The following is a 72,089-nucleotide window of genomic DNA, read 5'->3' as shown; positions in this document are numbered from 1 at the left end:
TACCAGGCTTTATTGGTGCAGAGTTTTCTGTTTTTTGTTTTTTGTGGTGGACCACACTGCATTACAAAAAATGAGGGCTGGAAACCATTTTTTGCAACCTATGTGTTGCTTATTTCCTTACTGTTTATTTGCCAGTGAACAAAATGAGGTTAATTTCAAAGCCCAGAGTCAATTTATAACCTGGGGAACAGTGCCTTTCCCCATGCTTTCAACCCAGCAAAGCACAAGTGTGGGAAACAAAGATGGCCCACAGCGTGGCCCTAATGTGTCTTAATGACCCCAGAGTTGGTCCCGTTGACATGGACAACTTCCTCTCCCCCCACCCCAAACAGGGAAGCAGACATTTCCTGAAGCTTACTTACTTTCCATCAGTTAATTGTGTTAGAAATGGCTTAGAGGACACACAGTTGAAACTGCAGGCTGGGGTTCGTAGGGAAAGCTGTGGATTCCTAGGGTTCCAGTCAGGTAGCCTTACTCTGAATTTGAATCACCTGCAGATGCTGTATGTAAGGGCTGGACCTGGCCTTCTGTGGAGGGGCATCAGCAGTATCCATTAAGTGTCTCATTTTCATGGCAGAATTTGTTTGTTTAGTGTAGCTCTGTAGCTCATTTCCGAGAGTATCCAGCCAGTTTAAATTTTTATAAGTTTTGCATGCACAAATAGCTTCCCTTGAATAGGTAAGGAGGAGGCAGTGGGGGCTAAAGGGAGCCTTTCCTGTGAATGTGGTGTTTGTGGTAGATTAGCATCTTCCTGCTACACTCGATTTTTCCTAAGTTTTTAGAAGGTCCCATTTAGGTCTGGCACATGGCCATCAGCTCACAGACTTCCCGTGACAACCCTATTCGGTTCTGTTGATGTTCGGTGAAGTTTCTGAGTAGTTTCTCAAGCAGCAGGGGTAGACAGATTCCCACCTCAGCAGCTGACTCCTTCCTCCAGCCCATGGCAAACTCCTGCCAACTGCAGACCCGGTCAGCAGTTCTTTGTCAACAACTTCTTGAACTTGACTCCAAGAAAGCCAGCCTGACTGGACAAGAATAATCACTCTGAAACCCCACAGACTTCAGGCAACAAGTCAGAAGTTAGGAGAAAATGGCCTCTCGTATGTTTTATGTGTTTACAAATACAGTTCTAACGTATCAGAAGCACCAGATAGGAGGAATAGCAATAATAACGTCATCAGTGTGCCGTTAGATATTAAAAAATCATCCTGCTTAACTGATTTTTTCCCTTGAGTTGTTTTTGGCATTGGGACATGCACAGACAAACAGAAACCCTGGAACTTGCTGTCCTTCTTTGCCTGAATTCTCCGCTGTGGTCCCTTCACAATTTGAGACAATCTTCTCACTTGCTCATTCAGGTTTTTAGTCATCCTCTGCTGAACTATTACTAAGCACTAGACTGCACTGCTCCCTGGACACATTTAAATAATCTGTCATGATACGTGGTACTGCCTCTAATGAAATAAAATGAAGTAAATTAGAGGCCATCGGGTATTTTTATATTTAGCATGTAAGAGGTCCCGGGCTCTCCTCTACACACATACAAAAGTACCAAGAAAATAGCAGATGCTGGTAAGTGTCACATGATGAAATCCTCAGAGGGTGTTCTGAGAGCAGTGAGAGGAGCCTTCTTGTAAGAGACTTTTGCTGAGAATTCTACAAGAAGGAAAGTGTTCTGTGTTTGGGCTTAACAAACCAAGAGGATGGCTGGTAGGAAAGCTGTGGGGCTAGAGCAAGTTTTGACACACAGGAAGACAAGGTAGAAGCTAAGCATAACAAGAGCATGAAGGACCAGGAAGGAATGAAGTAAAGGCAAGCGAGGCAGAGTCCAAGGAGGCAGGGTCTGCATAAGCCAGGGGTGTAGATGAGACAGAAATTTGGGTGATATGGGAAGCCACTGGGAGGCTTATACAGGGGAGTGTCATGATATGGTTTTCAGTGCGTGCCTTGGCCTGTCTGTGGAGAACAGACTTTAAGGGGCAGTAGTGGAAGCAAGAAGCCAAGTGTGAAGTGGCTGCCGTAGTCTGCCTCAGAGTTAGTAACTGCGCTAAGGAAGCAACACAAGGGAAGCAAAGAGAATCTAAGATGCATTTTCATCATTGCGCATTCACTGTAGACAGTCAGTAGTGAGTTCTACAACGACAATATTTCAACCATATCACAAAATTTACTAACCATTGCCCTCTTTTTCCTCTTCTTGTCCACTCTGCTATTCTCCTTTCTCTTCCCAAATAGTTGCATTCTGTTTCCATGGCATGAGTGTGTGTGTGTGTGTGTGTGTGTGTGTGTGTGTGTGTGAATAGTGCTAGAATTTTACCTTACAACCCTTCCTCCTGCAGAGTCCCACACGAACAGCACACATTCCTTTGTTCTACCATCTAGTAAGAGTTGCCAGACACCGTGTGCCAGATTCGGGGCAAGGTGAAAATGCCACACTGAAGGATAAATGTCAGCCCTGTCTCCAACAGAACATGTCACTACATCTTCAACATGAAAACCTTCCACCCCAAGAAACCACTTCTTGGTGAGAAACTGAAATATTGTGTACTAGAGGCACCCAAACAAAGGCTTAAACGTTAAAGCCAAAGAAGTTCTATTTGTTAGTTTTAAAATTCTGCTTATAACATGCCCTCATTCCAGAAGCCTCTGCTCTCTGATTACATCTTACCAATAGTCTTTCACCCACCTTCATAGCCAACTGCAGATCAAATGGAAGAATTTCCCAGTGCGTCTGCTGTGATGCGCACTGCTCCCGTTTGCAGCTCACACGACGATCCATGCTCACGATGAGGCACTCAGGTGGTCTATGTTGGGGGTTCTAGCCCCAGCACCCAGCACCACCTCACTCATCCTTTTTCTTGGGAGGCTTCTTCAATCATCCAACCTCTGTTTTCACAACTCAAAATTGACCAGCTATTTTTGTAGTCCTACATTGAATTTAGGATTTCAAAATAAAAATCACAGTGTTCCTCAAAGTAAAGCAACAGGACTTAGGACACTGTTCTAACTCCCAGGGCTGTGTGGCTCAGTGATATTGAGGTCGCCTCGCATGCGTAAGGCCATGGGTTCAAGTCCTAGGATGACAATGATAACTAACAAACCAACCAACCAAACACACAGGGCCTGGAGAAGACTTGTTCTTGCAGCCGATCTAGGTTCAGTTCCCAGGACTCACGTGACAGCTCACAACCCTCTGAAACTCTAGCTCTAAGAGATCTGACACTCTCAGGAGCACCGTGCTCAAGCACAGCACACACACGTGTGTATAGGCAGAGCACTCATACACGTAGAATAAATAAATAAACCTAAAAACCAACCAAACACACACGAGAGAGAGCTGTGAAAATCCAAAGCTAGTACAATTTAAGAAGCTTCCTAGATATGAAGAAAATTGATTTCAAATTCTTTGAGGAAAGTAATGATCATTTTCTTCCCATTTTATTGGGAAGTAAATCTTTTCTGTAGACATTCCTGTCTTCCTATGGATTTTATAATAAAGTTCTTTCTGCTATTTTCTGCTTTCATAATTTATAATATGGCCCATTCCTGACTCACAAGACTGTGGTTCATGTGGACAAAAAAAAAAAAAAAAAAAAAAAATCTGGAAAGTATGCCCATGTTTTTTACAGCTATCAGTGAAAGAGGGAAGCAGACCACTATTGGTCAGGGTGCCAGGCCTTACCTATTGTCCTAATGCCTGAGTTCAGGCCAGACCAGGGCTGCCCCCTGGCATAAGAGTTCTAAATTACTTCTTGAAATTTCTCTGGAAGAGGTTTCTCTGAAAATCTTTGGCTCTTCTTTTGTTCATCTATTTGACTGAAAACATGTCGAGATTTTTAATGAGGTACCACTTTGGGAGATTTGACTAGAAAATACATTGCTGTGTGATGAAAACCCAGAGTTATTGACAGTTGATTAAATACCGCATATCTATCTGGTTCTATCACAGAATTAGACTTTATAGGGAAAATAATTTTGTATTACTGTGACTCTCAAGTGTATTCAACTTTCAGAGCTATTGAAAGTCACAGTATAAAATGATTAAAATATGAAATTCAAAATAATTTGGTTCTTAATTGGATAGTTATTATTAAAGTCTTATGCAGAGGGAGTTTGTAAAAAATAAAGCATAGGCGTGGAAACATTTTAGTGGAGATAATTCCACAGATAGGCTTAAATTTTGTCAACATATTTTATACAGACCATGTGGTCTGTATAATATGTACAGTCAAGGTCTACTATCCAGGCACAGTGTTGACAACAGCCTGTAATAAAATGGCGGTGGCAAGGAAATCCCCATTTGAGCAACAACAGCAAATTCCAGGACCACCGAGCTGTCATGAGCACCCTTGAGGCATTAGGGAAGCCGTTCCCAGTGCTCTGTGAGATAAGATATGACTTTGTTGGACTGAGCACCTCCTGTAGTAAAACTGTTTTCTGCTTGATGAGCCCACGGTGCAAGTCCTCGTGCCTGTCCTCATCTTTTTTCTTCTCACTTAATAAACAAAAAACTTATTTGTTTTATTATTTTGTATGTATGATTGTTTTGCCTCTATGTGTTCATGTGCACCGTATACATGCCTGGTGCCTGTGAGGCCAGAAGAGGGCATCAGATCTCCTGGAACTGGAGTTATAGATGGTTGGTTGAGAGCCATCTGCTGGGAATAGAGCCCCAGTCCTCTGTAAGAGCAACAAGTGCTCCTAGTCAGAGATCTATCCCTCCAGTCCACAATTGTTCTGTTTAAACAACAACAACAGCAGCAGCCAGGGTGAATTCGTGTCAGACTCTTTGGAGTTCTGGTAATGCTGAAAGGAAAGAAAGATAGAAAGCTATGAATGGGAGAGCTTAACTTGCTTGGTTCCTAAGAAATCATTTCAGAAACAGCCTTTTACGTTTTTCTGTTATCCCCTGCGCAGATGTAGCCAGGGCAGCTCAGTCTCCAAGTGGCTCCCTAGTAAGGGGAACAGGGGCTGTCTCTGACATGAACTCAGTGGTTGATGGGGGGCAGCCTTACCAGGCCACAGAGGAAGACAATGCAGCCAGTCCTGATGAGACCTGATAGGCTAGGGCCAGATGGAAGGGGAGGAGGACCTCCTCTATCAGTGGATTGGGGGAGGGGCATGGAGGAGAAGAGGGAGGGAGGGTGGGATGAGGAGAGGATGAAGGGGGTTACAGCTGGGATACAATGTGAATAAACTGTAATTTATAAAAAATAAATTAAATTAATTTTTCTGTTATTGCAAAGTAAGCAATAAATGAAGACAGAAGCAACCTTTTCAAAGACTTTCAACTGAGACAACAGGAAAAAGATCAGGAAACCAATGTATTTGCATAATACTCAATTTGAAAGTTTATGGGCTTCAACCTTGACCTAAAATATAGCTGTAGGAACAGGTCCTTTATAATGAAGTAAAGTGTCAATGTGTTTCTAAGCAGATGTGCTCGCATGCCTGATGTCATGGAATGAGGACCCTCAGTGACCCGTGGCAACAACTCCAGCATTGTGCCTGAGGGAGGGACCTTTGTCATTTGCTTGTCTACACTAGCAATTATTTTTATTGTGTGATGAAATACTTGAGACTGGCTAAATGTTTAGAGATCACATCTAGCATTAGGGAGCCAGAGAAGACACTGGAGTCCTGAAAGTCCTCGAATCAAATTCCTCCATGGCAGGAGGACCTCTCTCTAGGTCCTCCATCTTAAAGGACTTGCCTCTCAACATTGCTGCACTGAGAATCAGGCACACAGCATGTGAGGCTTTGGGGGCGACAAACGTTTAAACTAGCTGGATTGGTTACTGCCTGAGGCATTTTCTATGGCAAGCAGACTGTAAAGTGGAGGCAATAGTAGATGGAAGTAATATTCACTCTCACAGACTAAAGAAGCAGAGTGTGTAGACGAGCTGGCCATGTTCCTCTCCCAACCCCCCTCAAGGGCAGCAGCATGGGTCCTAGAGTACCCCAACACAGCCACCAAGAATCTGGCTCCATGGTTATATTTACAGTTTTCATTACCCTTAGTACCACATCAAATAAAGACAATTAAGCTAATCCAAGTTGATTTAATATAATAGTTTCACATATCAGATTGGCAGTGCCTTTCTTCATTTTTGTACTCTTTCAAGACGTATCATCATGAAACACTTGCTTATATGCCTTCCAAGGAATTCAACATTCATCATCGATTTCTAGTCTGCATCCCTTTCCTAAGACACGAGTTGATAGGCCAAAGGGCTGGTCCTATGCATAAACCCCTGAAGAACTGCAGAATGGTTTCCTCTATCTGAAGCTTACACACAGCTTCCTTCTTCCTGTTAGGGCTCCTGCCATGGTCTGCCTTTCAGCTTGACCTCCTCTCCATCTCCTGAGCTGCATCACAGGAGACAGGGCTGTGTGGTTGCTTCAATTACCTCAGATCTTTAGAACCTGACCATTTAGAACCTGCAAGTAGGACTAGCAGAGTTGAGGAAAGCTGGTGCAGGGCCTTCTCCTTCTGCTAAAGCTCCAGATTGTTCCTGCAGTGAGAACTTCAAACCCTTTGCCCCTCCACTCCTGTTTTCATCCTGCCCTTTTACCCTGTAAAATGGCTCTTCAGCATCTAGTGGCACCTGCGTTTCCACAGAGGCTCTTCACAGGAGTGATCAGACTATCACTGCCTTCATGCTTGCCATGGGCAACAGATCTTGCCTTCCATTGCTTTCCCATCACACTTTAAAAAAAACCAAGGAAAGAAAATGGATGCTAGACCTGGCCTGAACTTTGGCTATTGGTATTTTGGGGACTATTCTGATTTCAAACATATATTTGATTTTTCTCTAAATGTAATTTCAACTTGATAAGCTTGGTAAATAGAGGTTTTTTTAAAAATTTAAAACAATTTTTCCTTTTTTAAATTTATTTTTTAATTAATTAATTATAATTTATTTATTCACTCTGTATCCCAGCTGTAGCCCCTTCCTTCTTCCCCTCCGAATAGCACCTGCCTTTCCTCTTCCCCTCCCTTGCCCCTCCCACAGTCCACTGATAGGGCGATCCTCCTTCCCTCCCATCTAACCCTAGCCTATCAGGTCTCATCAGGACTGGCTGCATTGTCTTCCTATGTGGCCTGGTAAGGCTGCTCCTCCCTTAGGGGGAAGTGATCTAAGAGCCAGCCACTGAGTTTATGTCAGAGACAGTCCCTGTTCCCATTACTAGGGAACTTGGAGACTGAGCTGCCATGGCTACATCTGTGCAGGTGTTCTAGGTTGGAGTATGTATGGTCCTTGGTTGGAGTATCAGTCTCAGAAAAGACCCCTGGGCCCAGATATTTTAGTTCTGTTGCTCAACTTGTGGAGCTCCTGCCTCCTCCAGGTCTTTCATCTCCCCCTTCTTTCTTAAGATTCCCTGCACTCTGCCCAAAGTTTGGCTATGAGTCTCAGCATCTGCTTTGATATCCTGCTAGGTGGAGTCTTTCAGTGTCCCTCTGTGATAGGCTCCTGTCCTGTTCCCTGTTTTCTCCCTCTTCTGTTGTCCAACCCGTTTGCCTTTCTGACTGAGGATTGATCATCTTACCCAGGGTCCTCCTTCTTGCTTAACTTCTTTAGGTGTACAGATTTTAGTATGATTATCCTATATTATATGGCTAATATCCACTTCTAAGTGAGTATATTCCATGTGTATCTTTCTGTTTCTGGAATACCTCACTCAGGATGATCTTTTCTAGATCCTACCATTTGTCTGCAAATTTCATGATTTCCTTGGGGTACAGAGCTAAACAGAAAATTCTCAATAGAGGAATAATCAAATGGCAGAGAAACACTTAAAGAAATGCTCAACATGCTTCATCATCAGAAAAATGCAAATCAAAACAACCCTGAGGTTTCACCTTACACCTATCAAAATGGCTAAGATCAAAAACTCGAGTGACAATACATGCTGGAGAGGATGTGGAGAAAAGGGAACCCTCCTCCGTTGCTGGTGGGAATGTAAACTTGTATAACGACTTTGGAAATCAATCTGGTTCTTTCTCTGACAATTAGGAATAGTGCTTCCTCAAGATCCAGCCATACCTCTCCTGGGCATATATCCAAAATATGCTCAACTATGTAACAAGAATATTTGCTCAACCATGTTCCTAGCAGCTTTATTCATAATAGCCAGAATCTGAAAACAACTCAGATGTCCCTCAACTGAGGAATGGATACAGAAATTGCAGTACATTTATACAATGGAATACTCAGCAATTAGAAACAACGGTAAATAGGATTTTAATTACATTCTTTGATTATTTTTTCACACAGCAAAGTATAATATATCATATATAATCCAATATAATACATATAGATTCACACAGATATGTAAAAATGGGGGGGACATGCCTTTTACTTTTTTCCCCTCCGTGCACACATAACAGATTTGTAATCTGGGCTAGCGCTGGATTTAATGAGTATGAACAGGCCATACCGACACAGGCCACACTCTCTGCAATGCCAATCGTCTTTATCTTTATTTATAGTTAGGCTACTATTTGCAATTAGTGACTATTTGAAATGTCTCATTTAACAGCAATGGGCCATGGAAGTAGATGGATTAAATAGTGCTATGTAACCTGTGGAGGTTTTTGAATGATTTATGATTGATATATAAATAGCATCAGAACATCTCAGTTTCTATCTAGACGTGTTACCTACAATTTGTGTCTTGAAATAAGAAAAGTATTTTGGTGGTCATGTCTTATTTTAATATGTTAATTTATATAAAATATGAATCAGGAGAAAAAATTATTTTAGGCATGATCAAGAAAGACAATGTATCAAAAAAATGGCATAGAAATATTGTTTTGAAGTTCCTCAGAGGCAACTGTCAAATCCATGACTATTATGACAGAGTTATGACTGTTCCAATGAGACTACAACCTCTTATCAGCTGAAATGTCATTGTCAGAAATTCCTACATTTATTAATAACTTCTGTAAGTTTGTACATAAGACTCCAAGGGACAAGATTGAACAGTTTATCTGGCATGGGTTATTATTAATTATAGGTGGAATTTTCAACCCCCTGTTATAAGACCCCCAGTCTTTGGGACTATGCTCATTAGCATCTTAAGAATAATTTATTTCTAAGAGTAAATTGATTTCTAATAGAAGTCATCCTGTAATAATCAGACATCATAGGATAGCTGATAAAAAAAAATTTTTTTTTGTACCTTTTCAAAGGAATAGGGTTTGTGTTTTCCAAGCTTCAGAAGTAAAATGCCTTAAAGCTTCAAATTCTCAACATAATTTTGAATGGGTTTTTACTCGTGCAAAAAATTCATTTACTGTCACCTCCTTATTGCTACCCTCAAGCCCCTTTGCTAGGCAGGGTTAAAACTGAAGCTTCTGGGCGAATGAGAGGATTAGCGGGTTAGCTCTGTCAAAGCACACCTGGTTACTCCGAGGGCGCCCGGCAGCGCCGGCTTCGCGGTGCCGAGCGAGCACTGTGCGGTTCTGAGACTCCTTCCAAACAACCGCCTTTGATGCTCACCCTGACCCTGGGAGGTCGGCAGCCAGGGGCCATCCCCACACAGACATGAATGAACCGAGGCTTGACTTGCAGCTTATCAATGGCTCAGACAAAGAAGCCCCGAATCGCGGCATCGGCATACATACGCGTTCCGGGTTGCTGTTGAGATGGTTAATTAAGAGCCTTTAATTTGTCTCTCTCCCATGACAGAAGTTCTGAACTTCCCAAGACCGTGTGTGGAGACGAAGATTTAATCAAGGGCCTTCAGACGAGTGCCTTGTCAGAGCACAAACATTTTGAAATCCCAAGGAAAATACAGTTTAATGCATCCAGTTAAATTGCCTGAGAGGAAACAGTGAATACAGCTTTCTTCAAGCCTCTCCCCTCAGGCCATTCACTAAGAAACCGGGCACTAACTGCTGGTAGCAACCCATTTTGGAAGGATTATTGCTATTATTGGCATTCTGTGGTTTATGGCAACATTTTGTTAAAGACATGGGAAGTGATAATGCGGCCAGACTCGGGAGTTCAGGGAAATTATTCTTTCCCTTGTGGTTAATGGCCTTCTTTTTTTATTCCTATCTGAGCGCAGTCGGGCTGAGCTACGTCAGTGGCTGGGCTTATTATCTACAGCATTTCTTGTTGCGTTAAGAAATATGCTCTACACCGGAGTCAGCATTCAAATCAATAGAGCGAAAATATAACACTTATTGTTAGAAAATGGAATCATGCTGAAAAGGCTGAATGAGTGCTTGACTTAAACTGGGTGATAGAAATCCGATCGCTTGCCAAGAGCGCTTTCTGGCTGTCACACGGGCTCGGGCTACTCACTTCCGCTGATTAATTGTTAGTGGGAGCAGGCAAATATACATTGCCAGATGGAGAATAATAACCAAAGTTGTAGTATTGATTTTCCATAACTCTATGTGAATTTTCACACCTAGAGAAGGGCTTGCTCTGGTGGCGACGGCCAGCTGCGTTCTGGTTCCCCCTGTCTGATAAGGCCCATTTACTGAGAACAAACGGAACAGACCGCTTTGTTTAAGGACAGACAAACATCACACAGTGAAAGAAAGTTCTGGCGAGTTTCAAAAATACTCTGCTTGCTTCAAATGGCAAAATCAAGTCAGAACCTTAAAACATCATAAGGTAAAAAAAATTGGAGCTGAATGCAGATCGTACCTATTTTATTCACATAGGAAATATGATTTTGCTTTTTTCGGGGGGGGGGAGGTGTGTTTCCTCCCATATTTTAATTATCAAAAAAAGAAAAAAGATCAGAACATGTCATTAGCTCTGCTTCCTAGTGAACCTGACTTTTCTCAAGAAATTTACATCTTTCTCTCGTTTTCTGTTAAGGTTTCTTAGCCTGTTTTCTCACCTAAAGAATGATAATGAGCTAGAGCGAATGAGATCTATTGGGAGAACAGTGGACTGGAAGACTAAAGGTAAAGGGATGATTGATGGTGAGAAATTACCATAAAAGTACAATCAGGATCAGATTTTAAAATGAATTTTTAAGCAGCCTAAGAGACACTCTTTGATTTGCAGTCTGGTGGAATGGGTAATGTCTCTTTTGGTGGATAAAGTTTCTCACTGTGTGACTTGAGCTTTTTCTGATCTTTCTGACTGGAAGTAAAACGGAAGCAAAGTCTGAAGAGGCTGTTAATGCAGAAAATATCAAACACAATATTCTTAATGTCAGAACCCAGGCCTAGCAGGTGAGGAGAGAAAAATAAATAGCATATTACTATGAGTATTATTGTGTTTAGTGAGAGGTTTTCCTCTCACTAGAAAATGGGTTAAAGCTTTCCTTCTTCTTCTTCTTCTTCTTCTTCTTCTTCTTCTTCTTCTTCTTCTTCTTCTTCTTGGGAAAATTTTTTTCATACTGGGAGAAAAAGTTTAGGCTTGTGCCAGATTTTAATCTTTGTTAGGTACATAAAATGTTCCAACCAGAATATTAAAGCAAAACTGTATGTCCTGGACTATAATATTTTCTACATAAATTTTAAGCTTAAATGTACTTTGGATACCTTTACAGAAAAGTGTCCAAGGTCTTATCACATTCCTACACACCATTATCATAGCTCCCTCCATTGTTAATATTTTTTATTATTGTCATAATGACCAAATTGAGCTGATAAAATGCAAGTGACCCAGTTAAACGTGAATCTCAGCACGCAACAAAGCAGTGTTCCTACGGACAACTCGCAATAACCCTAGGTACTAAGGTGTGTGTGCCACCGTGAAGGAGCGTGCAGGCTGACCGAATGCCGTGTGTCATCAGAATCACTCCTTTTCTCCCAGGGCCTTTCTTCTGTCCCTAGATCTCATGCAGGATAGGGTATCTCAGGAAGCCATCGTGTCTCCTTTGCCTCTCTCGGTGTGTGGGAAGGTTCTGTGACCTTCTCGTTCGCACACTGGCAATCTAATTGTGCTCATAAACACTCACTAGATGTATGCAGAATCCAGATGTTTTTGTTTAAGGGTTTAGAAGCTGCTGCTTCATTAGTGATTGCAGTGCAGTGTTTGCCCAACTGCAGATCACACAATAGCAGCAAACCCTCATGTGGGTCAGGATTTTTCATGCCACCTTTAGAAACCTCACCTCCAGCAGTAACTTCCCCACAGGCTCAGGCTTACCACTGGACTGGAAAGACCACATTTACTAGTGATGATTTTAATATAAAATAGTTGCTGAAACATTGAAAATCATTTATTTTTCTTTTACCTCATTTAATTTTTTATATCATCAGTGTTTCTATTTTACACTCTTGCTTTTAAAAAAAAAAAGATGCTCAAAATATATTCTTGGTTTTTTTTAAATATTTTTTTCATGGCCATAAGTAGTACAGATAGACAAACAAAAAATAAAACAAAAACAAAAACAGAAGCAAATAAATAAATTTTCAGAAGCAAATAAATAAATCTTCAAAGAAACATGGAGCTAATCACACACACACACACACACACACACACACACACACTACTTGAAGTTTCCGGCTTCACAAATGAGGTTGATTCGTTAAGAACCCTGCTTTCACAGTGTTAAACGCCATGGAAATCTTTAGCGCTGCAGACAGCTGCTTCCTGTGACAGTGTACTGTGCATTTCTCCCTGTCTGCTGACAGTTCCTATAATGACTTTAATCATAGATTCTGGAAACTGAACCGGCTATTGAATCGCAACAAACTCAATGGTCAATGTCTGTGTCACTTTCCTGGGAGCAGGACTTCCTGCATCAAGGAGCTGATTCCCAGCCTTCTGGAAGAGTGCTAAGTGCATTATCACCCTGTCAATCACATCTGTACTGCCTGAGCCAAATCACTATTATTTGGCTCAAGACATTCCATGGAAACGTGTTTGTGTGGTACTCTTATCTGTGTACCGTATATAACTAATGATGATTGTTTATGGAAAGGTGCCTGTCCAATTATTTTTGAAGAAACACAGGAATGCAGAATGACTGGAAGCATCAGGTTTTTGCTGGAGAATGCCTCAGGTAAGAGGAGAATGGCTAGAGGCTATGAGGAATCACAAGAGACAAGTCAGAGTGGTAAATTGGGAAACTGACATATCTCATCTAATATACTTGCTAACTAGGCCTTTAAAAACCTTGACATTTAACTAAAGTTTGTGGAAAAGTTATGGGTTTTGTCCTTTTCTGTGGGCTCTAACTCATTAATCCAAGTGAATTAAGGTGTTTATCATGAATACCAACATTAGCAGGTTGGAAAGGGAGGCGTTGAGAGGCAGGTAAGTGGCTTGGGGTGCGCAGCTGTTTACACAGGCTGTGCCTGGTTCAAAGCCAAGTCAGTCAAAAATGATACTTCAAATTATTTACCCTTTTGGTACTTCAGGGCTTGCAATGGCATGAAAGGAGCCTTTCGTTTGGCAGAGGCATTCAAATACAGCTCCCGACAGGCGGATCTATTTCGGAGGTGGGGTCCTTTGCTTGCAATAAGCAAGTTTCTAGGGGATTTTAGAAAAGTGGGAGGCAGCAACATTTCAGTACAGTCACCCACCTTAATATATAATGCTGATTAAGCTCATGTCATTAAGGGCATGTGATGGTCTGTGGCAAGAAGATCGTTACCTTCTAATGCTGGTGTCTCTGAATAGGTTTAACTTTGCCTGGCATTATACACACATACATACACACATGCACACATGCACACACACACACACACACACACACATACATACATACATACATACATATATTTTTTTTTAATTTAAAGAGGTATGAAGGAACAAGACAGAACACACGTTATTTATAATCAAAAAGTAGCACAGTTTCTCAGAAAGATTTGCTCAAAACATGTGTGGGGAAACTCCTGGGCTTTGCTTTCAGCATTTTATTTAGCTTATGTCAAAAGAACTTCACTAAGCTTAATGCCCTCAAAAATAGGCACTTGCTTGGCCTTTTGCTATTAAAAATATCATCTCCAAAATCAAGCCAAAAGCTATGTTCTTTTTAAATTGAAAAGCTCCTGCTATCCATGTATTTATATCAAAACCTGAGAAGATACCTAGTGACAGTGTCAGCTGTGAGGACTATCTAATAACGTGTATAAAATTAATGCCCAAAACCCCTAAGAGGCTATTTTAACACCCCCCATTCCAAGATATTGAAAACCCTGTAGATCTGTTTTCTTTTTCTGATACTCACCTGTGAATTTGAGATTCTTCTCCTTTTGTATTGTTTTGAAAGATAAGAAGGTTTCAGTATAGAACTACTAGTCTGACCATGTGCCGCTTGGACATCAGCTGGCCATATGAAAGGTCGTTTAAGATGCACATTCTAAAAGACATCCTTGAACTGTTTGTACCAGCCTCTCTATTTTCAATAATTTTCTGTCAATTATGATAAAAATCAATATTCAATACATATTTTGTATGCATTTGGTACATTTTGAGAAAAAAATTAGGATGTCATTTTTTGAAGTTCTAATTTAACATGGAAGAGAATTATAACACATGAAGAAATAAAATAGATGAGAGCAATGTGAGACTGAGTAATAATAAGTATGAACACTGACATTTTATAATGTTATGTTTGTTTTGCCATTGTTTTAGTCTGAAGGTTTGTACATATGAACAGCCCTGTTTAAAGCTAAAAGGCAAGCCAGAGACAGTGATAGTGAACTGGCCAAGGATAGCCCTTGACAAAGAGAAGTCATACATTGCTGTGTGAATCTTCATGAAATGATCATTTCCACCTGGACAAGAAGATGCTTTTGTCATTGATAACTTTACTCCAATTATTCCTATTATTTGCTCTCTATCATTGGTGTCTGTCTTAAAATTTCTCTTCTAAGAGGCTGAAGAGATGGCTCAGTGGTTAAGAGCACTTGCTACTCTACCAGAGGACCTGGTTTCAACTCCAAATACCCACATGGTGGCTCACAACTGTCTACAACTCCATTTTCAGGGGATCTGGCCTTCCTCTTCTGGCTTCAGTGGGATCAGGCACAAACATTTCTCTTTTGTACATTTTTGTTGATGAAACAATGTGTCATGCTTGTTATGTAGTTGTGATAAACTATGAGCTTAGAGCCTCTTCTCCTCCCACGTGTGACCCAGAACTCCATTTGTAAATGCGTTTTCTACACTTATACTGTCCAGTTCTAAGTTTCCACATTTATACTTCAAACTGTGAAGATTTTCAGAATAAATGGGCAGAAAATACATTTGTTATCACAGTTTTATTGTTAACAGTTAGCTGTTTTGTTTTGTTTTGAGACAGGGTTTTGTTTGTCACCTTGGCTGTCCTGGCCTCACTTTGTAGACCAGCTGGCCTCGAACTCACAGAGATCTGCCTGTTTCTGCATCACCAAGTGATGGGACTATGGGTGTGCACCACTGCATCTGACAACAGCCAACTTATTAAGACAGATACCAAACAAACCAAAACAAAGCAAAGGGAGTGCCATTGGCCCGAGGGATGTGGACTGCTGTGTTCTCAGCATAAGACAGGCGACCTTGGGCTAGTCCGGGGTCTGCAAGCTTCCTGATGCTGGGGATGTCCTTATCCATGGCCGACTGCTGACTACAATCTCTGCAACAAACAGAGCACGCTATGGTAGCGCCCATTCTCAAGGACTGCAGCAAAACTCCAGTGGGATAAGACTGACCAAACGTGGCAGAGCAGGGGAAGAGAGAAGGGCATGTCAGGATGGTCCCAACGGCGAGTCTCTGTGCCCTGCCTGTCAGGAACTGCTGAAACTGAGGCAGCAGGATGGTCCCAATGGCTAGTCTCTGTGCCCTGCCTGTCAGGGACTGCTGAAACTGAGGCAGCTCCTCTGTGTCTCACATGTGTTGTAAATTTGCAGGGAACTGCCCTTGTTGGTTCATTGTTTCTGTGCATCACGTGGGTGGGAACCTTGGACAAAGGCCTTCACACGCACGTGAAGTTGTTCCTCGGGCAGAGATAGAACCCAGGAGTACATTTTCTACGGCAGAGCTGCAACTTTTCTTTCAGGACTACAAAAAAGAAGACAACTGGACTCCTAAAACAAGAGGTACCTACAAGGACCTCCCACTGCTGACACTTTAAACTGACCTGACCTGCAACCTGCTGGAAGAAAGGAGCTGAGGGTTCACAGCTTGGGCCTCACCAGGGGCCTCAGAAGAGGGTTGGATTGAGGACTCTAGGACTTGGAATGAAAGACCACTGTGTGTCATTCTGCCCTCATCCCAAGCCGGCAGATGAGGGTCACTGAAGCAGAAGCTCGACTCTCCCTGTCATCAGAGGGGGGGAGGGATGATGGGGCGCATCTGTGCTTATACTTGGAACAAAGTTAGGCCAGAGAGAGCAGCACTCACTGCCTGGAATTCTTCAGTTTAAGGACAGGTGAAAGAGGACCACAGAAACATCTGGCAGTTGCCAGACCTGCACTAACATGGCGGAGATCGTGAGAGCCGGGAGACTTTCACAGAAGAGGAACTAGAAGAGACATGGGCTCTCTAATGGGCGCAGACCCAGAACACTGTGATTTGGGTGTCAAAAGGAGGTGTGACCCTGTAACCCTCGGATGTATGGAACAGCTAAGCCAAACTCTTACAATGTTGAAATGACAAAGAAATGAAAGGTCCTTGCATCATGTTTCTTTTTTGAAATAGGCCTTCCAGCAAATGTCTGTTGAAGCTGAGTTTTGTTATTGACCATAGGATGCCATTCTCTGTGCTTTGAGTGTGAGTAGCCTTTGAAGGTCCATGTGTTGAAGGACTGACCATCCCCCATTGCCGTGCTTTGGGGGAGTTGAGCCTGTAGGAGATGGAATTCATTGGAGGGGTGCACTCTAAGAGCCCTGACTCCAAGCCTCCCAGTCTTTCTATGGTTTGAAATGTGATTATCTGGTCCTAGTATTTTCCTGACAAAATGTGCCACCATCTGCTACACTCATCAGAAGCCAAACCAATCTGTCACCTGGTTTGGACTGTGAGCCTCTAAAACTGGGAGCTAAGCAAGTCATTTCTCTTTATAAAGCCAGTTGCCTTGGGCATTTCATTTTAATAATACAAATTGACTGATACACCATGTTAGGGAATTATATAAGGATGTTAGGCCACAAAGCTATGTGAGATATGCTCACTAAATAAGGTTCATGCATGTACCTATTGAGTGCCTGTGAGTCTATTTTGAGTTGTCTCTTGCCTCCCTAGATCCTACTACATGGTAGTGAGACTTTATCGAGTCTGTTTATGGCCATGTTCCCAGTCACACAGATAACTCCCTTCCCAGAGAAGTACACAGTGAGCTGTTATTGAGTGTTGTCATCTCCATTTACAAGGAAGAAACTGAAGAGATCTGAAGAAAATTTCTCCAGCTCTATAGAACCCCAGAAAGCATAGCACTGGGGCCCCAGCTCATCCTCTTACCTCAATGGAGCATAGTATTCTCCAACCCCAGGAAGCATAGCACTCGGACTCTGGCTCCCCCTCTGTTCTACATGGAATGCCTTGTGGTCCACCCTTACCTCAGTCTCTAGAGAGAATCGGAGCTACAGTGACCAGTAAAATGGTGCATAGGAAAACACTACTTATAAAGCAGGACTGCAGAGGGCCACAGCAGCCTTCTGGGGCCGGCTTCTACTCTAGACCCCCACACATTTCATTGGCTAGGGCTGGCTCCATTTTCTCCCTCTGTGGACAGTTGGGCTAAGTCCTCCCACAGACCTGAAAACTGTTGGCATTGCTATCAATGAGGAATGGCTCTGCTTACCAATGTGTTTCTGAATGCAACTATGGGGCCTAGCAGTGCTCCGGTTGAAACGCTCAGATCCCAGCCTATTGTCTGTGTTCAGGTCACTCACTGTAGAATACCAATGAGTGTCGTGGCTTCCGGGAAAACTTTGCTAAAGCCTAGGCTTTCCTTTTATTTCTAGCTCACTAACTCAAGAATCAGAACTCTGAAATTCAAGCTCTGGCTGTGTCCTTATAAGGAGACATGGAGAAGCTTCAAGAAAGAACATCTCAGTCCATTACAGAACGCTGGACATCTCAGTCATTTCTAAGTCATGATCTGAGTAGCAGGAAGTAGTCTGGGGCTTAAGATTAGTGTTCACACAATCTTTGCATTTAGTTTGAGACCTGGAAGACTGGTCCAAAGGCTGAAATCGAACACAGACTGGGAGAGACCAACTCAATTGATGAGCTTGCATGACCAATGAAAAGTCATACAATTAAAGGTCATAATTAAATTTAAAGGGAGAGCTCAGCTGTAGAGTGTGAGTATAAGGGCTGGTCTTCATTGTTTACATGGCTGGTTTAGGTTCACCCAGGAAGCATGACTCTAGATATGTCTACAAGGGTGTTTCTGGAGACGTTTGACTGAGGAATGTGAGCCATAAACTGTGATTCTAGGCTGAATAAAAAGGAGGACACGTTCCTCCTTTACTCTGTTTCCTGACTACAGATAAAATGTGAGCAGCCAGTTCACACTCTTGCCTTCCCTGCTATACTGAACTATACTGTTGCTTTTTTAAAAGGGCTGGTGCCTTCAGAGGTCAGAGGTGTAGGATCCCCTGGAGCTAAAATTATAGTAAGTTGTAAACATGATGTGGGTGCTGGGAACGGAACTCTGTAAAAGTAATACATGTTCTTAACCACTGAACCATCACTCCAGCTTCCAGTATCACTTCCTAAAGCATAAACCCAAACAAACATTTCCCTTCTTAAGTCATTTTTGGCAGCTGTTTCATCAAAGCAATGAGAACAGAAAGCAAAACCATGGGTAGGACACTGATGGAGGCCAGACCATAGAAGTAAAAACAGGAATTCTATAAGTGGGTCAAAGAACCATCATTCAGAACAAGATTAGTATTAGTAAGATTGTAAGTATTAGTAAGATGTTCCTGAGAAAAACACCTTAAAGGAGAAAGATTGTCATGGAAAATGGATTCAGAGGTTTCAATACACTGGTTAGCTCCTTTGATTTGAAGTCTGTGGTAAGGAAGAACCATCACAGCAGGGGAGGCAAGAGAGCAGGGAGACCAAAAGAGTCAGAACAAAACACACCCCTCACAAGCAGACCCCCACTGACCTTCTTCTTGCAACTGGACTGCACCCTCTAATAACCACCCAGCGAATGGCAACTAGCCAGGGCTATCCTCTGCTGAAGTTAGCACTCGATGGGTCCAGTCATCTCACAGAAGAACCATGAGATGGGGAGTGTCTTTAACACATGAGCTTTCAGGACACACTTTCTATCCAAGTCACAATGGGGTAGGAAGAAAAACCAGGAAGACCTTCTAAGCTGTGTGTGGAGGCTGTCATCATGCCTGGCATGTCTAGGTGTTGGCCTTGGCCAAGGTGGAGAGAGCATGGCTGGCGGCAGAGTCAGCCAAAGCAATACTGAAGTCACAGAGGGTGGATTCTAATACATAAAAGAAAGCAAAGAGATTGTGCTTGTTTTCATTCCTTCAAAATCTCAAAGGAATACAGGCTCTCCTCTTTATAGCTCCCTAAATGTCTTCATTTACTTAAGAGCAACAGCATTTCCTCAGTGTCAACTGTACCAGGAACTGAGTAACTACAGACTGAGGAGACTCTAGCAAGGCACGGTGGTCTTTCAGTTTTTCATATAACTCTTTGAAAGACAAATGCTTCCTTGTTAAATATCCAGACTCACGTTATCCTGTTTTAGAAAGACATGGCTCTTCAAACATTTTAACATTTTCAAAAGATGTTTATGATTTACTTCAGCTACTAAAAAAGCATTGGAAAAAAATTACTGTGAAACTATTTGATGCTCAAGAGTCAGTAATCTTTGCTCAACTGATGAATACCGTTCCCTCTCTCTACTTAGAGATTCTGAAGTGTGTCTTTCTGGGAAGCGCTCTCTACTATATCCCAGGTTCAAAGTGCACCAACTGATGGTTCTGACACCTTTAAAAAATTTAAATGTAGCCATTGTGTGTGTGTGGGCTGTTTGCCGTTCCGAACCTCTTGTAGCTGGGTGGACAGATCCATGCTTCAGAACACTGACGATTGTTGACTCTCCATCAGTTATAGGCCAGTGTGGCGTCATTTGAAGCACAGGGACTTCTAACTAAAGAGGAAAGTGCTGACGACTCTAAGGTGGCCTAGTGACAGATTTGCATATTTATGGAGCATCTACCTACGCTAAGTACTCGTTACACTTAAGGCCATGTAATGCAACTTGTAGGCTTCAGCTGTGATAGGATCATGTAATGTAAACTCAGGAAGCCTGATTAACTAAAAAGGATCGAGCATTCTCATCAAGCCTAGTAAAAATACAAAGCCCAAGATGACAGCTGGGGGTTCTAGTTCTGTGTCATTTAGAAAGATCAAGTGGTCATTGGGTGTCTTGTAGAACAAGAAGGACAGAGTCCGAGTTGTCCCACTATTCTGTCCTATAAGCAGCCACATTTTACATATACAATGACAGATTCCCATGGAACATGTTAATACTTATCATGATAAATGCACCCTATCATGATACATGGACCTTTATTTCCCCAGAATGTTTCTGTATGTTTCTCACCTGTACTAAATTGTATCAAGAATTATCTGAAACAGTATTTCTTGTTTTTTTCATTAGGGGTATTACATGTGTAAAATTTGCACATATTATAACATAAAATTTACATTGAGGTCTGTCTCTCACCTCCATAAACTTACACCATTAAATTATCTTCTCTTGATTAAATGACCTGTATAAGCTGGATGTCAGCCTTGATAAAGGTATTACAGGTATTACCACTTATATTATGACCCTAACTATCCCAAGTTCCCATTTTAAGGAGACTACCTAACAGGTTAAATGAATTTCTAAAAGCGTTTCAAGACATGATTTGCTAAATCTAGCTCAAACCCCTTTCATCTCTATTTTCAAGCCATTACCATTATTTGCCCTTCCCACAAACATCCTAGCTGTGCATAAACAACATTTTATTTTCTGTCTAACCAAAGGTCAAGGTTCTGAAGGTCTCTTTGTTTGATAATAATAACTATTATTATACCATTTATAGGATATGTTTATTATATAAATTTAATATATTATATAATTATATTAGTTATATTTAATTAATTATATTATATTAATGTTTACAATAATAAACATTATTACAAACTATTATTTTATTATACAATAAGCATATACTGTTATAATTATATAAAACTAATTACTATTATTATTTTATTATTATTATTATGTTTTTTTCATACACCACATAATCAACCAAAAACATGTCCTTATAGATAACCTTCCAATCAACTTGGACCATTTTGCACTGCTCATAATGAAGCTGAACTGTTGATAAACCTAGAACATGACTGTGGGGAAAAGAAAATAAATAATATTCACATAGTGAACATTAATTGTTTTTCATTTTACAATAATAGGAAATCTCATCTCGGTTTCCACTGATAGAGTGAGTCTGAAAAGAGCACAAGAGATGATTATGAGGTATAACTAATGCTCAGGGACATCATGGCTTTAGGCCAACTTTTCCTCTTCAGATCTGTACAAAGAGCCAGCTGTCCGCTGCCAGGAGAAACAGCCTTCAATAACAAGGCTCTTGCCTGGTCCACCTTGCGCCTTTCAGCCTTGTACTTTAGGACTTTCAGGGACTGCATGAGTCCTTCCAAATTCCTGTGCTGCCCTGGGGTCATGCTCCAGTCCACTGACCCCACAAGACTCAGCTTCTCTCTACTCCACCACTCCAGCCGTTCATTGGGCGTTCGAGTCTAGGCCCTGGGGACCCTCTGCTTTTCTGCTGGATATGTGGATGTCTTAGAGTCTGTTTTCCTTGGAAGGCTCTGTCTCCTTGATGCAGCTTGGTCCTCTGTATCACCAAATCCTCAAGGAAACATGTATTTTTTGTCCTAGAAACATCCAGCCACAAGCAAATTGCTTTCTTATTTTCTTTTCTTCTACTACTGAGCTTCAAATCTTGGAGTTTGATTTTGACATTTACTATATGCCAGGACTGTGTGAGATCTCACACATTACATAACGTAGTTTGACTTTATGCATATACAAACCTATAAAACTAGCTTTATTATGCCTATTTAAAATCTGAGAATACCTGAGTTCTCATATTAATAGGGTAACTTACCTACATCACGGAGTTTAGTGACTTACTGATCTAGGAACCCAGATTCCAAAGGCTGTGCTCCAAAGGCTGTGTTCACTGGCAAAATATATAAATATATAAATGTCCTGCACTGGCCTTTACTTCCTGTCAGATAACCTCCATTTAGGACTATGGAGTCTTGAGTATCACATACTCTCCTTGATCTGTAAAATAGGAGTTATGATGGAATCAACAGATTAATATGCATAAAAAGTAAGAATAATGTGCAGCCAATTAAGACTGCCATATGAGTGTTAGTTGTTATTATTACTAGTTAAAATAGTAGTAGCAGGAGTCTGTGTGTCTGAGGGTTCATTATCTACCTCGTACACTAAAATGAAAGACTCTCTAGAACAGAGACCATTTTATTACTCTTTTATTCTCTTGTAAGAAAGTAAGAGTTTAACAATTCACTGATGAGTGAATAATTTAAATCACAGGAATATCGTTGTATTATATTTGGACCATCCATCCTTCCTCACACAGGTAACTCACAATGGCTGTTAATCCATGGCTTCCTTTACATTCCTTTTTTTTTTCTGGGACTTGGGGACTTGGTTGCTGATGTCCTGAGTGTGGGGACATAATCTCTGATGTCAAAGCTACTGGGTCCAACATTCCCACATGCCCAGATACAAAACAGATATCATTTGTGTTTTCTTCGATACTTCATGTTGGTGGCTTTCTTCCCTGGTGTCTTCCTCACCATATGCTATTAAATCATTCTCCATTCCCTTCAGTTGCTCTTTAATCCCTGTCTTGTAAACTTGAGTCTATCCTTCGTCTCATTGCTACAGGCTACCTCTGGGTAGGCAACACCTAACTGCACATTCGAACTAGCATACTATTTAAATTGTTCTAATATCCACCTCTAAAGTTTTATAGCCCACACATCTAAGTGACTATAGTTACTTTTCAACTTTTTATGTGTATGCTGGTGTTCATATATTAAAGGTATAAGTATTCACACCTCTGTTGACAAATGCCTAGATCTTAGTAACTATTGTGGTAGAACTCCAAGAATAAAATCTCATCTCCTTTAGAAAAAGAGTTGGGGTTGGGCCGCTTTGAGGAATCTTTGTGATTCCCAGCAGTTTCGCACTCTCTGTCCCATCTAATCAGGGTCTCCTGGTGCTGTAGAAAGATGGGCTTCATCTACAGTGATGTAAGTGGAAGATTTATCCCTCCCATCTCCTGTGAAAAGTAGCAAGCTTCCTTAAAGAAAACATCAGTGACCATAGCAAAGAAAAACAAGCAAAGAAAAGAAGGAGATGGCTAGCTATTGGGGAGGCAGAAGAGAGGTGTCAATGAGATGAAAAAAAAAAAAAGCCAGAGATTACCAAAGCAGACAGGAAAAGGGAAAACCAGAGAGGAGAATCAGACAGTACTGAAAGGCCAAAAATTCTACCTGCCAACTCTAAACAACCAAGCAGTAATGAGAACCTGAGCTAGGACAGGAGCCTACCACAGAGGGCCTCTGAAAGACTACCCAGCAGGGTATCAAAGCAGATGCTGAGACTCATAGCCAAACTTTGGGCAGACTGCAGGGAATCTTATGAAAAAAGGGAGAGATAGAAAGACCTGGAAGGGACAGGAGCTCCACAAGGAGAGCAACAGAACCAAAATATCTGGGCCCAGGGGTCTTTTCTGAGACTGATATTTCAACCAAGGACCATGCATAGAGATAACCTAGAACACCTGCACAGATGTAGCCTATGGCAACTCAGTCTCCAAGTAAGGGGAACAGGGACGGTCTCTGACATGAACTCAGAGGCTGGCTCTTTGATCACCTCCCCCTGAGGGGGGAGCAGCCTTACCAGGCCACAGAGAAAGACAATGCAGCCAGTCCTGATGAGAACTGATAGGCTAGGGTTAGATGGAAGGGGAGGAGGATCGCCCTATCAGTGGACTTGGGAGGGGCATGGGAGGAGAGGTGGGAGGGAAGGTGGGATGGGGAAGGAATGAGGGAGGGGTCTAAAGCTGGTATACAAAATAAACAAACTGTTATTAATAAAAGTAATAATTTTTTTAAAAAAAGAAGGGACTGGTGATATGACTCAGCAGATAAGAGCACTTGCTCTTCCAGAACCAAGCGTGATTTCCAGACCCAATGTCAAGTGTCTCATAACTATCTGTAACTCCAGCTCCAGGAAATCCTAAGCCTCCAGTATCTATGTGCACATGTACACACATACAGACACGAACAGCTACACAGAGTTAAACATAATAAAAACAGATTCAATTAAAAAAAAAAGAAAATACCCATCAGAAAACTCAGAGTAGGTCCTATGAGTCACCCAAGTGAGAAAGAGTGGATGGCCCAAATGAAATGTAATTACCATTCTTAGAGTTAAAATTCTTTATGGTACTCGAAGCTAACCCTATCATAGAAACACTGTCATTGCATGCAGTTGGTCATTCTATAAGTGTCAGGTAGAGACATACCTGAGCAAGGATGTGGGCACACTGTCTGCTCAGGATCCTCTAGAACATACAGACTAAAATGACATTGCTGGAATCTCTGTGCTGCTTTGCTATGATGCACTGCCCTTACGATGATTCAGTCACAAAAACATAAGCAAATTTTACCCATCAAATACGGCACGATTTAAGGAACAGTCTCGCTACTAGCATGTGATTCTTATGTTCAAATACACTGATCTTCATTTTCCTCTCAGAGAAGCTGAGCTCCTTCCACTTGAAGCAGTGTAGTTTTTCTGTCGTCAGACTAGAACACCCTTCCCTGTTCTCTGTTCTTCATACCCATGCTTCCCATCTCTACACCAATCCTGCTTCCTTCCCTACACACTCTATCACATGCCCTCATTGCATTGTGTGCTTCCATTGATCTCAATTCACGTCATTACTCTTTAACACTTGATAATTGTTCATGTGCTTCTGTGACTCCTGGTTGGTTACAAGCCACGTGGAAACAGAAGCTCTGTCTACATATATTTGCCCACTGCTCTTTCCCCAGTGTCTGCCATGGGTCCTAGCACATGAAAAGCATATGAGTATATGAGATTCTTACTTCCCACATCCTGGGTTTGCTTACAATCCTGAGGAGTTTGCCTAGGATAAAACCTATCCAATGCTCACTACACATCTATTTACAGAGAAGAGAGAGAACGAGCCCTTTCCCTGCCCCAGGATATCAATGCCCCACACTGGTTGGACATTGAAGATGGACTGGGTGGTTACAGTAGGTCTGAGTCTTTGATGTGTAACCATCACCTGATGTCCCCTGCCGTCAGTGTGGGAGTCAGTGTTCAAACCTTCTCTCTTCTAAATTGAAAAGGAATGGGCTAACAAATACTTATTATTAGGCTACAATTATTAAGGTGGAATTATTTAACCCACTATCACAATTAATAAGGCACAGACACCTGTTAAATTTTATAATTACCATATTTACCTTGGTCTGGGCAGATATTTCACCTATGCTGTCTCAGTCACCTCACCACCCATCTCCCAGCCCCCAACCAATGCCATCTGCTTTAACCATTCCTATCTGGGCTACCTTCCATCCATAATCCCAAGAGACTTGCTTGTATTTTATACGTTGGTGTTTTCTCCATCCATGCCATCCTTGGAGTCCTTCCTCCCTGTCCACATGGTTCCTTCTCCATGCTAACCCATTGTGGGGTCCTCCTGCCTTCTCTCTTCCAGTCTGTCTGTTTCCCATGATTCTCTTGAACTCATTGCCCTGGAACCTTAGCCTTCCCTACCCCATTCTGCCCTGTGCAGGTTTTAGGCCTTTAATCAACCAATCAGGTATAATGTCTTAGGCAGGTTCACACAACAAGGATAGGTTTGTTCAATCAGATCTTGATGGCCAGTAATTAGCATCAAAATACAAGCATTAAACCAACCCCCAACGCTTTTCTGAAGCCTACTAAAAGTTGGGGATTTACAGTCATATTTTTCATTAGAAAAGAATCTAGGTAAAAGTAAGTATGCAATTGGAACCAAAGAGAAGTAATTTGGCACTTTCTATGAAGTAAAGCAGATAGGACCACTGGCTCTCTACCTTCCTGATACTGTTTCCTTCACAGAGAGCCTCTTGGGCTACAACTGCCATTTGCATGTCAGTCACCTGTGTCTGTTTTATTCTGAACAAAGAAATCTAATGTGTGTACTCCTTTTTTGGTTTTTAAGACAGGGTCTTCTCCTGATGGGACCTCATGAACTAGGGCCAGACAGTTGGGAAGGAGGACATCCCCTACCAGTGGACTCTGGAAGAGGGTTATGAGAGAAAGAGAAAAGTTGGGACCAGAAGAAGATGAGAGGGGGCTATACCTGGGATACAAAGTGAAAATTAATAATGCAAAAAAGACAGGGCCTCATGTAGCCCAGGCTGGCCTGGTACTCACTAAGCCTCTGTAGACAACACTGGGCTGATTCTCCTTCCTTCAAGTCCTTCGTGCTGGGATTGTAGTCACATCCATTACATCTAGTTTGTCCAGTGCTGGGGATTGAGCTCACGCACTTACTAAAGTAATGACTGTCCTCGGCGCTTTCAGCGCTGCTGCTCTAAGGACTATTGACTAAATGTTGGCAGTAAGGTGTGCTCCCTGGCGGGGCCAGGTTTGTTGTCATGTTCCCATATTCCTATATATTGTTTTATGAGGTAAGCTATTCCACAAGCCTCCCTTTCTAGTGGGGACAAGGGACGGTGCTGAACTGTCAGATCCCAACTAAGGGAGGAGAGGGAATTCTTGTGATTTTATGATTCTCTTTTGGTAGCCATAGCTGCTTTCAGAATTCATATCCACTGATGACTTTCAACTCTTGGGGCCTTTTATCACAAAGGGACACCATATACACAATTACATCTTCACTGACTGGATAATCCCATGTCAATGTCATGTTAAATATTTAAACACACTTTCATTTTATCTGTTTCCTCAGCGGCCATCTGCAAAACCAATATGAACAAAAGTGTAGCTTGTGGGAAAAGAAAAGTATAGAGAGAATCCCAGGGTTGAACAAGCCTGGCAAAAAGTTGTATCTATTCAAACACCTGTTTTCTACCCTTCCGCCATCTGTGCAGCCCCTGAATCCTTTAACCCCACTGCTCACCCTTACAATTATCCTGTCAAGATGAGGCCAGCTCAGGTGGCTTTGATGTGGCTTTAATATGGCCAGTTGAGTTAATGACAACATCCTTAAAGAACAATGTCCTTGCTATAAATTCACATTTATGTGCCAAGGGCTAATTCGAGTGATGAGTCCATCTGAGGCAAGCACCAGTTTACATGTTCTGCAAAGAGGCTGGATCAAGTATGTGAGGTGATAGGCCTTCTACATCCGTAAGTGAAGACAGCGGAAGAGTGCACAATCCACAGACACTCAGAGAACAGGTTAATACTTTAATGCGTTAATATGTTTAATGTGTTCCTAAGAATTCTTCCACTCAAATTCTCACTCTGGGTGTAGTAGTTGTCTACATACAGCCCTAAAGAAATATAAAGTATAATGTACCTCCTATGCCTCTTCTCTATCTGATCACAGCAGGGTGAAGACATTACATCATTCTGTAGGACAGTTATTTATGGTTATTTCTGTAGTACAGTTATTTCACTTTTCAGTGTTGGGGTACTGAACACAGAACTTCATAGCCCTGTGCAATGGCTCTACTTCTGAGCTACATCATCAGTCCCAAGGCAAGCATTTTTATGGATCAATAACCTGGGGTCACAGTACTTTAAGAATCTCAGATAACAACAGACTAAAATGTGAAACTCAAATGTGTGAGTTCTTTCCTCTAATCATTCGTAACATTTACCCGGTGATATCACATCAGTAGGCATGATTCAAAACTTAAGTCCTCTGGGCTCAGCCTACCAATCCTGTGAGCTTCTGGTTCTCCCTCAACACAAAAAGGCTAAGCATGATGGGAGAAGATACCTAACCGATACCCTGCTCTGGTCCCGCCCCCAACACACACACACACACACACACATACACACACACACACACACATACACACACACACACACCACGGAGCACACTCAGACCAGAAATAAGTGAGCAAATAAGTTGAAATTATAAAGTAGTGTTCCAGATACCTGCCTGTGAGCCACTATCACTCAGAACAATTAGACAACCATGTTTTTTATTTTCTTTCTACCCATTCCTCATTCCCCACATCACATCTTTTGATCGCCAGCTTGGTGCTGGGTACTGAGATAGATACTGCAGACATTCTAGACAGGGTGATGAACAAGGCAGAAATGCCTTCCGTTGTCTTGAGGCTGAGTCTACAGAAGGGGGCACAGCACAGGTAGGCTGCATGGATTCTCAGGAGGCAGACAGAACTCTTTCTGCCTTGCACTTTGAGAACTGTGTGCAAACAGATGCTGTTTCTCGGAAACAATTTCTGAAATTTAAAGAAGGAGTCAACATCAGTATTTTAAAAATACTTAGTGAGGTTTAAAAAAACACATTTTACCATTTTTAAGCATGACTTTCATGTACAGTTAGAGGGGAAAGTTGTATCTGCTATTCTGCTTTATCCTCCTCTCCCCCAGATTTATTAAGTAAGGACACAACTAGCCTTCAATGACAGTATTCATTGCTTTAGGGAATGAGGAACTCCTGCTTAAATAGCAAGGCATGCAGAATACCCCAGAAGAATGAGCAACTTATAAGTCCCTGCCCACGAAAACACTGGCCCTGAGCTGAGAGCAGAGACCAGAGCTTCCTCACCCATCAACCTTACTCTTGGTGAGGTCAATCAACAGATTCAAACGAGATACACTATGTATGTCACATCAATTTCTTTGCTGATTAGATGAAATGTGCTTTGTGTTGTTCTCAAATTAGACACTCATTATATATAATTAGCCCCTCACACGGAACAGCTGCTGGCTTTTACAATGCTTTCAAGCCAGGGATGAGTGCACCCATTGTCGGTGTTTGCTGTGAGCAAACTTCATCAAACCCGTGATGAATGCGTCAGTTAATGGGATGATCAAATATTGAAAGGAATTACTTAGAGGAAGCATGATATGTTCAACTTCGCCTGCAGAAGTTAAAAATTAAGCCATTGTATGAGGAAGCATCAGATTGTTATAGTGGGGAAATACTGTCATTTAAAAAAAATAAAAATGTGTTTATTTTACCTTTAAATGTGACTTTGCAATGGGTCCTAAAAAACTGGGAAAGGCTGTGTTGCTCACTGAGGAGGCTAAAGGCTTGAAACTGCATTTGAACCAGGAGGATAAGGCTCACAGATCAACCAGGCAGGAGTCAGGAAATCTTGGGTTTACCTGTGACTCTGAAACGATGCTAACACACTCTGTCTTTACCTTTTGTAAAATGGGAAGACAGCTAACAAGCATGCACTGTAGACCACTGTAATATAGAAATCATTACCCAAAATATGCACAATGGGATCCTCAGAGCATATTGCTAAATTTTAAACAGTGCATGCTTTGTATTTACCTCAAGACTGCAGATCGTGTGGTGGTTTGAGTTCGTGGTACTTGGGAGTTTGAGAAGCTGAGAAACTGTGAGGGGATTTAACGTAATTGTTGCAGACACTGTGGTGCTGCCTCAAGAGAGTGTGCTTTTCATTTGCTCTTTTGGAGAGACACTAAAATTGGAAATTACCATTTTACAAGGAGTATAAGCCAGGAAAGAGAGACATACCCAACCACAGAGAGGTGGAGAGAAGGCCATTGCTACAGCTATTGAGTTTATGCAGCTTCTTTACTCCTAACCCAACCCAAACTATAGACATGTAGAAAGTTAGCATACCATATTTTAGACGACAAAGATGTAAAATTGCCTGCATGGTGGTGAGTGCCTGTAGTCCCAGTACTCAGGAGGCAGAGGCAGGTGCATTTCTGTGAGTTCCAGGCCAGCCTGGTCTACAGAGTGAGTCCAGGGACAGCCAGACCTACACAAAGAAACCCTGTCTTGAATCGCTCCCCCCCCAAAAAAAAAAACCAAAAAGCCAAAGACCTAAAATGGTCGCTGTGCCAGGTACACCATTGCCCCCTTTTTAACTGTAAAAGTAAAATTTGCTTCTTTAGGTATACAGATTTTAGTGTGTTTATCCTATTTTATATGTCTAATATGAACTTATAAGTGAGTATATACCATGTGTGTCTTTCTGCTTCTGGGATACCTCACTCAGGATGATTTTTTTCTACTTCCCACCATTTGCCTGCAAATTTCATGATTTCCTTGTTTTTAATAGCTGAGTAGTATTCCATTGTGTAAATGTACCACAATTTCTGTATCCATTCCTCAATTGAGGGACATCTGAGTTGTTTCCAGATTCTGGCTATTATGAATAGAGCTGCTATGAACATGGTTGACCACCTAAAAAAGCTAAGCAAGAAGGAGGACCCTGGGTAAGATGATCAATCCTCATTCAGAAAGGCAAACGGGTCAGACCTCAAAAGAGGGAGAAAACAGGGAACAGGACAGGAGCCTACCACAGAGGACCTCTAAAAGACTCTACCCAGCAGGGTATCAAAGCAGATGCTGACATTCATAGCCAAACTTTGGGCAGAGTGCAGGGAATCTTATGAAAGAAAGGGGAAATAGAAAGACCTGGAAGGGACAGGAGCTCCACAAGGAGAGCAACAGAACCAAAACATCTGGGCCCAGGGGACTTTTCTGAGACTGATACTCCAACCAAGAACAATGCATAGAGATGACATAGAACCCCTGCACAGATGTAACCCATGGCAGCTCAGTGTCCAAGTGGGTTCCCTAGTAAGGGGGACAGAGGATGTCTCTGACATGAATTGATTGGCCTGCTCTTTGATCACCTCGCCCTGAGGGGGCAACAGCCTTACCAGGCCACAGAGGAAGACAATGCAGCCAGTCCTGATGAGACCTGATAGGCTAGGATCAGATGGAAGGGGAAGAGGACTTCCCCTATCAGTGGACTTGGAGAGGGGCAAGGGAGGAGAAGAGGGGGGGGGGTGGGTTGGGGAAAGGATGAGGGAGGGGGCTACAGCTGGGATACAAAGTGACTAAATTGTAATAAATTTTAAAAAATGTTTAAAAAGAACATTCATCAGTTTAAACAAAGAAGTAAGATTTGGCTAAGAACATATTTAAATTTTACCTGTCAGTAATATCCTTATTAAATGCCTTTCAAAGACTATTCTAAACACCTTTATGCCATCACAACGATGGGGTTTGTGGTGATGTACTTTGGGGAAATGTCTGAAAAGGTAGAGTTTGTTTCTATAGCCACAAGCATGCACACATGTGAATGTGCAGGTATGTGTACTGTGTGGTTGAATGTTCAATGTCCCCCATAGGCCCCAGCGCTAGAACACTTGTTTCCCACTGGTGGCGCTGTTGGGAAGGTTGTGGAACCTCAGGGAGGTGGAGACCTGATGCAGTTCATCACTGGGGGTTGAGCATTGAGCCAGGCTCCTCTTGCTCTCCCAGCCTCCCTCCTGTGTGGTGGGGGTGGGGAGGGAACGCTATGATAGGCAACTTACTGTTCCTTCCACAGCATCTTCCTCCTTGTCCTCCTGTGTGCCCTGTCGTGATGGACTCCGGAAGTATAAACCAACGTGAACCCTGTCGCCTCTAAGTTCCCCTTTTGTCAGAACATTTTATCACAGCCACAGAAAGGAAATATCTGCCTGTATGTCTACCTCTGTTTGCCTACATGAACACAGAAGCAGAGTTCGGCAGATGCTCGTTGTTGGTATACAATATATTTGCCACAGTGAGTTCACTCTGGGGAAATTTTTAGGTATAGGCCTGATGTTCATTCAGTTGGTATTTAGGCAGACTAGTTAAATCAAGTATTTACAGTCAGCCTCCTTTTTGATATATCCTGAATGTGCTTACCCTGATTGATTGGTTTGACATCAAATTAGCTGTTAAACATTTTGATTATTACTGTGTGTGTGTGTGTGTGTGTGTGTGTGTGTGTGTGTGTGTGTGACATTGTAAGCCACTGGCAACTTAAAGAAATAAAATGATGGTAATATTTCATGTGAAAACTTAACATATTACTCCAACAAGGCCACAGCTCCTAAAAGTGTTATTCCCTGGTGACCAAGTTCAAACACATGAGTCTGCAGGGGGCATTCCTATTCAAACCGCCACCACAGGAAAATTTTAAATAATTTTCAGGCTACATAGATGATATCAATCTATCTACCTACCTATCTACACACACACACACACACACACACACGATTGTTGATCCACAACTGACTGGCTATTTAGTGTAGTAATCAAATTTATTCCAGAGCGATAATTTCCACAGGCATTTTAAAAATAAGTTTTTAAGCTAAATATTCTCAATGTGATCTTTTGTCACCTTGTTGAACAACTGTGTCTGTTGTTTTTATGTATGTGGCCCCTTTATTATTTCTGTGGTGTTGCTATAACTGAGCTGGGGTAAAAATAATAATTTGACCACTATTTTGTGGGGAGAACATTACTGTCAATTATTTTCTTCATAAACAGCAATCTAGTTGAATTCAGAAAGTTTTAGAAAACTAGTTGGTTTTATTCAACTTGATTTTTCAAGTTAATTTGAACAGGTTTCTATTCAAGACCCCTTTTTTTATTCTCTTTTATAGAACAAAGTCTTGTAAAATGAAGAAAACAATGATGAAGAATCATGATCATCTGTTTTATAAGTGCAAAGGGAAAGATGAACACTTATCACTAAGGAAAGCAAATCCACCTTTTAAGCATGGCTGGCTTAGGTTATGCCACAAACACAGCGGTAGTTGTGTTAGAAGCATCATCTTTACAGGCTGATTTTTTTCTGACTTAACTCCATTTGTAGAGATATAGGAGTTCTAAATCTAAAACTATGTGAGGAAAACTTCCTATTAAATATTTCTCACACTGATCTCAGGGACTTGAACTTCTTAGCTTCCACTGGCTCTATGAATGCACCTGGATGACCAGGCAGAGTCCCCACTGAACTGTGCTGAGTCATGTCAGTGAGTTATGACCTCTCAAAGCAAGCCAAAACAATCGCACCAGCGACAGCATCCTCCTCTGCTGCCAAGCTGGGTTAATAAAATAAACGAAGGCGAGTGGGTCGATTATCTAAGCTTCCCTCATGGGGAGGATGGACAGAGGCCATCCTGGCCCCTCAGGACAAAGCCAAGCAGAGTGGCCCTTCAGAATGCCGGAAGGGCATCGTATGGCTTGCAATGAATTTCCCACGGGTATGAGCAGGATAGGCGCATAGCTGGTGCTGTTGGTGCTCCGTTGTTGCTGCTGCTGCTGCTGCTGCTGGTGTTATTTGGTAGAAATGGTCGAAGATTGAATCCAGCACCACATTCAAGATCTTCTACTTTGCTGTGCCCTAACCTTGCTTTTCCCCACTTTTCTTTGTGAACTAAAAGCCACACTGTCCTTTAGAAAAGCACGTTCTCTAGTCTAAAGTGAAAACTAAAGGGAAGTCAATTTGAGCTGCACTGTGTGGTCTGGAAAACACTGTATTCTATGGTTCTGTTTTGTTAGAGATGCACACCAATCTACCATTAACATCAGGGCTCAAGAGATGGCCCAGTGATCAAAAATGTCTTGAGGAGCTGAGTTCAGATTCCCAGAACCCAAGGGAAAGCCCGACACAGAGCAGCAAGTGTCTCTAGCCCTAGTGACCCCTACTAATACATGGAAGGCCGGGACAGGACAGTCCACAGGAGCCTGTGGGCGGCAGCCCGGCTGATACTGGACAGAGACTGTCTCAAAGGAGATGGGAGGGAAGGGCTGATACCCCAAGATTGAACTCTGACCTCCAAACTGTAGCAACAGGAGCAGACATACACAAGAACAGATGTGTACGTCCTCTGCATACACACCCTCACACAAGCAATAATTAATAATAATAATGAACAATATTTCTTACGTGCCAAGAGTTAGAAAACAATGACAGAATATCTGAAGCATAGAGTTCTCACTGTCTGAAATTGTGTACATAAAACTTCAGTAATCTGTGGCTAGATGCTATATTTCAACTGCCTTTCAATTTGCAAGGGAATACTTCAGGTTTATTACTGGAAGCCACAGAGGGAAAGATGACTTCAATATGCAAACAAATACACAGAACAGTTTAAAATGTTTGCATCTATCAAATTTCACAAAGATTTTTCATCAATACATCTTAAATGTCTAATCAAACAGGTATAATCACCAACATAATACTGATATACAGACATACAGGATACAGAAAGCCTATTGGGTCTTCTTTAAAAAAGCCTATTGGTCTTCTTAAAAAGATTCATGTTGAAACATTTTTTTTTTAGAATCAAGAGTATTCTATTGGTTCTAGAGGTAAACCAACAATCAAATTTTTATTTGCTTTTGCAAACTAGTGTGTTTCATGAAAGCACGGATTGCAGAAGAGAATTCTTTGTGAGAAGTGCATAGCTGAGACATGGTTCGTTGAGGCCTTTATATTCGCTAATTTTCTCTTTGATTTTATTTTCACATGTATACCTCTATATAAATATATAAATACAATGTATTGAGTCCATCTAGTGCTGCTCAAATGTATATCGCTATAGGACTGGCCACTTGGTACTGGATAAGCAGTGAGGGGGGCATCCCAGGGAAGACTGCGCACTCCTCTCTGCGAGTATGGATGGCCTGTAGATCTCATCTAGGAATGAGGCCTTGTGAGGTTCCCCCATCCACACTGGCATATCAACTAGTATAGTCATTGTTCAGATGTTAACGAGGGGAGGCCACTATTTCACACACCCACACACATCCACACCCACAGACACTGAGAGGGAGGGGAGTGAGAGCGGGAGAGGGAATTTATGCCACTCATTATGGGGTGATAATGAAGAGTTTTATTTATTAAATAATGGGTCTGGGGATATAGCTTCAAAGGGAAAAGTGCTTATTGAACACATGGGCAGCCTTGGGTTCAAGAGCCTACACTGAGAAACAGTGTAGCAGTGTGGCAGTGTCACGCCAGAGTAGACAGACAGGCTGAGCTGTCCTCCGGCCTTCTCAACAGGGAGAGGTCTATGAAGAGCCAGCCCAAGCTCTCCTCCTGCTCAGCCACTGCGCTGCTGGTTCTCTCTGTCTCTGGATTCCGGGTATCAGAGACTCACTTTCAGGTCTCTGTCATTGCTATGACTCCTAATCAAGAACCGCAATCACACATGAGTAATAGAGAGCATGCTCCCAGTTTCACCTAAAAACAACGACAAAAAACAACAACAAACTCCTTTTTCCATTTCTAGAGGAAATAAATGCACAGCCTGCTCTCCTGTGGGTGGGTTAGCAGCATCATTGCCAGGTAAACAACAGAAAGCCCTTTTGTTGTTTTTGTTGTTACTATAGATTAAGGAGAATTCAAAATCAAGTATCTGCTAGGCTGTGCTTTGGAAAAGCGTTTAAGCTGCATGCTTTAGAAATAGCTTTAAATGATACTCTTCTCTAAATATCAACACACATATTCAAAACACTGTCTCCTCGTATGCAGTCCTTTTTCCAAAAGTAGATATTGAATCTCAGTCATAAATCAAAAGAGGTTATTCTTTTCGCCTGGGTTTGGTAGGGGACAGACTGCAAGCTTTTTAACCTGCTGGTGTTCTTTTGTGGGAGCAGGATTCTTGTGCAGGAAGACCCGAAGACGCAGTTATGGTGAACACAAAGCGTGTGGTTCTCTTTTCTGGCTCCTCTGTTGCGTGCTACATGCTTGTAGGCACCGGATGGGAGTGAGAAAACAGAAATACAGTTTCCTTGAATGTAAGCATATTTATGTGCTCTTATTTAAAGGAACAAACAAACACACGAACATGTAGACCCTTGGGGCTGTGGTTCCGAGGCTTTCACCTGGTCTGGGGGCTTGTGCTCCCCTGAGGTGGGATCCTGCAGTCTGCAGTCAATCTGCAAGCGTTGGTAAGATGTGGATTTCAGCATTACACGGAGGAGCAAATTCAGAGTCAGAAGAACGTGTCTAGAACCAAGACCTTATTTGGGGACGATGAAAATCACCTAATGTTTGTTAGGAGGACTTGTAGCTTTAAAGCAGGATGGTTTTTTAAGAGCTGCCTTTCAAGTCTGTCCCTCACTGTAGCCATTTGTGTAGGCTTGGCCTTGTTCCAAAACGTAATCGGTCCTTGGTCAAAAATGGATGGTGGAATGTCACGAACACAAGAAAGTTTTAAAGAGCAGCCAGCAAACAGAAGTTTCTTTCTGAGCCTGGTGTCCTTGGCATTGTAGAGTGAGATTTATTTGTGCCTAACCCTAATGTAAGCCTATTTTGGCTTCTTCATTTTTCCTTGTAAATTAAAAATACTTCCTTCTAACTCTGTCACTTTTGTGGTGTCTTACCTTGTAGCTTTAGAATGAAGACCTTCCTCACACACTCCATTTCTTTCACTTTTTTAAGAGAGAGAGAGTGTGTGTGTGTGCGTGTGTGCAGGTTCCCACGGAGGGCAGCAGAGGGCATCCAATCCTGTAGCACTGGAGTGACAGACAGTTGTGAAGCACATGACACGGGTGCTAGGAACCGACACTGAACTCGGGTTCTTTGTGAGAGCAGTACATACTCTTTAACTGCTCAGCTACCTGTGAGGGCCACAGCAGATGCCCCTAAGCCACCTTGGCCATCTCTGTCACTTTTTTCTTGTCTCGGCTTCTTTTATCATTTTCATGCCCAAGTTTCTTTCCAGGCCATTTAGTTTCTTCCTAACTACACTTTAGTGACTGCTGGAGTCTGTAAGTGCTGGCACTCAGGAGTTCTCTCCAAGCAGCTATCTTTCGCAGGCCTGTCTGCCGGGCTGCAAGAAGCAGCCCGCTCTTTGAGGCCCCTATTCCCACCATTCCAGAGAGACGTCTTCCACACAGCCTAGAACTTTCCGAGTTACTTTTTAAGCTCTTGGGCCTCCTTGAGTATTGCTCGAAGCCAGCTTATGTCTTTGGAGTCATGGCGGGCAGCCAAAGCCTTTGGTTTTGCCTTCTGGAAGATTAGGACTTTTTCTGGGTGGAAAAGTGAGCACGTCAGTGACCCTGCGCTGCAGTTGCCCCTCTCCACCAGGCTCAGAGGGGCTTTTTTCCTATTCCTTTTCTTTCTTTCTTTCTCTCTTTTTAAAAACACTGTCCCTGTCAGTTAGCAGACCAAGGTTCCTGCCAGCTCTCTGCCAGGGCTTTGATTTTTGTCAGCTATGGCCAGGTCCTTTTAGTTGTCTGCTGTCTTTTCAGCTTTGTTCAGCCGAGCTCCACTTGTCTACTAATTAGCTCTTTGGAGATTTCCCTTTTAAAACTCACTATCACAGAGGACAGGAACCGTTCAAAAGTTTTGTGCTTCATAGAAATTCCATATTCATCTATACCCCATACAGCCATATTTTTTAAAATTAAAAGTGGCAGGCCAGGCCAATTTAAGGTATAGAAATAACACAGTGTATAAAAGGACACCTTCAGGTTCTTGATCAGGTATGTAGATGAGTGACAGGGAAGGGAAGGTTTACATCAAAAAACACGGACAGGCACAAATTAAAAAGAAACTATCGCTCTATCTAACGTATTCACATTTTCTTTATCTTCTGGTGTGCAAATATTGTGCTAGCTGAATATAAAAGTAGCACAACTTTAGGGTACAAAAAAAAAACCACACTGTAATAACATCAAGAGTGGTCCTACATCAAGGAGCGCCCTGAGGACGTCTTTGTTGTCAACTTCAGAAGAAAAGAGAGGAACAGAGGAGGAAACTGGCAGAAGGAATGGATGCCAAAAGGAACTCAAAGGATCAGGTCCGGGTGAGGTGATCGGTATTCGAAAACAGTCTGCCTCCTGGCTCTGATCTAAGGGAATAGGCTGGCAGCCAAGCCAGAGGGCATAGCAGCACAAACACACCTCCGCACACTGCTAGGGGGCTGCTCCGTGCCTTAGAAATGGTGCTACCAATTAGAAAAAAGGTTCGGAGGAGCAATAGGCAAAACACTCTACTGATGGGGAAATCTCTGCTTTTTGCATAATTCCCCGCCTGGCTTTCCTTTCCTCCCCTAAACACACCTTCCGCGTCCTTTCTTCTTGCTTGCTTTCTATTTCTTTGGCAAGCCTTCTTTATGTTCCTGAGCACAGTTTCCTCTGCTAACTTACTTCTGCTGGAAGTTGAGCTTCCACCACATTTACACACTGCTAATGCCTGCAAGATGAAAGTAAAAACCTTTGAATATATTAATGCTATAACACAGATGTCTTACTTTTTACTCTTTTTTTTTTTTTTTTTTAGGCAAGTTGATGTGGCTAATAACGATGCAGATTGTGCCGGATGGGCGTGCAGATGAAACAGGGGAATACAGATTAAATCAAAATTTCTTCAAAGACTCACGTTTGCTTCATAATTTAACTTCTGGGCCTATCTCAGTGGCAGTGGGTGCGACCGAGCATCACAGCATTGTCTAAAGCGTTGTCGGCATCACAAAGAAACGGTCGTCCAGTGTGGCTCTCCTTCTTCTGAGCCCCAGGACGTAATAATGGCTACCAGTGCTTTGCACAGAGGTCCGAACCACTGCTACTAATGGGGGAAGCAAGACACCGAGTCAAAGGCTCCGGCTAGAGAAGCCACCTGCTCAGAGTCTATACTCAGTTCTTTGGAGCTATGGTCAAAGCACACACAGACTCTTCTTCTAAGTAGCACATGTGGTCTGTGCCAGAGGTGTCTGCACACACCCAAGCCATTCACGAGATGGCTTCATTATCAAGCTCGTTTAAACAATGAATAAAGGGGGAACTGATGACGCCAGGCGCCATGGCAGTCAAAATGCCTTCCATGTGTCTGTTCATGCAAGAAGCCACATCATGCCAGGGATTTTGCTCAGTCCCTGATAGGTGGAGAACAGGCTCCATCCCCGCTCTCCAGGAAGTACAGTCCAGTGGGGCTGGGCATCGGTATGCAAAAAATCAGCAATATCGTGTCTGGAGGAGGGATGAAAGGGTCTGTGGATCTCTGAGGAAGAAAGGGCTCTGCCTACCAGATCACACGTGGTAAAATATCTTCTGGGGTCAGTGTCTTCAATGGCTGAGGAGAAGCTCACCAGCTGGATGAACGTGGTGGGCAGCTCTCAAGTCCTGGGTAAGCAACAGTGTTGACAAACAGTGAAAATGTCAGGATTGCCCAAGTTTAGCATGAGGTAGGGCTGAGAGATTAAGGAATGGCTTTGGAGCAGTTGCTACAAAGCCTCATATGCCAAGCTGAGGCCTTAGAATGTTGCTACGGGCAGCAAAAGCCAACTAAAAGACTACAGCAAAGGCAAAGAGTGGCCGCTATGTGTACTCTTTTGTAGGTATGAGAGCTGTGTGGAAGGAATGCTGGGTATTAATACTGGGAGACTGCTTAGGACCTGTGTGATTCTCCAGACTTGGGGGACAGTCAGCTGAAGAAAAGAGACACCAGAGTGACTTCTATTAAAGGAAGGGACCTCGGTTGCATCCTTATCCACCTCCTTCCTTGGTCTCAGCTCCTGAGGGCCGTTCTGAGGAAAGCTGCTGGGAGCCTGAGGCTTCCTTCCGAGTGAAAGCAGCCCCAGTCCTAAGAGTCCAGCATGGTCTATGAGAGAAAGGTTCCTTTCTCTTCCTTCCTTGTGCTTAAAAGAGATGAAGTGACAATTTATTGCAAACAATGACAACTGTACCCTCTTCTAGGCTTAGATTTTTCACCAAAACTACTTTATTTAGGGTTCTTAAACCCCTTTACCTCCCTTCCCACCCCCACCTGAGGTAGGAGATTAGTAGGGAAAGGGCTGTCAACGTTGTTTGGCTGCTTCTGCTGATTAGGGTTGACGGGTCTTCACAGGGTTACCAAACTCAGCCATCAGGATGGCAGCAGTCCAGTCCACAGGCCAACACCAGGCAGCAACATGAATGTTTCTCTGAAACATTCTTCTCTGTGAAGTCAAGCCCAACGATCATGCAACAATGTCAGTCCACAAATCCTCTCACTGTGCGTGGGCTTCTCTGTATCTCCTCTCCTCAGAGTTTACCCACAGATGTTCTCAGCTGGCCAAAGTTACACCCCTCACATGAGAGCGTTCACCGCAAAACACCACATGACAAAACTAAGTCTTCAAGGAACCAGAGACTTCTACTTGACTCTCTTATGTTTAAACATCAGGCGTCAGCACTGCCAAGCCAGGACTAAGCACTGTGAGGTATTGATGGCTAATGGTGACTCTGTGTCGCTGAACCACACACACAGCATCAATCTGTGGTCACGGACGGGGCAGACGGGCTTCAAGGAGTGACGGCATAGACCTTGTGTGCTTTAGAAGTGGTGAGCTCTTGATGCAGAAAGAGCTGAGGTGCTGTTACTGGCTGCTAGTGATACCACAGAAAGGATGAGTGAATATGCTGGAACAGGGAAATTGAACAGGCTGTATCCTGCAGAAGGATGCCCAGCTGAGGCATCTCTTTATCGTGTGAGTGCTAGAAAGAAGAATGGAGTCCCAGGTTTGGGCAAAGAGACCAGAGTGAACTGGAAAGACTATTGCCAAGACCTGTTTTCTGGAGATTGACACAAACTTACTCACCTTCAATCTGCCCAGCATGCATTTCTCACCACCCTCCTTACCATTTCTCCTGTTTGCACAATCTCTTGTACATCCACTTGGTTGGCTCAACTTAAAAGGAGGCTAAAGAGAGGAACATACCGTGTCTTTAAACACAGTTGACATGACCATCTGTCAAGCACTAAGGGTGTCTGGGAGAGAGTGTTTGCCATACTCATCTGGCCAACTGGCCCTCTGCTAGACCCTAATAATTACATTATCAGAGCAGGGACATTGTCCAGCCATGAAACTCTAGGCATTACTTATGGATGAAATGAGGGCAGAAGAGGTTAGAGAAGACAAGGGATGAGCTAGCCATGACATCTGTCTAAGCCACCTTGAAATGTGACTTCATGTCTTTGAAGGCAGTTTTTGAAACCCCACAAAGAGGGGTTCTGGCCACTGGACTCCCTGTTGCTGTACAGTGTCTTCTCAACACCCCAGAGTAAGTCTCCTGGGCAAAGCCACTTTCTTGAAAGAGAATAAGAAAAATCCACACAAATGTGCGTTTGAAATAATGACAGCATTAGCCTCACGCTTATGCTTTGCTTATGAGCGTTACTGCAAGCCTGGGGTCCAGAGAAACTGCTATTAGCTTTGTGGTCACTCCTGAAGCATCCCAGCAAGGATGGACTCTGGATAGGCACCAAGTGCACACAACCAGGTGCAAAGCACCCAGAGCGACCTTTCTCAGAACGTCGCCCTGAAAGGAAAAGAACATGAAGGGTTTTCTGTAGCTACATTTAAATAAAAAATGTCTCCTGTGGATGACAGTCCAGCTGCTCTGCCTAATTTCTAGGGGAAAAATACAATAGGCCAGAAGATCACGTGGAATAGATCAAGATTTAAATATCAGCAAGCATACAACCACAAATTCAATCTTCAAGAAAAAGAAAATCACCCCAGGCTTTCATAAAATCCTCCTACACTAGGGCTAGAAGCATTAGTAAAGGGAATGAGTTTAGATACTTAAACGTATCATTCATAAAAATGTCTATTTTCTTGGGCAAGAAAAGAGTATGTTGCACTGAGACTTGGTCGCCCTTTTAGTACTGTACAAGCCTGCTTTTAAATTTCACCCCAATACTTCAATAATAGCCACACCAGCGATGACATGCAAATAGACTACACTGTGGTGAGACTAAGAATACTGATCAATATTAACCTCAGAGCTGAAGTCTAAATGAGCAGAGCGCTATGTATCATAACGTAATCCAGCTGAGTGTGAAAACGTTGGCAGTTTTGGTCAGAAATGTGTTCAATTCCAGAGCAGCTGCCTCCTCTCCCACTTTAGTTTTAAGTGGTTCTTTGTACAGATTGGCTTCACTTAAAAACATAGGAAAGACGTAAGTGACAGGGCTAATAGACACCACAGACTTTGCTTGGCTGTTTCACCACCTTCTTCCAGGGCCTCTCTATTCTAATGCAAAGTGGGAAAGGTGATGTGCTTCCTAGCCTCTGGGAAAAGGCAATTCTCATGCAAATGAAGAAGGTCCTTCACTGCCCCCGGGAATTAATGGAAGGCCTATAGGATCATGAGTAGGTGGGAGATTTGGCTCTGGCCAGAACCTGCAGGCAGCCAAGTTCAGACTTCCCCATCAGCATTCCCGTGTTCTTACAAGGAAGCTATCACCTGATTGAGAGAGGACTACCACAGAACATTGCCAAACAACCAGAAACGCTTCCTGTCATAGTGATGAGCAGGACACACCAGCCACGGAATGGCTGCCCATGCTGTGGGTGAGGCTGAATGGTGCCCTCCATGGAGCGGCCCTACATGAAATAAGAAGGTTTTCTTGTCTCAAAGAGCCTGTAGCAAAAAGATACATGTGCCAAAATGTATGTGAGTGTAAAAATAGCATGTGAACTCTGAAAAGTCAGATCATGTAAAAGCAGCTGCCGCAGATACAGGAGCTCACGCTGAGCCCACAGACAAGGTGCCTTCACCTGAAACCTTCTCAGGACTTCATCTGGCAGGCGCACACGTGCGGCGGGCCATCGCACTGTCCACACAGAGACTGACTCACTCCCTGTCACACTGTCTCTTTGTGGAGGGGGAGGACAACAAGTGCAGACTCTGACCACATCAGAAAGATTTAATTAAAACATCAAATCGCCCTCTGCTGAGTGTTTTATTTTGTCTAAAAGAAAAGGAGATAGTTTGAACACTTTTGATTCATGCTTGAAGGATCTGTTTTCTTTCAGGGTAACTGGAAGGAAAGTGTGGCAAATCATTGTACTAATTTCAGAATTTTAAAAACAGGAAGCAAGAAATGAGAAAATGTTTTAATAGACTTTTCTTTAAAAAGAAAAAAATCAAAATTTAAAGCTATCTTTTAATTTTACTTATTTTTATTTATTACAATTTATTCACTTTGTATCCCAGCTGTAGCCCCCTCTCTCTTCCTTTCCCAACCCTGCCCTCCCTCCCTTTTCTCCCCCTATGACTCTCCCCTAGTCCACTGATTGGGGTGGTCCTCCTCTCCTCCCCTTCCATCTGACCCTAGCCTATCAGGTCTCATCAGTACTGGCTGTATTGTCTTCCTCTATGGCCTGGTAAGGCTGCCCACCAACCAGAGGTGATCAAAGAGTCAGCCACTGAGTTCATATCAGAGACAACCCCTGTCCCCCGTACTAGGGAACCCACTTGGAGACTGAGCTCCCATGGGCTACATCTGAGCAGGGTTAGTCACTTTGGAAATCAGTCTGGCACTTTCTCAGAAAATTAGGACTAGTGCTACCTCAAGATCCAGCTATGCCACTCCTAGGCATATATCCAAAATATGCTCAAGTATTCAACAAGGACATTTGCTCAACCATGTTTGTAGCAGCTTTATTTGTAACAGCCAGAGTCTGGAAACAACCCAGATGTCCCTCAGCTGAGGAATCAATACGGAAATTATGGTACATTTACACAATAGAATACTACTCGGCAATTAAAAGCAAGAAATCTTGAAATCTGCAGGCAAATGGTGGAAATTAGAAAAGATCATCCTGAGTGAGGTATCTCAGAAGCAGAAAAACACACATGGTATATGCTCACTTATAAGTGGATATTAGACATATAATATAGGATAAACACACTAAAATCTGTACATCTAAAGAATCTAAGAAATAAAGAGGACCCTGGGTAAGATGTTCAATCCTCATTCAGAAAGGCAAATGGGATAGATGTTTGGAAGAGGGAGAAAACAGGGAACAGGAGAGGAGCCTACCATGGAGGGACTCTGAAAGACTCTACTCAGCAGGGTATCGAAGCAGATGCTGAGACTCACAGACAAACTTTGGGCAGAGTGCATGAAATCTTATGAAAGAAGGGGAAGATAGAAAGACCTGGAGGGGACAGGAGCTCCTCAAGGAGCTCAGAGGTCTTTTCTGAGACTGATATTCCAACCAAGGACCATGCATGGAGATAACCTAATTTTACTTATTTTAATATCACTTTATTAAAATACTGTTATTTTAATTACTAAATTAAATAATATTATTAATATTAAATCTTAGATAATATTAATAATATTATTATTTTATTATAAAAGAGAAAAGAAAGTGTCCAGTTATGAGAAATTATTTCTCATGAAGAATTTTAGTATTCGTGACTAAATTTCATGAATGATTTTGAAAAGGCAGAAGGGCCAGGCTAGTTTTTGAAATGGTAAAGATTTTCTCAAGAGCATCGCAAGCACCATCAAGCATGAGCAGGAGCAGGAGTGTGGTATGTTGTTACCAGTCACTAAGTCTGGTTTACGGGAGTAGGAAGGCAAGTTAATTTCCACCAGGAACAAAGAAGGTTGGAGCTGGGCAGGCTCTTTAGAGCTAAAGACCGCAGGCCAGGCCCGCAAAGTGAAAGTCCCCTTTCACTACGCTGAAGGCAGAGGCCTTCCTTAGCCCAGCAGCTGAGTGTGGGGTCCTCTCACTGTTCTAGTCAGAAAGAACTCTCTCTCTCTCTCTCTCTCTCTCTCTCTCTCTCTCTCTCTCTCTCTCTCGTGCGCCCTGGCGTATGCTGCAGGTAGCCAGACCCAGCATCTGAAAGCCACGCCTGACCAGGCCAAGGGTAACTTCTCAGCGAGGGTCTTCCCTAAACTGCAAAGAATCCTGCCCACAGTACTGAGAGGGGGCAGTGAGGACCACGGTCCCTTCATAGCCCCCCTGCTCCAGAAGCGGCACTCACCGTAATGCAGCCCAGCATGAAAAATGCATATTGTTTCAATTCACTTTGAACATATTCATATGCTGATCCCTGCAAGCCAAAATCTCCTCACACACGTGTTTACAAATCCCTGTGCATGGCTGACTCTTCATGTTCCACCGAGACGTTTTGTTCTCTGGCCTCAGTTAAAACACACACCCCATTTTTAAAAGTTACTTTCTCTTCTGAAAAAGTAGCACAGTGCCACGGTTCTCAAGAATTAAGTGTCCCTAGTCACAGTGGGTTGAGAGAAGGGAGCATTAGCTGTGTTTGTGAAATCCCCTGTGCGTCCCTGATGTTCCTGTCAGGTACAATGAAGATGGCTGACTCCAAGCCAGTCCATGGACAGACAGACATGAGGTGCTGGGAAAGTTGCATTGCTCTTGAAAACACTTTGGTTTCTTGTGGATGACTAGAAGTGGTGAAAATGGTAATTAGAGATTATGCAGGATCCAAAAGAAAATGCCATATCTGTGTCATAAAAGCAACGTGGGTTCTACCTGTTCCCTTCTGAGCTGACTTGTTTGATCAGCTTTTCTCAGTCTCTGTGGATGTCCTTATATGAGTCTAATTGAAGGACTCCTGTTCTCTTTTTATTTTTGCTCTATGAAAAATGTATTGGAGATGTCTTATAATGAACTTTGATATGGTGAAATGATAATAATGTCCTAATTATATATAAAAATGTAATTACACTTGCTTCTATTATAGAAAAACTCCCTTTATAATGAAGTGTTATGTTGGAAAAAGATTTTCATTACAGGCGGACTCCTTGACTTGTTAATTTGAACTCTGATTCATCACTTTAATATTAAAAAAGTTCTTTGTAAGTTACTTTTGATGTGTCTCATTTACGGTTCGTTTCACTTCCTGGGCACCACAAGGAGCCCACATCCAAACTTCTTTGAAAGACACTTAAAAATACATCTTTCAAAGGAGAAGCTCTGTAGGGTGAACAGCGACGGGCAAGGGAAGCATTACTGACTTCCTCTCGCCATGAGTTGTGGAAACTTTTGTTTGAGGTTGAGGAGGTCGTGTTTACCTGGCTTCATAGAAGCTTGAAGCACCTGTGCGTGAGGTGACAGGAGTGGCTGCAGATTGCTGTCACGACTACGCGTTATCCTCACAGCAGGCTTCACGGCCTTCCAGGGGCACCAACCCTTTTCTGCCTTTAGGGTCACTCGGCTCACCATTTTGACAAAATTCAGGACAGAACTGACACTCTCCAACAGTCTGTTTCCTTTGCTATTTATTCTGAATCTGGTCAAAGTCTTGGTAGGAAAAGATGATTAGGGTCATTGTTTAAGGTCAGATTCAGTTTAGAGGTATTTAGTTATGAAGCTGAATCTAACCCCCACCATCAAAAGGAATGAATATTTATTGCTGACACAAAAAGAGAGGCCTAGCTGTGAACCATCTGAGTCAATGTTTGACTGAAATAAAGAAAACATTCTAAAGTATTACATTAAAAAAAAAATAGAATGATCTTCAACCGCCATGGACGAGTATATTTATTTTTAGGGCATTAACTTCCAGATTTTAAGTAAAAATCATTCATGAAAATGATAATGTGTGTTTCAAAGGGTAGGCTTTTAGAATTAACACTAGGTTTAAGTTAGATTTATGTTTCATTATGTCAGAATCCCTATGTATGTTTAATTATTGATTATTTATAGAGAGTGGCAATCTTGAAAGTCTTAGAGAAATTTGCTCTTTAACCTCTTGTTAAGTACCGTGCCTCTCGAGACGTCACTGTCCCTGACATGATGGGCTAGAAGGGGAGTTTCATGCTGTCCCTTCTTCTCCTTTGCCCTGCCCACACACCCAAACTCTCAGGGAATACTCATGATTCTGCGTCCAAGGTCTTGATCCAACCCATGGCCAATTCCAGTCTAAGGCTCTCATCGCTCTCCTGAGTCTTTGCCACAGACTCCTGACCTCTTCGCTTCACTTCTATTCTGTTTTCCAAATGTCAGCTAAAGGCCTAGCAATCCACGGAACACAGCACCACTCTTCTGTGCCCACCCCTCTCGGCTGACCTGGAGCTAAACACTGGAAATGGCCTCATTCCCTGGTCACCCCAACTATCATACCTCTCATATACACGTTGAGTCTCCCCCAGACACCAGGAGGGTCTCTTCACTTGAAATGACCTTTCCCCAAATGTAGCAGGACCTTTTCAGAGCTCAGTCTCACTGTCGCCTTTAGAGGAGTGCCTGGCAGCTAGACTCCAGCTACTGTTTTCTCTTTGCACTTTATTTCTCCTTTCATGTCACCTCCCCAGTTCTCACGCCACCGTTTATTTAGTTGTTGTATTTCCACTTAATAACACATTACTGAAAAAGCTGGAGGCTAGCCAAGAGGGTGGCCTCCAACCACATCTCTTGCTCCATCCCCTGCCTGTAAGAGCCTGGCCCTCCTTGTTCTCCCAGCTTCACTCAGTGCGGTAACACTAGCTCCAACTTTTTCGTGCTCTTTTTCACTCACATGGCTTCTCTGAACTTTCTAATTCTCTAGTCTGCACCAAGGTTGGTTGTATCTAACTCTCTCACCTTTGTACCATACTTCTGATTAGAGATTTTTTTTTCTGATTAGAGATTTTTCTCATCACACATTCTTCATATTTTAAAAGATTTATTTTTATTTTAAGTATTTGAGTGTTTTGCCTGCAAGTGTGTTTGTCCTTGTATGTGTACGTGTGGGGGTGTGTGGTGCCCAAGAAGGCCAGAAAAGGGCATTGAATTCCCTAGAACAGGAAATAAGAGTTGTTGTGAGCTGCCATGTGGGTGCTGGGAACTGAACCTTGGGCCTCTGCAGGAGCAGCAAGTACTCTTTATTGCCAAGTCATCTCTCCAGGCCCCCATGCTTAAAGTTTTGAGCATTTAAGTTCGAATCCTATCCTTCCCTACCTTCCAGCAATGTTTATAACTTAATTGGCAGATGGTATGTCTGCTCATGAAACAAAACTGACAAATGATCCTTTGATTTTTCTATACCAAAATTTTACTAAAATATTTAAGGCCGTTGCTATTTGTTAAACTCGACGATACGCTAGTCTGTTAGGAAGCAGGCCACCTCTTTCTGTTTCACAGTGGATGACAACCTGAGAGCAACTACGTTTCCTCCCCTGAATTTTTATTTTTCTTTAAGTTTTTGGACAGCCCTAGGAGATGCAAATGATACTGTAAGCATGGGGACATGTGGACATGTCAGATACCATTTTTTTTTTTTAAATTATGTAGGTGGGTTCTAAAATGATTTGGGGTCATAAGTGTGATTAAGAAAGTCTGCTCTAAGTCCCACTCAAAAGTGGAAAAGTAGTGGCAGTCAACTAGACAGTAGAGAGGTATTTCCAGCAATATCCCACTGCTTTTTTGATATTTTAAGTTTTTATTCCTCACTGGATATTATTAATTAGTGGCGTGTAGGTGGGTGTGGCTGAGTCACTTCCCACAGCGTTGGTACTGAGAAGCCCTATCTTTTCACCTTAGCAATATTCCCCTCCTAGTAAATACACAACTTTCCTTCTCTTTTGAAATCAAGTATTTGACCCAAAAGATAGAACGTAAAACAAAACTAACTGTGGAGCTTCTGAAGGAATTATGTTCAGTTGCCAAGAGCTATCATCCAGAGTAAACTGTCCAGAATAAAACAGAACTCTCCTTTTAAAACATTAAGCAATGGAGGCACACATGCTCCTAGGGGGCACACCCATCATTAGATTCTGTACTTCTGCCTTTGTGTTCCACCATTGTTAGATGGGCCCTCGGTGACACATAGCCCACTCTGCCTGCTGGAGTCCGACTCTGAGAGCCACATAGGAGACAGGTAAAAAAGAGCCTCATGTTTCAGCTGAGTCAGACCCTTAAATGAGTTTTCCAGGAGTCCACTCAAACATCTTGAGGTCTTCTTTTTATATGTTATCTTATATTGGTCAATGAAACCCTTGTCAAACAGATGTAGAGGAGCATCAAGAGAATTAGTATTTGACTAATACATGAAACCATGCCTTTGCCCATGAAGATTTTGGGTGACAGATTAAGCCTTACAGTTGGGAATGTTAGGAGTTACGGGAATCACGTTCACAAGGAACCGCTAACAGACTGTCCAGGCGGTCAGTCCCATTCTGTAGCACCAAGAGTTTCTCTCCTTCGAGTGACAGGAAAGTGGTTTCATCTGCTGCTCGGCTGCGGACAATTACAGTAAAAAAGCTTCACGGAGAATGTAGACTTTTCCAGATGCTCCTAGAAAGGCACCATCCAGACATGCAAGTTATCTTTTACTACATCAAATGTTTGTGGAGGAGAGTGATTCTAAAGCTTTCTCTTTCTAACCTAATATTTGTCTGATATTCTCATGACATTGGTAGAAGAAAAGGAGGAAGGAAAAGAAGAGGAATAAGAAGGAAGGAACAAAAGGAGGAGAGAGAGATGAAATAAGAAAAATGGATTCTTGTGTACAGCAAACTTCCTTGCCAAGTTTGAGTCTTGGAATTTGGAGAATTGCTAGGAGTCTTTAGTCAGAGTCTCTGTGTGGCTCATCAGGATGATGAAAAGCCCTTGATGAAGAAACAGTGCCATGAAGAGACAAGGGCTTCTGTTACCCTGAATTATTAAGCAGTCTGCATTCAGCGGGCTGCTGCCTGCCGGCCTGTCTTCAGCAGGTGGTGGCCCTCTGACTGTCTCTGCCACGCAGCTGCTTGCTCGCAGTCTCCCCAGAGCTCCCAACAGCCATTTGCCTGAGTTAAGACAGACACTGTCATTACTCCGCGCAGAACGTCACAGAAGCCTTTCCTGCAAAATGCCTGAGCCATCTGAGTAGCACCAGCCGGCTGCTGGAGTCATTAATAATGCATCCGTGCTTATCAATAGCTCCAGACAACTAATATTTAGAAGCTTCCTCAGAAGGACTGGGATGGATGTCTTGTTCACACCAGTTAGCTTCATTCTGTCAGTTACTGATGTTGACATTGTGCCCAACTGTGCCCCGAAAACCAGCGGTGCCAACATCATGTCGAGCTGTTTGTTCCCTTACTTTGGAGTGTGTCTTGACACAGCTGAGCCATTGTGTCTGGCCCTCTTTCTTTCTCCCATCTTTAAGGGAAATATCTCCAGGCTCTTTACCTAGACCTTGCCACAGATTTTTGCCATTATAGGTACTGCCGCTCATGAAGCAAGCTGACACTTGCTCACCCTTTGAGTTGAATTGACATCCGTGAGGAAGGCCGCTGCAAAGTTCAGCTGACTGCTTCTTGAGTAACCTCTTTCTGCCTTTCCAAAAAGCAATGCCAAAAGCAAGAGGGCACTCGGAAGCCCTCGTGACATCAGTGACAGAAAGCAAGGCCATGAAAGCACCTAACACATTGATTTTTCTGTGCTAGAGAGAGGAATGAATTTTTCCTCAAGATTTCCTTGCTAAAGTTCATGTGTCAGTGTTGCTTGTCATAATCTATAGCTATACAAATGATGCCAATAGAGCTGATACTAGAAGTTCCATTTTCAACAGAGAAATTGTGCAGAAGGAAGCATAAGGATTTTTCTAGAGCCCTATATACAAAAATGCAGCATACAGGGAAGGACACACAGGCAATGCATCTACCTGCAGGCTGACAGCATGAGTACAGAATGCCAGCTGCATGTATAATCCATTAATCATCCTTTTCTATGCTGGATTTTTCCTTACAATGACAAAATGGTAGGCTGAACAGTGCACTCTGAGGCTCGTATCTTAACCCACAGAACCTGTGATGCGTTACAATATTTGGCAAGGAAGAAATGAAGGCATTTAATTGGATAGAACTTGTGTGATAAATCAGATGACCTCCAGTTTGTGACTCTCCTGAATTATCCCGGGACAAACAATGAGGGACAGAACGGAAGAAGACTTCCTCTTACAGGTATATTGCTGTGAGAATGAGTTCCCTGGTTGGTAAAGGTTTTAAAGATGGAAGAGCCATGAGCCAAGGGATGCAGGAAGCCTCCAGAAGCAAGAAAAAGAAAGAAATGGACTCTCCAATAGAAGTCTCCTGGCAGCTTGATTTTAATCAACTGAGACCCATTCCTGACTTCTCATCTCCAGGGCCAAAAGTCAGCAAGTTTGTGCTTCTTAAATCCATTGAGTTTCTGAAAAAAATGTCAGGTAGCCATAGAAAACTAATATAAAATCGTTTCCAGAAAAATAAAGTTGTCCTCCAACCTCCACATGAACACCGTGCCATGCACACACATACAACAAACACATATTAAAAAAAAAAAACGGTAAAGAACAATATAATAAAAGAACAAATGTAAAAGGATAAGTAAGAGACTAAGTTGAGCAATGGCCACTAGAATGTTTTGTCTCTCGCACCGTTGGTGGCATTCTTAAAAGCAATTTTGTGCCATTTTGTCAAAACAATAAAATATTTCCCATGAAGAAATTTGGCTTCTTTGGACTTTCCTCAGATAACATAGATGCAATGTCTTACACACACATAAGAAACAATGTGTCTTAGAGAGCAGAATGTAAAAGTATGCAACAATGGGGACATTTTGAAATAAATTATGAATTATAGTTACATTTTGAATGGAAAGCAATTAATGTTCTGGAAGCATCCTCAGACAAAGAAAAAGCTAGTGGTTTTTGACCGACAAACAGACAAAATATTAGAAATAAGCTTGCCTCATTATATGACTCCACAATGAAGAGTATAAACATCCATAAGTATATGTGTATGTGTGTGTGTGTGTTTGCTAGAATAAACAATGGAAAATATTAAAACTACAAAATGATCATTTCCCAAGTTAAATGTGTTGTTTTACTGTTCAAACAAGAACATCAATAACTCTTAGCAAAAGCCAATGTGGAGAAATGCCTCATTTAAGATTTAAGACAGAGTAGGTGGAGACCTTCCTTCCTGGGAACATCCTTTGCTTAAAAAATGACTGACCACAGAGTCATCTGTACTGAAAGTTTCTGAGCTGAAAAATAGATGACTTTGCAATCAAGGGGCTGGCCTGGGGCACAGATAAGAAAGACCAACTGAGACCTTTCTTCAACCCAGGATTGAAAAGGTGCAGAGGGCTTTGTGCCCTGGAGTCCTGGGAAGCCAGGGCATCGCACGGAGGCGCCTGTACTTCAGGGGCTGTTTGCTTCGTCTTTCCAGGCTTTGATGGGTATCAATGTAAACAAGACACAGAAAACCCATCAGACAGAGGAAAGTGCTGCAAGCTTCCTTGCCTGAACTGAACACACTCCCTTCCTTTAGACACCACCACCTTTCATTCAAGAGAATCAGTACATTCCTAGCTCACAAAGGAGCAAAGAACTAATTTTATTTTATGCTATCTAATAAGTTAAATTGGTTTTGGAAGGATTTTAGACATACACACATGTTTTTATTTGTTGTGTACACCTTTGATTTTTTATATATTATAAATGCCTATGTAAAACATATACAAGGCTTTAATTGATTTATGGTAAAATATATAGAATTTAAACATTTAAAGGCCAATACTTTATTAAGCACACCTGTTCTTTAAAAGGTGATATTTAGAGTTGCTGTGACAGAAGACACATGAATTACGTTTGTTTCTTATTGTTTTAGACAAGAGATTTTAAAAATAATTTAATTATTTTTAATTAGTTACAATTTATTCACTTTGTATCCCAGCTGTAGCCCCCTCTCTCTTCCCCTTCCCAAGCCCACTCTCCATTCCTTTTCTTCTCTTATGCCCCTCCCCGAGTCCACTGATAGGGGAAGTCCTCCTCCCCTTCCATCTGACCCTAGCCTATCAGACCTCATCAGGACTGGATGCATTGTCCTCCTCTGTGGCCTGGTAAGGCTGCTCCCCCCTCAGGGGGAGGTGATCAAAGAGCAGGCCACTGAGTTCATGTCAGAGACAGTCCCTGTCCCCATTACTATGAGGGACCACCTGGGAATGAGAAAAAAAACAACTGTGATTATTTGAATTGAAGCCAGGTGCAGAGAGCTCTTGAAGGGCGGGGTGAACTGTTCTGAGAAACAACCAACTGTGAACTATCTACAACCAGCTGTAAGCTACCTACAACCAGCTGTAAGCTACCTACAACCAGCTGTCAACTACCTACAACCAGCTGTAAGCTACCTACAACCAGCTGTAAGCTACCTACAACCAGCTGTAAACTATAGAGCAAAAGCGATCTGATTTTCAGGTATAAAAACCCTGTGCTTTGCATGTTCGGGGTCGTCTCCTGTCTTTGGAGGGCGATCCTATCGAGATAGCAATAAACCTCTTGCTTTTGCATGGAGCTGTGGTCTGTGAGAGTTCCTGGGAAGGGCGCGGTCCTGAGCCCCTGAGCAGTGAGACTCCAGGTCTCACAACTAGGGAACCCACCTGGAGACTGAGCTGCCATGGGCTACAACCAAGAACCCCGGCACAGACAAGAGATTTTTTTAAAGGACTTTTAAAATTAATCTCTTCCTCCTTTTTTCCTCCAAGGGAAAACAACTTCAAAATTTAATGCAATTTAAAAATTGACTTTTTAACCTTGTTGGAATAATTTTCCATAGATTGACATCCATTTGTTTTGCTCTTTTTTTCTCTCTTTCTATGACAGGGATATGAGTCCTCCTCCAGTGAGGACTCTCCCAGAGTGTACTCTATACCGACACTTGTAGAACAGAATGGATACATGTTTATTAGACAATACAGGAAACGTCCATGACAGTTGATGGCCTGAGATGAGGAAAGTGAGGACCCAAATGGAGGCCCAGAAGAGAGAATGATAACTCGTATAATTTAGTTGTTCTGTTTACAAAACTAATGAGGATTGGAGATGGGAGAATAATGGCAAAAGGGGGAGCAGGAAGAGGAGAAGAGAGAGATTTGAGAACAATCTCATCTATTTATAAACGTGATCTGACAGAAACGGCTGGAATTAGGGGAACTTGCTTAGATCACTTGAAAGGTCTTTGTCTGCTTTCATACACACCCTTCCTTGGATTACAATCCACAGTGGGAAAGTTAGCTTTTCACCAAGGCTGGCATTAGTTATTTTGGCCAATGAAGGAGTCAAGGAGCAGTTCACCATGGGCCAGAAGAACGTACCCAGGACAGCTGGATAAGCCAAAACCCTTGGAACCCAAAGATACTTGATAATTGCAACCTTGTTTTCTGGGCTCCATCTACTCCTAAAGGATTCCTGGTGATAGTCAGGAAGACCAGTCTCCTACTGTAGTAGACACGAGATGAGTCAGTTTTCATGGACTCCCCAGGGCCTGTGCTAACACCTGCCTTGGTTTGAGAGGCTCTTAAAGTTCTTGGTAAGCTTCTGCACTTGTATACAGATTTAGAGATTTCCTGACTCTGCCAATCAAGAAGGATTTCTTAAATACTTATGACATACCTGAAGCCCCACGGAAAGTGATACTCGTGTGCTCATGAGCCCATAAGCAATAACCATCATGTTTGCCTAAACACACACATTTAACATTTTTTAAGCTTTTAAAGTTTATTTTTACTTTTAACTATTGATTTACTTATTTTTTTTTAATTTTTAATTTTTTCACAATTTTTCATTATATATCCTGATTGAAGCCCCTCCCTCAACTCCCCCCAGTCCCACCCTTCCTCCTCCTTCTCTCCTATTCCCTTCTCCTAGTCCACCGAAAGGGGGAGTTCTCCACCATTTCTATCTGCATGTAAATTTTAACCATAAATGAAGGTAAATATTGTGCTTTTTTATTAAAATGGGTAAGTAAGGAAGTCAACTGTACATACAGTAAACTCCCTTCCTGTTGCTACTGATCACTACCTCTCGTTAGACCAGGTGAAAACCTGTTGGCTCCCTGCCTCCAGTGCTCCATCGCTAAAGCCTCGTCTTTACTTCCCTGCTAGATTAATCATGAGGCAGAGCTCTGTCTGGTGCAATGCCTGGCACAGACAAGGTCTTCAGAAACACTTGTTAAATGAACAAATCTATCAGTGATCCTTTCCCATCTCATTATTTCCTATTTATCTTCTGAGCGTTCTACCTCATTGTATCTCGGTATTGCTTATTATGTTCTCAAGCTCCTGCCCTGCCCGCATTCCTATCTCTTATTCTAAGCTTCTCTTTCACTAGATGTGTCTCGACCACCCCCAGAAGTCTACCTTTGTCCATTTTTTTTCAGAGCAGTTAAGTATCAACAGCTTTGTCTGTAACACCCACATAGGAAGCAGAAATGCTCATACCCAACTTCCCCAACTTCCCCAACTTCCCCAACTTCCCACCTTCGCCTCCTCTCAGGTACTGGTTCCTATGACACCAGGAACCAAAAATAGAGTCTCACACTTCTGATGCCTTGGGAAAAATCAAATGTTTCCAGTAGGTATTCATGCTCTGCACACTTGACCCCAAGCTCACGCTGATTGCTGATTGCTTTCATTTTGAGGCACACTTAGCTGGCGCAGTCCAGTGCTTGCGTGAGATCCCAGCTACACAAGAAGACATGCTAGAAGTGGGTCAGTTAGAAAGTTGCCGAGTCACCCAGTCCACAAAACCTACCAGGTTCAGTAGGCCTTCTGAGCACTTCAGTCACAGCTATCCATCTTTGTCTCTCCTGTTGGCCCACGGGAGGGAACACGCTCAATGACCGTGTGGTCAAGGAAGAAATGCCTGGTGAATTTGTAGCAAGTACTCCGGGAACAAGCCGAAGCGAAAGCAGAGCTTAGAGAGGAGCTGCAGAGACAGTAAAAACCCCGATGTTTCTTTGAAGAGATTATTTGATTTAGATCACCAAACTACCACCCTTTAACTTAAGCAGTGCAGTGTTTGAAGCCCTATAAAGATGCGCCTGTGGACAGTGGGGCCCTGGCCAGCGGCACCTGTTTTCTTTCACCATCGATGAAGCTGTTGGACCTTGCTGAGCTTCAAGAAAACCTGATGTGTTCAGTTGTTCAGAACTCTGGAGTCTAAAATTTTAGCCTTCACATCTAATAATATTTATAGTTTACAGATATATAATTCACTGGGATAGTTTTCCTTGCATTCTTCTCTTCAAACTCTCCCTAAGGGAACATTATCAAATTGAGCATAATCCCACTCTCTAGCTAAGAACACAGATTTCAATTGCGTTCTAAGAAAAACTCTAAGAGATTAAAATGATGAGCATTTGGTATGAATTATTACTTAGGCAAATTACTGGTAATTAAAATGCACACTATTAAACTATCTAAACAACTCGCTTCAGCGATAACCCACAATGGCCATCACTGACAAAGATCCCTCTTCATGTGTAGCATACTGCTCAAGGGATAGTGTCAATTCAACTCCTCAGCTACCCTACACGTAGAAACTATTTGCTTTGTCCTTTCTATCTTCCATAATGAGTTGGTGACAAACTCTCACTCCAACCCCAGAGTTATCAAAGAATCCCCGCGCACCTTGTGGATGAGATCTAAGGAAAACGACAGGAGTAAATTGCTAGTTTAATGGACACTAATGAAACAGTTCAAGGAACCATGTAAGTGGGGTTTGTTTTATTTTGTTTTTGTTTTTTGCTTAATGAAATATTAGTTTGCTGAAGAAAGTACAAGGAAAGGTGGCTGCTTTTGCACTGTTCTTGGTAATTCACCATCGTGACAACAATTCTGAAAGAATGGTGGCACAGACCTGCCACTGGTCCAAGATTCTATAGCTCTTAAGTTTCCTCTTGATGCTCCCATGAACCTGATCAAATAGACTGTTAATGGAAGCCATGCACCAAGAAACCAAGAGACACAATAATGATTCTACTCTAAAAACTAAGAACTAAGTTCTACTCTAAGAACTATTAAAGTGACAATCCAGAGCATTTTCAAGAGTTCAGTGTGCTTTGAGATTAAGAACACCCACCTCACCCTCCACACAGGTTCTTGTGTGGTCTGCTTCTGTTACTCCTTCCGCCTGGATCAGACTCACGAACAGCATGCTGGTGTTTGGGGCTCTGAAGCACAGTGGCACGTACACCACCAACACCTGAAAAGTGATCTGGAGGTTGATTTGTACTTGTGATATTGCACAGCAGTAACTGGTAGAGGCTCAGAGTCAGTCACGGAAAGGTTGCTTCCTTTTGAATAAGTCTCCTTAGTGTTCAGAAAAGTTCATGAGGCCTCAGACAGGAGGAGCATAGAGGCAGAAGACGGTTTACCTGGACTTCATTGTATGGAGTGATCAAACCATGTAGTGCTTAGGTGCCTCTGAGGTACCCAATCCAGGGGAAAGCTTCCCTGCTTCACAGAATCCCTCCCTTAAATGCTGTGCCTTACATTGGAGCGTCTAATGGTTCACGAAACTAAAGGCCCACTTCACATTTTCCCTGAGAGTGCATCATTTTCAGTACTGATTGCCTAACATTAAGGCAAGAGAATCCAATAACATGAAATTATTTTAATAATTTTTAAAGGAAGTTTAAATGATACACACTCGATCAGGGTCGATGAAAATGGCACTGGTGTCGGAGGGCAACAGGTTGCTAATAAATACAATAGTTTAGGAAAGTGCTGTTGCTGTCATGGAAAAAACTATATTCTGGGGGAAATAATACTACTGTAATTCATTTTTGAAAGCTATTGAGACTTCTTGGGTGAAGAATGTAGTTATTAAAGGCAAAAGTACACAATATGTTGTAATGAAATGTTTGTGCTTCACACTTCATTAAATGCTTTGTGGGCCTCTGGGGAAATTCCATCTCTCACACACAGAGGCAATGTTTGCACATGGCGTGTCAGTAGGGGGAGTGTGCAGAGCAGTGTTCACAGATAAAACTGCTACAACTTCAGCATATTCCATACTTAAAACACGAAAACAAGACATGTGTGAACATGTGCCCAACGCAGGTAGTTCAACGCAAGAAACTTTGCTGTGGCTTCATTTAGTCTTCTATAGTATTGAAATTTTTTTTTCACTTCAACCCAAAATTTACCCTGCCTACAAGATGTGCATGAATAAACATAAAGCAGAGATTGAGGAAATGTCCAGCCAATGCTTGGCCCAACCTGCCTACTCCATGGATGAAAGCCAACCCCTGACATTATTAACCATGCTCTGCTATGCTTGCAGACAGGAGCCTAGCATAGCTGTCCTCTGAGAGGCTGCACTCAGCAGTAGATGGAAATAGATGAAGAGACTCACAGCCAAACATAGGGCAAAGCATAGGGAGTCTTGTGGAAAAGTGGGGTGGGGGGATAGAAGGACTCAGAGAAGATAGGAGCTCCACAAGAAGACCTACAGAGTCAGCTAATCAGGGCCTAGAAAACCTTGCTACATATATGTAGCCAATGGGCAGCTTGGTTTTCATGTGGGTATCCTAGTAAGGGGAACAGAGGCTGTCTCTGACACAGACTTTGTTGCCTGCTTTTTGATCACTTCCCCCTGGTGGGGCTTCCTTGTCAGGCCACTGTGGAAGAGAAAATGCTCAGGCCTGATGTGACTTGATGTGCTGGGGTGGGTTGGTGGAGAGGGATCCCCTTTTCTGAGGAGTAGCGAAAGAGAGATAAGGGGAAGAGAGATGGACAGTAGGACCAGGAAAAGAAGAGAGGGGGCTATGATAGAGGTGTAAAGTGAATACATTTTAAAAAAAAAAGAAAATTAAGAATCAAAATAAAGAACCAAAATGAAAAAAAAAGAAATGCTTCTTTTCTCCTTCATTTAATTTTAAAAATTATAAATAGTAGATTCTACTTGAAGTACAAGGCTATTGAGAAAAGCAGATAGATCAAATCATCGAGATCATTCAAGAAGGTTCTGATTCTAAATTCTCCTGCCACAGTCCGTTAACAGTGCATTTAGGAGTGAGGATTCGAAAGGTCAACTGTTTAGAGCACCCACCAACCAACTTACAGTACTTTGAAAAGAACTATATTAAAGTAGTAAATAAATATACAAAGAGATCTGATTCTTAGGAAATGGAGATGTTCCCTCAGGAGGAATATCCAGAGCCAGCAGGAGTGACCTGATGTGTTCATCAGTGACATCTTTATCTTTATCTTTATCTTTGTCATGGGAAGGAACTCGTGTTGGGGAAGGAGAGGAAGCTCTCCAAACCCCCCTGGCAGTACCTTATTTTGTTCCCTGTATCTTTCTCCCCCTGGGCAAGAGAGTGGCTTCCCATGTGTCTGACCTAAACATGCATATCAATGCAGGGCTTCTAAGGAAAACAGAATGAAAAAAATATAAAAGGCAATCATAATCAAAAACAATATCGACAGACAAATACTAATGTCTAACGACTGATTTATAGTCCTTCAGGCAATTGTTAATGCCAGGGTCCTGTGTAAAACACTATGGGAGATTTCCAATAAAGCATTTCTTTGCTTCAAGAATATTTTTTTTTCTCCTTAGGAAGTGTCTTAAGCTTAATGGTTTTCTCTAGGGCCTTACTGGGAATTTACTCACCAGGAAAAGTGTGATTGACTCTGAGATTCTCCTTGAAAGCCACACCCCTCATGGGCTCATCTGATTTAAGCTAAAACAACAAACAAACAAACAAAAAAACACTTCAGGATTCTATATAGTGTATGATGCTGGTTATATAAAATGTGCAAGTTGAGCTTGGGTTAACATAGCACTTGAGTATCCTTTTTACTAATAAACTGCATCCTTTATTGGATACTAAGAGATGTTGTTCAATGAAAATTCCACACAGGACAGAGAGGGTGCTGTTGGTATAATGTTCTTGTGCAATGAACAATTTACTCTTGTTCATTCAAATGCTGATTTCTCTCCCCCACTATCTGGTTTCAATCCGGACATTGTATTGTGATGCTTATTCTAAGCATCACCTGTCTCAAGTTTGTGTAAACATGCCACCATTTGTTCTCTGTAATTTCAATAAAACAACCAGCCACAATGCTGAGCAGTGGAAAGGATAGAGTGGGACATTCTGGGAGGAAGAGGGAGGAAGCAGAGGAGAAGAGGAGGAGAATCTGCAGGAGAGGTCTTGGAACCACATGGATAAATGAACCGGACCTAAGATAGGACTAAAAGCAAGTATAATGGGTAAAATCTGAATGGTAGGAAACCCTGCAGGCTTGGAGGTTTAGGATGGAGTAACTATTGCCCAGCATTGTGCTCTAGGTTAATTAAATAAATCCTGGTCTCTGTGTGGTGATTTGGTTATACAGCTGTTTAGGAATAATTGCTGCTTAACTAAAAGATATATTAATAGCCAATGTTTTAACCCACAACAGGATGCTCTAGGCTGTAGCCAGTCTTTCAGTCTCCATAGTGATCCTCTCCTACCCCCTACCCCTCTTCCTTCAGGCTTCCCTGCATAAAATTATCAGGTAATAACCTAATACATTATAGTATCAGAGTTTCCCAGAAGCAAACATTGTGTTCTCTCATGCCTGCCTTTACTTGGCTCCTGGGGGACCTCACTGACCCCTGTGTGGGGCAGAGATCCTGGCTGTGTACTCAAGAACCACTTTGTTTGGAGTGAACTCTAGCACTAGTACCCAGTAGCTTTGCAGGGTTGGCCGAGTTCCTGGTTTCCTCACTTGTAAAATGAGGAAAGGAAAAGACCAACTTTCCAGGGTTGTTTTAAAATTGGCATGAGTGTTTATATAGGTAAACCATGTATAACTAGGTGGCCATTCTATCCTCGTATGCTCCCGCTGTTTACTATTCTGTGTTCTTTAATGCTCAACTCCATTGCTGTCACTTCTCTGAACACCTTCCTTAGGAGGAATGAAGCATCCCTCGCTCAAGGCTTCATCTAGAGTTTTCCACGTTCTGATTGCATCCTCGTCTATGTGTGCTCCGCTCGCCAACAACAGCTTTCCTGGATTCACACAGACCACCACAGGATCTGCTCCAAGCAGATGCTTGTGAAGAAGGTAAAATAAACCTAAATTGGACGGGAACTTTGTCCTTTGGGTTATTCAGAAAAGGTACGTTTTCTTTTCCTGATAAAAAGCTAGTTTTGCTGTGGTACAAACTGTGGCCATCGTCTATGATCCTCCAAACCCCATCTCCTATGTGAAAGTCCTCCGCTAGTACACCCACAAGATGGCCATTCTGTCACCATCAGCAACCCCTCAACAATTTGTAGTTCCCCAGATCAACCTCTGCGTTGACTTCTCACCATAAGCCACTTGAAGAACATGAACCTGGAATTCCCCACTCTGACCACGCGTGGCAGGCTGCCTTCTCACTGTAACCCTCCACGCTGAAAAACACTGTTAAACTCTTTTCTGTTCTCTCAGCGCATCTGTCTATTCCCTGGCCCCAGGCCCCTGTGTACTCTCTCTCTCTTCTCTTGTGACTGCAGAGTCCCCAACGTAATCTCATGGGGAAGCAAACTCTAGGTGGTTTCCACCCCTTGAACAGCCACCCTTGTAAAAGTTACTAACACAACACACTGTTTAGAAAAAATAAGGGCCTTTAAACCATCCCTATTATTAAGCCTTATTTAGAAGATGCTTTGTCCCTTAGAAATCTTGGCAATCAGTGACAACTTGTCACTATGTGAACAATGATGCTGAAGAGTGTATCAAGCCCTCTAGTGGGCGTGGGGATATTGGTGATGGCATATCCAGTGGACACATGACATGGAACAAAAACGTGACTGTCTCTGATGAGGGTCTTCTTGCCCTCCTCGGTCTAGTGGGCCTATCCCTTCCTCACTTTCTCCCTCAGTGATCCTGCCTCCTTTCCAGCTATGAAAGCCAGACGGTTCATGAAGTGACATGATTCTAATAACCAATTTTCTTAGTTGGAACTAGAAATATGTTATAAACAACAAAAGTTGTAAAAAAAAAAAATCTGTACTCTACAGCTTCGACACCCTCTTCCTGAAGTGTTCACTGAATCCCACATACTTTCTACGATGTGAATTCAGAGTTAGTTTATTAGGAAGCAAATTGATCTGGTGGGTAAGGGTGACATCAGTCACTCATATCTCCTTCTACAACAAGTGAGAGACCAAAAGATAAAGTAGCAGGGATCGTTAAGACGGTGTAGAGTAGGTGAGGTATAGAAGTTAGTAAATACCCTGAGGGGAGAGCTACCTCGCTGTGTTCTTTCCCCACCCACTAGAGATACAGTTGCTAGGAAACTGGACCCTCCCCCTAGGGAGGGACACCTGGTCATTAATGGTCTGGGAACCTTCCTATAGCCAATTGATTCAAAATGTAGCATCTTGCCAGGCAGGAATTGCCCCTGCCTTGGGCACGCTGGGATGGACCAGAATCTATAAATCACCCAACTAACCTGGGGTGGTGCGCTCAGCTCCCACCGCTTCGGCGGTAGGGCTGTGTAGGCCCAAGATGCAGCTTGTAATTTACAATAAAAAGACCCTCATGTGTTTTGCAACGGAGTCGATTCCTGGAGATCTTTTGGGGGTTCGAGAACTGGGTATAACACAAGCAAGTGGTTCTCTTGGCCTTCCAAGCCTCATCGTAGTCAATGCTACCCCAGAGTAGGCAAGGCCAAGATGGAGCAAAGCTGCTGGCTCCTGAGCACCTGTAGCCTGCTCCGGGCACGCCCTTCAATGTTAAGGCTTCGGTGTGTTCCCTTTAAACATCATGTGTCAAAACTTAATGGCCAGTGTGACCATGGCTTTTTTTTTGGGGGGGGAGGCTACTTCCATTGCTAACTGTATAGTGGGAGCACCTCCTTAGGGAGGACTTGATGTAGCTGCTACAGCATTTTTGACCCTGCATTTCCCACCCTAAGAACACAGTGTTCCTTCTGAGAGAGAGAACACTCAAGAAATCTGAAAAACAGGGCTGGACTCTCAGCAAACGGCTTTGAACCTTTCAGCCTCTAGATCTGTGAGAAATGTGAAGTTCTGTCTTAGACCACGGCAGCCTGAGGCGGCTCCTCTGACCGTGACACACCACACTTGCTAAAGGGTTTGAGTGTCCCTGCACCGCTCACCGTGACCTGCTTGAGGAGAGATAAAGCATTGTTATCAGTTGCAAAGTGCTTCAAATTGAAGATATTTTACTTAAAAGGTTGGAAACAGAATCTCTGCAGTTGGCGGTGGAGTAGACAGCGCATGGGCAAATAGACCCACCTGACTACATGGAAGCCTCGTGTCTGATGCCGTCTCTCAGTATCTGAGTCATTATTCCTGAGCATTCCCTCCGCACAGCCATTCATACAAAACCTGACTGGGAATAGTGGAAGTGCCGGATAATATGACCTAGTCCCCTAAGTGGGGGAAGGAGAAAGAAGGCGAAGGGTGTGCGTCACGAGGGACACTGAACAAGGAGGGGTGTGCAGTGTGAGCGGTGCTTCTAGGTTATGTCTGCGGGCACAAAGCCGAGAGCTGCGCTCTTGTTAGTCCCGCCGGCTCCTTCCTCGCCGGGCGTAGTGTTTATTGTACCGTGGTGTATCTTCTTGTGATTGCCAGCCAAGAAGAGCACAGGATTGCTTCCCAAATGGCCAGCCCCAGCCTGAATTTCTTCTCCCACTGCACTATACAAGTTCCTTTTAGTATTTCTCAGATTCCTCTGCGTCCATTTTTAGGCCTGTGTGTGTCCTGGCGGATTCTTTATTCTTTTCATCTGTTTCCTTTTAAAGCTTTTTAAAGGTTCATTGGTTCTTGGCCTATCCAGGCTGGCTGATCTTCCAGCCCAGACGAATTCCCCAGCAGGGCCATTAAGACAGGCCTATCCAGCCTGGCTGATTGTCTAGCCGGGATGAGTTCCCCAGCTGGGGCTTCAAGCCTCTGTTTCTGCCATGCTGTCCACACCTTTTTCTTGTTCCTTTCACCCACTTCCGGCTACTCCATGATTATATTCAGGTTGCAAAATGATTAGCGTAAAAACCAACCAACCTTCAACCCTCCCAACCTTCCCATCCCCCCCAGGCCCACCCATGGCCAGCAACACATAGCTGCTTGGAATCCTTTTAAAGGACAGAGCAGCTAATGCCGATAACTCTGCAGCATCTCTTCACCCTCCGGAAAACACCTAAACAGCAATACAGGAGACAGACCAGCATTTCCTAGGTGATGAAGGGCTGTGGATCCTTACCCAGGGATGCCTCCCTGGGAAGGAAACCCCCTCTGGTCTGTAACGTTGCCTGAGGGCTCCCGTCCGGTCTGCACGGACTGCGGCTAGAACTGGAAACCACAAGTGGAGTCGCTAATGGCAGTATGAACCACAACAGCAATGTGCGCTGCTCCTCCTACCCAGCAAGCACGATGCAGGCGTTCACAGCCCTTCCTCCTTTCTTGTAGTAGATTAGGCTGGCCCTCTCTGCAGGCGTTTTAATGCACTGTAAACCTATCTGGTGGCAAGCTTTAAAAGCATTTAATAAAATGAGTGTGAAGGAAACGTCATCAATGAGCAAGGCTGTTCTTAATGACTCCTTACTCTGTCATCCCTTCTCTGAAAATGATGGTTCAGCAATTCTGCACAGCGAGCTGAAAACAACCCTGAGACTTTTTGGAGCCAAAGATCCTTCATCCTGGCAGAGCATCGCGGCCTTCTTCCCTTCCGTAATGGACAAGTTGTGGTTCACTCGTTTTCCTCCTGGAAGGGAATTTATGACCATAGGGTTTCTGTGGCACAAGTGTGGAAAGAAAGCGTGCTTGGTCCATAAGCTACAACTTCAAATCTCCCTTCCTACCTGCCAGCCAAGACTCGACAGCCTCCATTAGACTCTGGCTCTGCCGAGGAAGCATTTAGACGGTTATCTTTAGACCACACTCATTCACAGAGCGGACAGCACAGGCACTCCAGGGGGGAAGCCTGGACTTCCCATTTACAGGGTCATGGAGGTGAAGAAATCTAAGGCGAGCGGATGAGTTTGGAAGACACCGGTCTCTCCCTGTGCATGGCAGAGCTCACTTTCAGGCCATCTGAGGCAGGTGCCATCGACCTTTTGCTTGGCCCCAGGGCGAGCCATGTTCCTGAGGCAGAGCATCTTGTGGAATTCTCCCTAAAAGGTCGAGAGGCAACAGTGAACTGGAACGATGCGGAGTGAATGAAAATAGAGCCAGGGGATACGCTGCCACTCTGCAGAAGTAAATATGACGAACTCGGACCCACAGGGAACCTTTTACGACAAGGACTTGGTCCTTTCGAAGAAGGGGGGCTGCACATTTTATTTTTCAAAAATGAAACCTTAGATTAGTGAAACGATTGCCCAATGCCTGGTAGAAATGGTATTGCCTGTGGGGACTTCATGGTGCTCTCCCGTAAAAAGAAAAATTAACCCCCAATAAATAAAAAAACTTTAAATTCCACACAGGTAAAATTATTCTTACATACTAGTTCTCATCAAGGACTAATATATATAACACTTGAAGTTTTTCCATTTAACTGTTTTTGAATTATGAGTGACAAAAAAACATGTGAACAATTTGAAGAGGAAAAAAAAATGAAAAAATGGAGCTTTCCTGACCCTTAGCTAGAAAACACATTATTTACATTCTCTGTCCACCTTCTCCTGCCTGCGTAGCTACAGGCAGTGCCATTATTTACAAGTTGGGAGTAGAAGAACTTTACTGCAACGCTTACTTTAATCGGTCACACACACACACCTACTAAGGGCAAAGCTGAATGCAGCAAGTGCAGAAAACAGAGACATTTGATACACAACTGGGGCTTTTTTCTTTAAAACGGAGGTGGGGGTGAGTTGGGCTGACGGCTCCAGAGTGAAGGGCGTTTGCTGCTCTTGAAGAGAACCTAGCTCCGATCCCAGCACCCACACGGTGACTCAACCACCACACACTTCCAGGGGCTGTGACACACTCTCCTGGTCTCTGTGGGAGCGTGTGGTGCAGTGGCATACGCTCAGGCAGAGGGTTCACACACAAAAATGAGTTTTTAACCTTTAAAAAGAGTCAGATTAATCTAATGAAGGATGATAAAAATTTAAGCTTTGAAAACGCCTGTCTATATCAATGGGCAGATTAATTGGTGATGTTCTTATCTCCAAGACAAGCAAGGACAGAAAGAATCAAGTCTTCAGTGCACATGGCACAGCACAGGTAAGTTTCCAGAGAACTAGTCCGCTGAATGACCCGTGAGAAACTGTCCTCTTAATCTCCTACTTAGCATCTCCTCTGATGTGGTCAACACGGATCAGTCATGACTGTGCTCAACTCTTCCTCCAAGCCCCGGAGAAGATTGGGAAGTCTGTGACCTCAGTCTGCCCACCGCCATGAGGGTGACACAGGGCCTAAGCCTTACAGTTAGCACAGGGCGAAGCGAGATGGAAAGAGCAGCTAAGTACCATACCGATTACGGCATTTTGGCAACAACATACGCTCAACAGCCCTTTTCACTACTGCTTTGGTGGTGAACTGGAAAGTTAAAGGAGAAGGAAGTTGCTGGGAAAGCAGGGACGCCTGGGGTGTAAGTGGATTTTGTCACGGGTTCTCTGCTGGAGAGAATTGCTCTACAGCGTGAGGGCTGGGAGGATAGCTCTGTCGCTGTGCAGGCCTGAGGATCTGGGTTTGATCCTTCAGTCCACACATCAAAGAAACAAAATCATGTGTGGTGTGTACCACACCAGCAGCAGAGAGGCAGAGACAGGCGGGTTTCTAGAGCTGTTCCGTGAGCTCCTGCATCAGAAATGAATGACACCCAAGTTGTCCTCACACGCACACGCGCGCACACACACACACACACACACACATGCACAAAAGCATGCAAGCCTGCACACGTGTATACCTACACACCTGCTAGCACACAAAGGGAGCTGCTTTTCACTAGTCTTGGCATGACAGGGAACAGCTCTTCTGGATGTCATACGGGGTGCTGTTGGCAAGGTCTGTCCGGTCCCACATGACCCGGCAGCTAAATTCCTGAGATTGCCTCTGAAATGTGTGCTTGTTTCCAGCTGAAAGTTGCAGCAGATTGAGCCAGAAGACCACACAAGTAAAGAAAAGGCAAATGCAGCTTAGAGTACATCTGATTTTGGACTCTTACATTTTTAAAGTAACATTTGTTAAATTATAGGATTTTCAGAAACAAAAATAGCGCTTAAAGGTATAAACATTTGACTCGAGCTATTTTAAAATAATAAGCCAGAAGACACAAGACTCACGCTCATTCATTTTTTAGGGATAAAATTATTATTGTCTCATGAATTGCAGCTTTCTTGTCTGCCCCTAAATAATGCAACTTTGTGAGAAAATCTCAGCTCTAAGACACATTGTTAGAGTTACAGACATAGCAGCTGCACCATCCTGGTTGGGGCTGGCAGGAACTGTCGTTATAAATATGGATATTAAGGGGGTCACCATTTATGAATGTGCAAGTTCTAACCCGATTCCTGAATAGGAGAACTAAGTCTTCCAGAAGAGGATGGACATGTTTCTTTTTCTATTTTCTCTCGACCTCGCCAGTCACTACCTCTGCACCGTTCTCAGTACTTTAACTGTACCCACAGCTGGCATCATTCCTGTTCTCTTCGTGTTTTCATAATGACGTTTTGTTTTTCTTCCATTTCCATGGGGAATCGAAGCGAGAGAATTGTGGATGTCCCTTATTAGGCTACTATCTTTTAGAAGTCTTGTGTGATTTTGTGACACCCTGTGTGCAAATGTTTGTATGTAGCATCTCTTTATTTTTACTAAAATTAAATCACTACAAATTCAGCTGTGTGTGAGTATGTGTGTGTGTGTGTGTAGGGGGAGAGTGTTTTTTAAAGTTTGCTTTGCTTTTATTTTTCATTGCCTTCTCTTTTATCTTCAGTAACTGTTTCTTGAGGAGTGTCTAATTTTCTTTCTTTTTTTTTTTTTCTAAAATTGAATATGTCTGTCTGTCTGTGTGTATGTATGTATGCTGCCTAAAAGTGCATTTGCTACTGGGCACTATTTTGGCTAACCATTGTAATTTTTTTTATGTGAGAAAGTATCATTTAGTTCTAGTGAAATCTAAGATTATAATTTTAGTGATTTTCAACCTTGATTTCAACTTGTGTTACAATAACATCTCTGTGTTTCTTTTTATTTTGTTACTATTTCCTCATGTGCCCTTAATTCTCATTTGGCAGCTATCTCACACAGAGATCATGAGCTTCAGCTGAGTCTGAATTTCTCTCTTAACTACTTATCTTTCTTTTGTTCCTCTTCTTCTTTTCTCTTTCCTCCTTCTTTCTTTCTTCCTTCCTCCTTCCATCATCGTCCATCTTCCCTGCTTCCTTTCTCTTTTCTTTTCCTTTTTGACAAGATCTTGGTCTTAGAATTACAGACAAATGCAACCACATAGTTAAGGGGTTGAAAACCAGGAGCTGACACCAAGATTTTGCAAGGTAAAAATATAATTTATGGCCAGGCCAAACTTATCTTCTCCCTTGGTAGGAGAGTGAAGTGGCCTAGGCCAGAAGTAAGAGGGTCCTTCTATAAGAAACAAAGAAGTGATTACAAAAATGGAATTTCATAGTTACTTTTATGATCATGGGAAAGGTACATGTTATGGGTTTATGGTCAGACAGTTAACATACTATTTTATGGTCAGTCAATTCTTGGAACAACGGAAACAATTTATAATGTGTAATTCACAAGATTATTGAGGAAGAGCAAATAAAAAACCAAGTTGACCTCTAGCTAAGGATATGATCAATATTTAACATGGTTTCGCTAAAAAGAAAAATGGAGTCAGTTGGCCCTTAAGAACACATGTCTTACACTTCTTTAACTTTCTCTCATATGGTGTGAGTGTGTGTATGAGAGAGAGAGAAAGAAAGAGGGGGGAGAGAGATGGATTCCACATATCAAAGCTGAATCAAGATCAGGTAAATAGATTAAATAGTCCTATATCCCCTAAGGAAATAGAAGCTGTCATCAAAAGTCTCTCATCCAAAAAGAAGCCCAGGGCCGGATGGCTTCAGTGCAGAATTCTACCAGATCTTCAAAGAAGAGTTAACACCAATACTCTTCAAACTATTCCACAAAATAGAAACATGAAACCACAATCATCTTGATACATAAATCTCACAAAGACCCAACAAAGAAAGAGAATTTCAGGCCAATCTCCCTTATGAACATTGATGCAAAAATACTCAACAAAATACTCACAAACCAAATCCAAGAACACATCAAAAGATATCATCCACTATGACCAAGTAGGCTTCATCCCAGGTATGCAGGGGTGGTTCAATATATGGAAATCCATCAATGTAATCCACCATATAAGCACACTGAAAGAAAAGGAAAACCACATAATCATCTCCTTAGATGCTGAAAAAGCATTTGATAAAATCCAGCATTCATGTTTAAAGTCCTGGAGAGATCAGGGATACAAGGCACTTACCTAAACATAGTAAAGGCAATGTACAGCAAGCCTGTAGCCAACATCAAACTAAACAGAGAGAAACTTAAATCAATCCCACTGAAATCAGGGACAAGGCAAGGCTGCCCACTCTCCATATCTCTACAACATAGTACTTGATTATTCATATCAGTTCAGATTATTCATGTCAGAAATCTTCCATTTAATAAATTCCAGTGATGTAGTAGGTCTAGGAAAGAAGCAGATTTGAAAATGCTGCACTGTCTTGGGTGAGAGGTGGGAGGTATTGTTTAATTTCTAATGCTTGTGTGATTCATAAATGACACATCATGTTGGATCATGGCTATGGCTGCAGAACAGATAAATGACTCTATGTCCTACCAATATTAACAGAAATATCCTATTCTCCACATCATGCTGTTCTCTTTGGCAACTCAGACCAGCTCTGACAATATGGCCTGGGCTGTGGCTTCGGTCTTGGTTTGTATTGGGTCAGCAGAGGTGCTGATGTGAGCTGGGAGACCCTGATTCTGCCTTGCTCCTAATGGAATGGCTTCCGACTACTGATAAAGTGACTTTAGAATCCCCCTTTTGTGGAAAATGGACAATGAACCTTCCCTTGTCCTACTGATGATAAGCATGTGAGTACCCAAAACATTTACTAGAAAAAATATAGTAACGACGTGAGCCCTTTGAGAAGCCTCAAATCATGAGTTATGAGTGTGGGGAGGCTCACTTTCCTCCACCACCTTCTGGCCCTTTTTCCAGTCTTCTTTGCCCAAGAGCTGAGTTCTCAGAAGCACAAAGGAGGCTAGAAACTTCTCTCATTTGATTTTCTTCAGATGGCACCTCTCTGGAAGTCCTTAGGGAGGTAACAAAACCTCAAATGAAGCTTTTCCTAATTTTGGAATGGGGAATACATTTTGGGTTTCTTTTCTGCTGTCAGAGTTAATGGCCAATGTAAGAAAGTCATAAATTACTGCCTAAGACACTGTGTTTTCATGCTGCAGAAAAACCTTTAGAATAAGGAAACACGGAGCCTCTTGTTTGTAAATGCTGTGTCTCCATGACCAACAGCTTTTACTTCAGCTTTAGTGACCTATTTTCCTTTATCATTTTTGTAGCATGATTTTTTTTTTTTTTTTGCAAATCAAACCAATTTATTGTAAGAGTTTAAGAGTAGCTTTATAGAGATCGATTAGTTTAAATATCACAGTTTATTCTCTTCCCTTCAGCACCAAGAAAATTGATGTGATGGCCTGTCTTAAGTTGGCTTCCTCTATTGGTCTTTTATCTGACAAGACACCTTTGGCAAAGTAATGACAAAAGCTCATCAATATGCTACTTTTCATCTGCCTGACACTGAAATCAATGGCCCGCAGAAGCAGTCCCTATCAGCGTTGTCAGAAAGGATCACCATGCCGGACCGAGCATGGACCTGATTTCGCTAAGCACTCCTTCATTCCTGAAAGCTTTCTGTCAGCTGTTACAGCAGTGACCCTGCTTGGAGGTCAGAGATAAAGATGCTGTACCATCAAAGGATGCTCTGCAAGTCTGGAAGGGGGGGGCTCTCTCAGAGTGTGAGATGATATAATGGTCTGTATATCTGGCCCTTGGGAGAAATCACATTTTCCATTTCTGGGACATGTGACCTACGAGATCTGCATTTCTGGGCCTGGAAGCCCTAATTTGTCACCAGTGACAGCTGGGATCAGAGGGTTACAGTCAGCATGGAGGAAACAACTTTTGCAAGCAAGAGTGGATAGGCTGGCATGATGATTTTTATGAAGAAACCTAAAGTCTACATTTAAAAATTTTAAATAACATAAGCATAATTCAATGAGCCTTTTGATGCTTAACCAGGCCCAATGACACAGGAGAAAAAAAAACATATAAAATGCTTTTAACATAGATAATTTGCAATCATTGGTGATGCTGGGAATTATCACATAGAAAACTGAATTCCGCTAGAAAGCATGATTCCCACAGAATTGAGTTTCCTTGATTTATAAGCTATTTGATTTATTTATAGGGTTTGCGTTCATTCCAGACAAAAATGATGTCCTAGGACCCTAGTCACTGCCCAGAACTCTAATTCAAAGTAAGGGAAAAATGGGAAGTCCTTGTTTCAGACAGTGACATCCAAAATTGGTCTGACAGGTGAACACTAACCAACCAGGCTTTTGATTGGTTTCTATTGAAGCGAGAAAAGGCCTACAATAAATCAAAGGTCATGTCTGTGTTAGATATTTTTCCTGTGACGGATAAAATACACTGACAAGAACCAGTTGAAGGAGAAAGAGTTTATTCTGACTCACAGTCTATATGGAGGGGGAATGAAGGTAACAGGAACCTGAATTAGCTGGCCGCACTGTGTCCGCAGTCCCCACTGAGAGAGAGATGGACACTCCCGTTCGCTATCCTTCTCCTTTTCATTCGGACTAAGACTGTTAAACCATCCTACCAACACTGAAAGGGAAGCTTCACCTCGATTAACATTCTCTTGAGTACTGGCTCTCACTCGAGTTGCGACCCCTTTGGGAGTTGAATGACCCTTTCACAGAGCACACATACCCGCTCTCCTGTATAGCAATTTTTACAATACAATTCATAGCACTAGCAAAATTACAGTTATGAAATAGCATTCATTGAAAATAATTTTAAGGTTGAGGATCCTCACGACAACATGAGGAACTATATTAAAGGGCACAGCATTAGGAAGGCTAAGAACCACTGACCTAGATAATCTCTCACAGTTACATTCAGAGGCCTGTCTCTTTAGTGACTCCACACCTGGTGACCTTACCTTAACCATCATGGTGTTATAGAAAGTAAAAACCTTTTTATTTAGTCATTATCATAATTCTTATTTAACTTACATATATATGTAAATAAGAGTGAAGGTTGACATATGGGTAAATATTACTTCTATTACATTACTTTTAACCATACAGCTACACACACACACACACACACACACACACACACACACACACAAACACATGATCTTGAAGATAATGTCATGTGGTCCTCAAATTCTAAGGAATCAATGAAATCTTTCCCTCCTGCTGTTTGCAACAAAAATGTCTGACGATGAGGAGCCA

The sequence above is a fragment of the Meriones unguiculatus genome, chromosome 10, assembly GCF_030254825.1.
Source record: "Meriones unguiculatus strain TT.TT164.6M chromosome 10, Bangor_MerUng_6.1, whole genome shotgun sequence".
In the NCBI taxonomy this organism is placed as follows: domain Eukaryota; kingdom Metazoa; phylum Chordata; class Mammalia; order Rodentia; family Muridae; genus Meriones; species Meriones unguiculatus.
This window is presented reverse-complemented; position numbering follows the sequence as displayed.